Raw genomic sequence first — 72089 nt, forward strand, 5'->3', positions numbered from 1 at the left:
AATCCTTGGCCAAGGTGTACTCATAAGTCAAAAAGGAGTTTTTGACTTATATTAACTTAATAGTGAAGTGAAAGATATGATAGTTAATCGAGATTAACACACTTTCATATCTCATAATTGATCAGATCATATTGACGAAGGGATTAAAGTTTCACGGTAAACGAATGAGTTTGGTTTTGTCATACCACGTAACATTTCCCGTCACATGTATTGTCCTGACACATTGTTAGATGTCAATCTGGGACGGCGAGTATGAATTAATGATAAATCAAAAGGGTGTTTTAAATTATCAATTTTGATTAGATCAAAATAATATTTCATGTAGTTAGGCTTCGTGATCGGGAATCTGATGGGTCGCACACAAAAGAGAATTGGAAGATTGTAATTTGTCAATTAATTAATTTAACAATCGCTGGATAAATTAATTAATTGGATTGGTTATTTATAGGCCCGAATTAATTAATTGGATAAATTAATTCACGAACCGAATTTAATTAAATGGATTAATTAAATATTGGATCGGACCGGGCCAAACCCATTTGGGCTTATATAAATATATGACTAGGGTTTTCAATCCATATGTTTTTCTCATAATTATTCTTGCTAGCACAAGAGGAGAAAATCCTGGTAGCTGCAATCTTGTTCTCTATGTGGATCACTGTTGGAGGCTGGACAATTGGACAGCTATGGGTGACAGATCGAGTTTGCAGGAAGAAAAAAAACAAAAGGTTTGCAGAATTCTTCAAAGGTATAATCTTTATCACGATTTCTATCTAAACACAAAGGGATCCTAGGTAGGAATCGAATTAATTTTAATTTTTCGTTGTACATGTATAAGTAGATTCCTAACACATAGCCCAATAGCCCATCATGGCAAGGGCTGCAGTACGGCCACAAATCACTACCGTTGCGGAGAGCCGGCACCATCGTTGGAATGAAGTGGTCGAAGAAGTGAAATAAAGCATCAACCGGAGCACCTGTAGACTGAAGCCGCTTCGGACAGCAGCAATGCTGCCTTGCTGCGATGCTCCCACAGTGAGGCACCGCTACTTGCAGCAAATGCAGCGGTGGCTTGTGTAGCTCTGAGAAGCAACCTTCGTCGCTTCAAGAAGCAGCGAAGCTCCAACAACGAGGGAGGTGATGGTCTCGGTGCTAGATGAGGACATGAGTGGGACGCTGTAGGGATGGTGTAGATAGAATGTGAGAAGAGAAAGAGGCTGAGGAAAAGAAATAGTGAGAAGTGATTTTTAAGGTTTGGATGAAATTGAGTTGGGTGTGGAGGTAGGATGGAGGTGGGGTGAATTAATTTAATTTCACATATTATTATTAATATTTTAAAGGATGAATTATCATCTGAATTTTGAACAAAAAACTTTGAAATCATATTTTTAATTGGAAAGTTTAAAAATGTATTTGTGGGTACAATTTCCACTTTCGACTGCCCAACAACCCAACATGGTCCAGTCTTGTTATGAAATTGGCCCATACTGATTAGCAGCTCGCCAGGCCTTAACCATCTTGCAAAAATAAGTAGAGGCTTAGGGATTGGCTCACAATTCGAAAATCCTTCAAGCCGCTCCTCGGGTTGGTCCAGTCTAGATTTGATCGTAATTTTGAGATAATTTTGGCTTAAATAAAGGGAAAAATTCAGATATAAGGTGTATTGTTTACATCAATTCACAAATGAGGTATAAAGTTTAAAAATTCAAAATTCAAGTTTCTACATAATTAATTGAAAATATTTATAAATTAAATATAATAAAGTCACAGTTACACAATTATTGGTCACAAATTCATAATTATTGATTACAGATTTATTTATTGGTCACATATCATCGAATTAATTGGTTACAAATTATTTTGAGGTCACAAATCAAAAATTTTATAGGTCAAATTATTTTGAGATCACATATTAAAAAATTGCAAGTCACAAATTATTTCATTAGTCACAGATCAAAAAAATTACAAGTCACAAGGTCACATATGTTCAAATTTATTGATCATATATTCTAAATAGTTGGCACATGCACCACATACCCCCACCAACGATTACAATCCAGCACCAATCTTGATCACAAATCACCACCGCGCAATTGCCGCTTGCACCGCACCAACACCGTCAACAAAACAAACACCAATTTAGCAAAAAAACCACCACCACCATCGTCACCTACACTACACCACCACCAATTCAAATTGTGCACAGTTAACACCACCACCAATCAGATCGAACCAACATTACACCATCGCGTGCAACACACTACCACCATCGACAAAACGAACAACGCCTTCACTACCTGCAATACAGTAAAAAACCACCACCACCATCGCCACCTATACTACACCACCAACAAAAACTACCACCGTCTCTGCACGACACCGCCACAACCACCGACCAAAAAATGCCGACCACCACACCGTCGCCTGCACAGCATCACAACCACCAACCACCACCTCCATCGTTGCCAGAAACCACCACAATCACCACTACCAAACACACCAACAATACCCAACCCACAATCTCACCACCGTTTCCACCACCAATACGACTACCTCTTATTGTGACCACAACCACCAGTTCAATCAATCACTGCGCCATCTACACCTCCAATCAATCTGGTTCTACCAAATAATCCCCATACTGTCGCAGCCACCACCACTACACAATACTATGCCCATATCTACGATTCACCACAACCTCCTCGGATCAGAAAGAGAAAGAAAAAGCCCCAAGCCCCTCCAATGCAGCACCAGTCGATGCCAAAGACTGCAACATCGTTAACACAGCTTCGCCGATGTTGCTGTGAACATAGCCGGCGCCGATACTCTTACGAACATAACTGTGTTCACGCCAAGGACCACAGCTTCGCCGGAGTGAGTGAACACTACCGAAGGAGAGATCGAAGAACGATTGGACTCACCAAGTGAGGTTTTGCTTTAGAGGAAAAGAGAGACAAAACAAATAGAATAGCTGCCGGTAAGGTTGCCTCAGAGCGTCGTCGATCGTGAATTGCCGTCGACGGTGGCGATAGTGGTTTTCTTATGGAGAGAAGGAAGAGCATAGAGAGAGAAAGGAAAGACGGTAGAGAGAGAAAAGGTAAAATCACGGTTTGAAAATTGAATTGGTTGGAATATTAATAATTTAAGTTATTAAATCAAAACCTGATTTTTGCATAATGAAACTTCAGCCCTGATTTTTAAATTGGGATGTTTAAACCCCTGATTTTGTGTAATTTTCCCAAATTGCTTTGGCAACATAATAAAAACTTATGCTTATTGGTTATTAAGGCCCGCCTCATTAATTTTAAAAAATGTATTATGAAATAGTAATTGATGGAGAATGTGTGGTTAAAAAGAATGAAAGTTTTAATTTACGTGTAATATTTTTTTATTAAGAACGTGGAGTTAACAATGAGTACTATAAAAAAACTAATGAGAAATAATGTAAAGTAAAGAATGACAAACATGGGCTAGATTTATTTTTTATTTATAATTATATCCATTCAAAGAACAATTTAAGCCTCTGTTTCTTAAGAATTAAAATTTAATTTTTTATTAAAATCAAAATCAATAATTAATTTTAATCAAATATTTTATGGGATCTACAAATTTTTAACTACATATTTCTTCAATTTTTATCAAAACTTTTCTCGATTCCTTTTTTTCTTGAAGAAATGTGTTTTAAAATGATGATTTTTTTGGAAATGTGTAATTAAAAAAATTATGTTTACATGTAAAATTGTTTTATGAGAAAATATGTGATTAAAAATGAGTTTTAATAAAACATGGGCTGAATAAGTTATAACATGTCTCTTTTCTAAGTTTTCTTAATTTTGTCTACTCGTATACAAACCAAATTTCAAACACTCAATAGCGTTACAATAATTGGATTACTTTTAATTCTTGATCAACAAACGTGCTAGAAATACAAAAATGACCCGTAATTGATTGGATATTTTAATAATATTTTTTCTACATTTTCTCTCTCCGTATATCAGGGCATTATTTTGTCTAAGTCATATATTGTTCCAAATAAATACAAGGTCCATTTGATTATAAAGGTGGAATAGAACAAATTCCATGTAAGTTAGAAAAGAAAAAAACCTTTAAAACCGTTGGAATGCATTTTCTACAATTTTGGCAAAAAACATACTTTAAGCGTTTGTACATTAGAATTCGAACTCCATTTCCACTTTCACATCAAACAACTAAAATAAAAAAACGAATTCATCGAATGTGACATTTTTCATGGAGTTCACTCCAAGCAAACGGAGCCTAATAGTTTTTCGTCCCTAACTCTCTGGTGACCCAAGCACACGTGCAACGGTGCTTGGGAATAGTCACCATTCCTCATTTGGTCAGTTCAATAAACATATACCTCCGTTTACCTCCACAACTTTGACTAAGGAAATTTATGCTTTCGTCGACCGTGCAAGTTGTAGGGTTTAAAAAATCTCAATTTTTTTTATAATGCGTTCATTCGATTTCATAGATCTTTTATTCAAATTTGTTGCTTGTACAAAATTTTTCTGCCAAAATTTCATTAGAAGACACTTGGCAGATTTTTGTTGGACATGGGAAAAAAAAAAGGACCAACCAGATGTTGCAGCAACACTTGGATAAATTCTGACAGACCGCTTCTGTACAAGTAGATTTATTCACTTTTATTTAAGGTATTGATTGGAACAGTGTTAGTGATCGAGGCGTTAGGTGTTGCATGCATGTGAGGGTACTTTGTTGTTCGTTTGTTCTTATTATTTGCTTATTTTTATTTTTTCTAGTGGAAACCAAGATATTAACATTTTGTGATTTGTGTCGTGGTTGTTAGTGTTTCAATTGGTGGGTTATTGGTAAATAATGCTGTTTTCAATTTTTTAAACTCAACCTTTAATTTATTTTTGGTCTATTTTTGTGAAGTGCCCCTGAGCTCCATCTGGAAGTTTCATTGTGTTTATATATTTTTATTCTTTACAAATATTGATATATACACAAGAAATTCAATGCCGTCTATTTAAAAATGTATTTTTTACACGATTAAATTACTAATAAATCCATTCTAAAAAAAAAATGTGATTTCATCTTTCATTTTTTAATCACATTCTTCATAAAATAGTATTACGTGTAAATCAAAATTTTTTGTCCTTTTTTAACAACACATTCTTCAAAAAATTACTATTTCAAAATACATTTTCTCCAAATACATTTTTAATGGAGTTCATACACATACACCTAAACATGTCTTCTAAGGTAATATGGTGCAACCCGATTACCGTTGAAGAACAACTCCCTTGTTTAGAACTTGCTCTGTTTGAACCCTCCTTTTTTTTCTTTTTTTTTTGGAATAGTAATTTTTAAAAGAATGTGTTGTTAAAAAGTATGAAATTTTTTGAATTTTACGTGTAAAATTATTTTATTTTAAAAATATACAATTAAAAATAAGTTTAAAAAAAATATGGTTCAAACAGGGTCACTGTTCACTGATAAACAATTATCAAGCATCAATTAACAATCCTTGCAGTCATAGTCATAGGAAATCAGGTAGAAAAATGCAGCCCAATATCATTTCAATAGACACTACAATTGAAAGAAGCATTCGATATCGAATCTGATAAAGCAACATCGACAACGAAGCCAATTCCAACACCAACAAACACACAAAATATGAGGGAAAACCTTCATAGTATCATAACATAAAATTTACTTTGAAATTAACAAAATAAAATAAAATAAAAATTCAAATATATAGAATCACGGTCACCTTGTTTTAAATACGTTTTTAAGAGATTCAATGTTTGATGCTTACAAGAGTCCCCATTTTACATACCTGTCCAAGTCTTCGGTTATCATCCAAACTTTAATTTTCGATTGAATGTAGTTGACTTGTTCTTAAATTTTGTCTAAATTGATAGACTTATTTTGATTCAAGGGAGCTCAATCTTTGATTGGAACTATATTGTGCTCGAATGTAACAATTTGTAGGAAGAATTTTCGAATCAGAACTCCCCACAAGCTACACACATACATAGAGTGGGTGGATATTTGTGGGGGGTTTTTTCTAATAAGAGAGGACTCACCTCATGTTTGAAACCTTGTGAAATGGAGCCTATACGTTAGGCTTAATTCAAAATCAGAAGTTACCCAATAAAGTAAAAAGTTGAGAAGTGGCATGCTCAAAGCAAGAACCAACCATTCGTGCTTTAACTCTCGACCATTTTTTTCTTTTTTTTGGGGATCAATTTACTGACCCTTATTTAAGAGATTGGTAAAAATAAGTAACATTAGCAATTGCGTGGACTCTATTTTAATTTTAATTTTATCTTCCATCTGTTTAACTTTACATTTTTTAATAAAATAATATTACCAATAAATCCAAATTTTTATAAAAAAATCACTATTCAAAAAATTTTTTTTTTCTCAAAAACAAGTTAAAATGAAGCCAAAACAAGAGCTATATTTTCCTTCTAGACTTTGGAGGCAGATGCTGGATGGGGTGACCTCCAACCCGTACTTATCTTATTGCCATCGCCAAGGGAATCGCGAGAATTCAAAGTAAATTTTACTTTAAAAGTAAAAATATAAAAGAAGATTGCCCACGGTGAAATGTAATTCCATTTTCGGTGAAAATCATGATTAGATTTTTTTATTGACTTTCTAACTTTCAAAAATGAGAGTTATTTTCGTAATTTTTTAAATTCGTTAATTCGTGTTCTCACGTGTAAACGAAAATAATGTAAGGGCATGTTTGACCTTCTATGAGGAAATATATTTTGTAATATCGAATTTTTTTGAAGAATATATGGTTAAAAAATAGAATTTATTTATTCATATATATAAAATTATTTTTTTAGAAAAATGTGTGATTAAACATGTGTAAAAAAAAAAAAAAATATTTAGCGTATGAGGACTAAACATGGCTAACCCTCCGTTTGAGCCCCAACTTTAGTGGGAAACTGTATTTTGGAATATTAAATTTTTGAAGAATATGAGGTTTGGAATTTATATGTAAAATTATTTTACAGAAATATATGTGATTGAAAATGTATTTTACAAAAATGAGTGTTTGGAATAATGAAGGCCAAATATGGCCAAGTATTCATAAACATTACAAATGAATAATACTATGAAGTAGACTATATATACAGAAGGGGGAATCACAGAACCCTTCAGATAACACATAGTAGGGGGTGGTTTTTTTTTTTTTTTTTTGTTGCAATAAAATATTAACACGAGCCGACTCCCATGTGAGAGTTCCGCAAGCCTTCTATGAAGGCTGTTTTTGTACACAGGAAATTAATGTAACACCATGGGGGCGTTTGTTTTCCATTTTTGTAAAAATGAGAATGAAAAATATAGTCGTTATGGCTCTATACAAGAGATATAAATTTAAATTTGGTGACTTGATATAATGGATAACAATCATATTTTTTATTTGAACGGGGAAAGAATGAGAAACAAATAGAGACTATTAGCACCATATTTTAGCCCTTGTTTGAGCCCCATTTTAGAGGAGAAAATGAATTTTTTAATAGTGTATTGATGAGAAATGTGTGGTTAAAAAATAAGAAAAAGTTTTTGATTTGCGTATAATATTATTTTATTGAAGAATGTGTGATTGAAATGATATCAAATCATTGTTAAAAAATATATTTTGGTGAAAAAATGGGGCTCAAACAAGGGATAAATTGCTACAGGTGAATCATTCATCTTTGTATTCAAATAAATTAATATTTAATTTGGTGTAATTGCTTAGCCCTTGTTTGATTTTCATTATATTACATTACATTCTATTTTTCTCTCTCCTATTTTCAACCACACAATCTTCCATAAAATAATATTACACGTAAATCGAAAATTTTTCTTTTTTTTTCAACCACTCATTTTTCAAAAAACATTATTCTATATATTAAATTTTCCCCGTAATGGGGGCCAAACAGGGCTTAAATTTTTCATGCCCTTTTACTTTTTCTTATTTTGAAAAGAGATAATCATTTGAGAAATTTGGCGCGTCTTCCTCTCTCCCGCCGCGGCCGTCCGCAATCCCCACTATTTCCGCCACCAGGATCCACTGCACCAGACTGAAAGATCACACATAGACACGCAACAAAGTTGCAGAAATCGTGTACGATGAAAATGCTTTCCCGTAAACGCCCTTCCAAATCCAATAACGCCTTCGTTCCCCCCTTCGCTCAACCCAACAAACTCCCCAAACCCGCCACCGTCACTTGCCACCACCAAACCCAGAACGACACCAGTTCATCAGCTACACCAAGAGAAGCTGAATCCGTAAGCCCATTAGACAAAATGCTATCGGTGCTAGCAGACGCCGGGTGCACACTGATCAATCCCTCGGGGCCACCGTGCATCCCCTCCGATCTCCACAAGCTCCGAAATCACCTGAACGGATTGTTTTCTAGAGATTCTTCCCTCCGCGAAGAATTTCTCAGAGGATTCGCTTCTTATATTGCTTCCCCCAATAATTTCCGCCGGTGAGTGCCAATGTTTTTGCAAGGTACAATTTCTTCTTGTCCAGCATAAGGTGCGGTACAGAAAAATACTTACGGTCTAGAGACATTTTATTTCCGTATACTGTATATGAATTGAAATTTTTTTGATGGTCATGCCAAAGCTCCTTCCGTTGTATAAGTACAAAAAGCTGAAGTCTCGGGCAGGAGAATGTTTTATCAATGTAATTTTCGCTTGAGGCCGTCGCAACTCAACTATGTCCGTGACGAAAATGCTTTTGGACATTTTCTTCGTCTTGCATCTGAGTTCCTTTTTTTTTCTTCTTTTATTTATCTGCGAAGACAAAATTATAAACATATGTATTTCTCTTGACAAGTAGATGTCTTTTCATGCTCTTAGTATTCAAAGTTTTCTCAGCCTGTGTTTTTCAGTAACAGTGAAAAATGTTGTGAAATTTTATACCAAAAGGGACATACTTTATCACAGCCAGTTAAACCTTAGAGAATATTGGAAATGAATGAGAGTGTGAAGGAACCTCGGGGAAAACAAGTGCCAATTAAGAGGAGGAGAAGACTAAAAGTAAGAAAGTTCAAAACTGTTATAGATTAAAAGAAGACTGAAATAAATTTAAAAAAATAAAATAAAAAATTCTCATCTTCCTCTACATTTCCTCTCTGTTTTCTACTTTCTACTTCACCAACAAATGCCAGACTTCATTTTCTTCTTGTTTTTAGCGTTTGCTTGGCAAATCTTTTTTAGCACATTAACTTCTCAGCATATTCAGCAGTTTCATCAATTGTTTAAAGAGATAGAAATTAAAACTATTATTTAATTTTACTACTAACTAACTTGCTTCAGTCTGAATTGTTTATAAATATAGGGTCTTGCTACCTTCCTCTCGTGAAGGTTTGGGCTCAGTAAGAAGCGAGAGCCTGGTTCGAGTCCTTTTACTGGTTCACTCCGTCCAGCTAGACCTTCTATACATGTTGCTTGAGAAACTTCCAGAGTACTTTGACTTGTACCCTAGAGATGGTGTTTGTGAGCCTTCGTCATCATGTCTGAATGAGGATGTAGCAAGGCTGATATTGAACCAATTCCAATGGCTTGACTTCCTGGTAGATTCTGAGGCATTTGCTGAAAAACTATTGCAAGCCTTATCGATTTGTCCCCTTCCTTTGAAGAAAGAGATTATAGGGTCACTGCCCGAGATCATTGGTGACCAGAACAATAAGACCGTGATCAGTTCACTTCAGCAGATGCTCCAAGAGGACTCTTCTATAATAGTTAATGTGCTTGATTCATTCTCCAACCTCAACTTGGACAATCTTTTGCAAGACCAGGTAGCTATTTTATTAGTAGTATTTTTCAAATTATGACAAACCTGAGTTATCAAAATTGTATAAATTAAAATTAGTTCTTCAAAATCAAGGAATTCCTTTTTTTCTTAAGCTTGAAATAAAAGATCCTTTTGAAAAATGAGGAATAGTTCATTCTTAATTAAGGGATAAAAGACTTTTGAGTTTTAAAATGAATCAACAGAAAAACTGGTTAAAAGGGCGATATCAATACATTGCATCTCAGATAAAAAGTGGTCTAGATTAATACCGCAACAATGGCAAAATAGAGTATAATATAAATACTACTGTTGCTTTAGCTTTACTTACCTCAGTGGCATATTTCTACTCTGGTCTTACCAAAAAAAGATTAAGAATGAGCGGGAATCGTCGAGGTATTTGTGTAAATAGGTATAATTTGTGGAATCACAGAAACTATCAAAATCAAAGAAGTAACAATAATAACCATAAGTTATTTTACACGTGTAGTTGTATGGAAATATATGGTTAGTATGCATTTCTTTTTTTATTTTAGTTTTGCTGCCTCCTGGTAATCAAATTTGTTCTGTTCTTCTCTTTTACTTTTGAAGGTGATTACAATAGCGTTATCTTGCATTCGAACAACTGATGTGGAGCACATGCCATACTTACTGAGATTCTTGCTGCTTTCTGTGGAACCGTCAAATTCTAGGCGAATAATTTCACAGATAAGGGAACAGCTAAAATTTGTTGGAGCATGTCATCGGCGAACAACTCAACATGCTAAACTGAAAGGAAAATCTGTTGTAAATAATACGGAAGCTTCAATTCTAGATGCTCTGAGATCTAGTCTTCGATTTAAAAATGTGGGTTTGACTTTTCATGTGTATATTTGTTGTTTTATTCACGTCGTTTTTATATTTTCTTTGGAATGCATTCCTTAGAAATAATACCATTTATAGATCCTGTGTCAGGAGATAATTAAAGAACTGACAAGCCTTGAGGAAGCTCAGGATCACAAGGTTATTGATTTGTGGTTGCTTACACTTGTGTACATGAACAACGAATCTTTGCAAAAGAATGTTGAAAAGTTATTGAAGAAGAAAATAGTTGAAGGTTGTATACAAGAAGATATGTTTGAGCAATACATCAACGGTATTAAGGACTTGTCAAATGTATGGTGGTTACCAGATTTTACTTTGCATTATCAACAATATTATTCGTCACGAGGCTTATTCTGAGTTTAATTTTACTATGAATAGGATTATCTTCCCACGTTCCTATCAATATCTGCATACCTATTGGCTTGTAAAGAGCAACGAGCACAGGAATTCGGCATTCACATGTATATGTGTCTATTTGAAGGGTTTGTTGATGCTTACTCAAGACAGGAAGTAAGTTGTTTTGTCAACTAGTTCATTGGCTATTCATTGTTAATTTAAGTAAAGGGTAGGAGTTCACTTCATGCTCAGAGTCCTAAACAACACAATTTTCTGAAGGTTGTAGGAGCATTAATAGCTCATCTCGGTTCTGGAATCAATTGTGAAGTGAGTGCTGCTTTGGAGACCATGGTTAAGCTGGCCTCCAAGAATTCGAAGGATTTGATTCCATTCCATTCTCATATAAATGGTACTCTACCTTTTTTTCACTATGAACTTATTTTCTTCTAACCAAAGTAGTATCTTAATTCTCTGCTTGTTTACCTATTTTACAGGTATCTTGGATTACTTGGAGGGCTTTAATTTTGAAAGCCTTCACAAGGTCACAAATATCTTGATTTTTCTTTTTTCTGCAATTTCTAATAACGTGACTCCGCAGCTTTTCTCGTGATATGTTCTTTTTTTTAAAACATTTCATGTTGCAGGTGTATGAAGTTTTCACCCTCCTTGCACTTTCAACTCGATCTAGCTCCCAGCCTCATGAGTGTTCTATTGCAAATGAACTTCTAATGATTTTGAGAAAACAGGTAAATTTGAAAAATTATTGTACATTAACTTCTCTGTATAACTTTCAACATTTAAAGCCATAAAGACACCATCCTTCTTTATTTGCTGGTCTTGCTTTAGTTATTTATTTATTTATTTATTTTTTTCCGTTGCATAACTGTCTCTATTCATGTCAAGCTGCTGGCTTCAAATTGTGCAGATAAATAATCCTGATCCGATGTATAAGAAGATGGGCCTAATTGGAACTCTTAAGATAGTTTCCTATCTTGCAGATGCCAATAACACTTCCCTTCCATCTTTATCACAGGTAAATGTTGTAAACTCACTGTTCAGAGCATTTACGTTTTTCTTTTTCGGATCCCGTGATTTTCAATAATCATTTATGTTATTTAGTTTCCATTTTTGTTGAGGTGTGATGTTAAGTTAACGACAACAACAACAAAATCAACTGAATAAAATGTTAGTGCCGGATGGCAGATGATATGTCTCCTTGTTCTTAGGTGATTACTTTGTGATCACCGAGAAGATAGTACAATGAGCTAACTAAGCCCTTGTTTGGGCTTCGTTTTAATGAGGTTTTGGGAAAAGGAATAGTAATTTTTTTGGAGAATGAGTGGTTAAAAAAGAAAGAAACGTTTTGGGTTTATGTATAATAGTATTTTTTTTTTTTTGAACTTGAAGAACGTGTGGTTGAAAAGAAGAAAGAGAAACATGTATAAAAATTAAGATGACGCCCAAATAGGGGCTTTGTTTCAGCCTGCATGACACGTAACCAATACAACCATAGGTAAGACATGCTTTATATATGTTTATCACCTATATTATTATGTTTCTTCCTGGTTGATAATTTCCTGTGTTATCCATTTTAAAAGTTCTTGAACTCAAGGTGGATAACTGAAACGGCTGAGGATGTAGGACTTCCTTATTGTATGTACACGTGTGTAGAACTTATATGGATTGTCTTCTGTACTTAGAAAATTAATGATCTCAATACTGTTGATGGGAATGGAGTAATATTAACTTCATAGTGTCTGGTAAATGCAAACTTTGAATTTAGCCAGAATAACTACAGGCAGTTAAATACCTTCAAATTCTCAACCCTGGTATCAAATTGAGGGCGCCAACCGCCAAATATTAAGAAATGTGAGATTAATTGAATCTTAATGGAGTTGGAATGAAGTGGAGTCAGGAATCTCATTTTTTCCCAAAGCTATTGACTTTTTCTAACTACGTGCGCATGTCCAACCATCTTTTTCTTCTTCACTATCGCTCCTTCCCCCGTTCTGCCTCCTCCTTTCTCGTTCCATTCTATTTGTTCGTATTGCCAATTTATAGGCCAAAAGTTCTTATAATTTTTCTTATCATGATTCGTGAGCATTCGTTTTTCCTTTTTTTGTTTCTAGATTCGCACTATGAAGTTTAAAAGAGGAGTAGGATAGATTTCTTCTTTGTTTTTTCCCTTTTCAATTTAAAAAATGTTATTTAGCTTTTGTTTGAGCACCATTTTTTGGGGAAAATAGATTTTGTAATAGTGATTTTTTGTTTGGAGAATTTGTGGTTAAAATGTGGGGAAAAAATTTAGGTTTAAATGCAAAATTATATTATTGGGAGAATGTGTGGTTGAAAATGAGTTTGAAAAAAAATGAATTTTAAGATGATGGGGCTCAAACAGGGGCCTAAGGTGTTTGGATAATTATTGCTAGAATTTAAGGCTTCTTCATATTTGTCACATGTGAAACTGATTGTTCCTGCCAAATAAAGAACCTTGTATTTGCATCCCGTTTTCAGATTCAGACCAAACCCAGAATTGTGAAAGATATTGTTGATGGCTGGTTTGAGAGTGTTTTCATAAAAATTTTCAGATCATTTGGTAACAATATTTTAGTTTTTTATGACTTTTCTTTTCACAATTTGGAAATCGTAAATTATGCTTGGATGAGAATCATGAGATGATCCAATAGCAGATTCTAGTACCCTCTTGATCCCTTATGCCACGGGAAAGAATATATGCTCTAAAAATGCAATGCAATAGAGATTATGTGATCTAGTTCAGCAGCATCTGATATAGGAGAGAAACTTGAAAATCATAAACCATATTAATGTAGAAGGATACTTACCGCAGTGTAGGATAAGTATTAATTTCAACACTTAAATGGTCGTGATGAGCAAGCACCAAGAGTTTGTCCAGATGAAAAGAATTAAGAAATCCTATTTGTGCTTTTATTCAGTTGTCTATGGAGAAATTTATAGTTGAAGATGTGATTTGCTATATTCTTAATTGATTACCTACTGAACGGTGTTATTTGTAAGAGAGATGGGGCAACGATTGATCATTTGTTCATCCATTATGATGGTGTTCGGTGGTTGTGGAATGGTATTCTAGCTTCCCAACATTTGGATTGGGTGTTGTCTAAGCGCATAGAAGAAGTGTTGCAGGCATGGAGGAAAAAATTTCGAGATAAGAATAGTAGGCTTGTGTGGAATCGAATTCCGGGATGCATTGTATGGCGTGTATAGAGAGAAAGTAACAATTGTTGTTTCGAAGACCAAACAAGAGTAACAGAGCAGATTAGAGAATTGTTTTACATGACTTTGTATACTTGATTTAATGTAGCGGTCACTAATCATATAGAAGACTGCCAAATTTCATGTCGTTTCTTTCTTATTTAAATTGATAATACACTTCCCATGTATTATCCATTGATTAATAAAATTACTTGATTACTTATCAGAAAAAAAAATTGATTACCTCATGCTCTCTAGTGATTATCTGGCATATGGTTCTTCACTGCTCAATCTTCTTTGTAGAAGTCAAATTCTGAAGAAGCTATGGAGCTCTTGAAATTATCTTTGGACTCTAGCAAACAGTTGCCTTTATCACTGATCCTGTTTTATGAAGAACTGGTTTCTACACTGAAAAGCAGAAGTCTTCATCCAAATATAATGGAATGGTGAGTCACAAATAAAGACTAAATTATTTTGAAACAAGACTAAGTACTGTTTTGTCTTCTAGGGTCAGCAAACATGTAGGAGATTTCGAATCAATATATTTATTTGATCTTGATGCTGGATGTTTACCTGTTCAAGACCTCTATGGTGGTTTAGAGGGTAAAATATTTCACAAACGTTTCTGCCCTCTGACTTCCTCAAATTAGTTTTATAAAGTTAGAAATTTAATTTAAGATACTTGAAACTTCTATTGTACTTGATGCAGGTGAACTATGGATGAACCTTGATGGGAATATGTCACCTATATGCTTAAACATTTTGCCACTTGTCTTCACTTCTTTTAGGTACCCCTTTGCGGTTTATACGTGTCTTTTGGCTTATTGCCTTTCCAAAGCTTTCCTTTTGAGATCATTTTGGAAACAAAAAAGAGCACCAATGAATGGTTAAATAGGAATGTCCACGTATCTCTCCGTTTGTGTTTCTTAAAAGTTTATATCCTATCATGAAGAACGTTCTCTTATTCATAATATTTCTTTTGCTCAGCAAGAAGGTTCCTTAAATCCAGACATCAAACATTATCTCATAGGATGGATTTTACTTATCCCTCTATCTCTCTTCTTCTTCTTCTTCCTTTTTTTTTGGGTCAATATGTTGTCTTACTGCTGATGTATGTAACCGCCATTTCCTGCAGATCCGCTTCACCATTACAAGTTCTTCCAGCAAACTTTGTTCTACTTTCTGTAGTAAGTGCATCGTTTCCTGAAAAATAGATCATTGATGGGAGCAAATCTTATGTGTTTGATCCAATTTTTGCCAGGTCGAGAGATTGGCCAATCAAGGATCTCTTGGCGGAATTGATGCACTTCTTGGTTGTCCTTTGCATCTTCCTTCCTCTAAGGTTGGAAAACATCCAATGCTAATTGATTTTTCTTAAATTGAACGAACGTGGTTTCATTTTTTGATTTAATTTGAATCTTCATGTACTTAGGCTACTCTATGTTCTGCTTTCTCCTTTGGCTTTACTGTTTACGAGTTTTAAACCATGGGGAATATTACTATGCCATTACTATTGCAGACTGTGCAGTCTATGTACTGATTCTTTCCCCCCATTTTAACTCTATTAAAGCTGTCTTATAGTTTGAAGATAATAATGGGACCAGTTAGTCCCAGAGCATCTAAATTTGGTGACTCATTCTAAGGAATTCCTGATCCTCCAGGTTTACGTTACACTAGCGTCTTCCGTGTACTGGGCAGTAAAGTCCTATGTCTAGAGCCATGTAGTAACAGAGTGCTCACAAATTTATGAACTTCAATGAGGGCCATAAAATGCTGTTAGAACTCGTTGAAATTACTTTGAAGAGACTCGAAGTCTACTAGAACTGATGCAGCCGGAAGGACTATGGGCTCAACTAGTTTGTTTAATTTTACTGTCTAATTTTTATTATTTTATGCACTTTAACTAGGTGATTCATTAAAGTTAATTACGAAATGAGGACTTAGGGTACAATTTACTTGGATTAGCAAATAGGGTTTGGCTTAAAACATCAGCCGCAACCTTATTCTTGGTTTGGCGTATTTTTATTGAAACTTAACGAAGTTTAGAGTTTTTTTTTTCCAATTTTTCAATTTAAATTGATATTCCTGTGTGAACTGACGATTCGTCGATCAAATAAATCATTCAATATTCCACGGCGAATTAATGAATATTTGATTCCTAAATTTTTGGTATTCTTTGTGAATCAACGTGTTTATAGGTCGTTCTTTGTATTCGTCATATTTTATCCATTCGCATTGTACACTAATACTAAATTGGATCGAAAATGGGAAAAACTGTCGATTTTATTAATTTTCAATCAAAAAACATCCAACCTAGAATAAGGCTGCAGGGCCAAACCCTATTTGCTAATTACAACTAAATTGCACCCTAAGTCCACATTGTCTAATTAACTTAAATAAACTACCCCTAAATAAACATAGATTAAAGTGCATAAAATAATTAAAATAAGATAGTTACATAACACAATTAAGCCCCTATTTGACAACCATTATTTTCGAACTCACTCATTTTCAACCACATATTCACATAATAAAATATTTTACACGTAAACCTAATACTTTTTGTTATTTTTTAACCACACATTCTCCTAAAAATCTTTTTTTAAAACTCTATTTTCCTCGAATAATGATTTTCAAACAGGGGCTAAATCAGTCAAGCCCATGGTCCTTATGGCTGCCTCAAGAACCCAATTATATGGAACAGGGATTGAAATTTTTGTTTTGTTCATTTGAATATTTGGCTGGCGTGTTATTCCTGCTTGCATAATAATCCTCTAATTCTTTATGAATTCATTCTCTTCTTATATGGAAAGTTTTAACACCATGCATCATTTCAGAGAACTATAATTTATTTCTTTACAGTTTATGATATGTGAGTCGTGTTCCTATGATTTGGTTTCTTGTGTTAAGTTGTTCATGTCTGCCACGCAAAGCAGTATTGACATAAGTGCTCTGTACACATGGAGTCTTTGAAGTTTCATCCGTTGTTGTGCTCCCTCGTCCCCCCTTCTGCCTCATTGTCTATTTTTATACGTATTAAAAAATGGTTCAAAATGGAAAGTTAAAAATGGTATCCTCAAAACCAAAGTTATTTGAAAACTGAATTTTGAAACATTTCAATTATTAACACTGATGAAAGAGAAAGTATGCATTTACAATACGTATACATATCATATTTGCTACATAATTGATTGCATTAGTATATTTGATTCAGATTGAGTTACTTTGGATGTACCTTAATAACTGTTGCATTCTATTTTGTGGATATCAGCTGTTCTTGGGTCCTTCCTGGCAGTTTTTGACAGGAAAGCAGAAACAGGTTGCCATTTTTTCACTCTATTATGCTGCTAACTGGATGAGGGAATTAGTAAGTTGGTGTCATTGGTTCACTTCGTTGAGAGTTGAAACAAAGTTTTACTTTATTTTACAGCAGCTTACACTTATTCCATTGTCACGTAGATCAATACCTTCTCCACTCAAATTGTTGAGGGATGTGGCTATACAAGCCAGGCAACAAAAGAAGAGATAATCATCAAGCTATTAAAGCGCTTGAGGAACCTTGTGTATGTTCTCACGAATCCATTTCGGCAGTTTCTATAAAATTTACCGCATCAGTTTTTATCACATGTATTGCCTTTAGAGTCTACAATTAATGCTTTAGGACGATCATTTGCACTATTTGGTGTACATTTCATATAACTTGGTATCATATCATTGTTCCTACTTCCTTGTGACTGCATCCTGCTACAACAATTTAAGTGTTGACACTCTACTTGTTATATCAACAAACACATTAGTTTGATTTGCAAGAATATTATATCTCGCTGTCAATTATATTATTATATGGTAAGCAAACTGGAAGGCGGCAAGTGGTATTTAAACTGAAAGACGGCAAGTGATATATACCTTTGACAACACACTGCTTAAATTTATTAAAAGTGTCCAGATTTGATATTTGACGACCCACATCAAGCTGCGGTTTATATGAAAATCGTATTTGCAATTATAAATTTCTTGCCTAGTCAGATTCATTTTAGTGGTGGTTGAGAAATAACTCATTTTCTTGTCTTGTATTGGTTTTGGATAGGGCTGTAAAACGAATGAAGCTTCTTGAGTGTAGTTCATTTTCTTGTCTTTTATTGGTTGTGATTTCTCGTAGTCATAAAGTGATATTACTGTAGGAAACCACCACATCCTTAGATATGAGGACTGCTACATGTTTCTTTTCTTCATCATGTAATAAATTATATTTCTGCTATAATTATTAAGTACACACTGGCAATGTAACACCAACTTAATTAATTATCAGAAATTTTTTGAAATATTTCTGCATCAACCATTTCTTTCAGTTATTAAGATGAAAAATCTTTTTTTGGTTTTAAGTTTGCATTTATAATTTAATTGATGCAAGACAGCCTTGCTCAGCGAAGTATTGTAGCTCTGACAACATGATAAAACAATGTCTAACAAGAGATTGGTGATGCAGATTTATTGAGAGTCTATTGAACAATATCCTCGAAAAACACACTGTAGTGCTACCGGAGCTCTACCCTCATCTGGAATGCTCACTAGTTAATGAAAATAATTATTTATGTGATTTGGAAAAGACAAGTCAGCGTCGTAAGGGGAGTGAACCAGTTTCCCAAAACAAAAAGAAAAACAAAAAGAAGGCCTCAGCTCATTCTGCAAATTCAGATACTGTGGAAAAATTCAAGCAACCAAAAATTGTTGATATCTGGAGGAAAGCGGGTGCTATTCCAAGCCAAGAAAATCTCAATAAGGATATGTCTGCCACGTCCTCGAAGGACAGACAATCTGACTCTGCAGAAAGTGAAAATAGCAACTTGAATATTGCACAAAACATAGAAGTTTCTGCTCCTGCCAAGTTTTTAGAGGCCCAAAGATACAAATTCAGGCCACTTTCAGTTGATTGCTTCTCCATATTGACATTTTCAGAGGTACACAAGCGTCTTATTCTACAATTGTTATGCATCCTTTTCAGCATTAGACTGCATTTTAATATTTGACGAAGGCTGAAGCCTCTCTCTTACGATATGAAACTCTGATGATAAATGTTGGACATTCTAGTCTCTCTATTAGAAAGTGGTCCCATGTTTCTTTTCTCTTTCTTTAGTAAATACTTAATAGACACAGTGTATTGCACAATTTCTATATTGATTTGCCTGTTCTTTAATTTATTTTCTCGAACAATATCTGCAGAGTAATCAATGGTATCAAGCACTGACTCTTGACGCCATGTTTGCTTTTGAACAAAAGGGCTATTAGTTCTTGTTAATTACATTTAAGCTCCATCTAGATGCAGTGATGCACCTTTGAAGGATAGGATTTTTACCATGTAAATTGTTCACCACTTTTCTCTTATATAATTCCTAGCGTACAATAACTCTTTAACTAAGCTTGGTAAATCAAATTCCACACAGCGACAAAAGAATAACGGTTCAGCACCTTTGTGTGGCCTAGTTAGAATATTTTTTTGGCCTTTAGCTTTGTACTCCTCCAAGCTTTTAAAATCTTAGTCCAATCAGGGATTCACAATAAAGCAGAGCTATCTCAATACCATCTTAAGTCTTTAGACGTTTGAAACACCTCCACGACCAAACTAAGGATGTCCATAATCTTTTCAAATATGGAGCTTTATCGCTAAATACGACGAACAAGAATGAGACTTGACAAGAAAGGGAGAGAAAGAGAGAACAAAGGGGAGACAATCGAGAGTAACTAGCGGAGAAATATAAGTTTATTCAATAATCAAGTCTGACTATACAATGCATAAGCTCTATTTATATCGGGTTTTTAACTAATCTAATTTAAGTAGAAAAAAATTAATAAAATACTAAAATTTCTATAAATAAAACCCTAATTACATTTTCTAAAAACAAATATCTAACTTGAAAAGTTATTCATAATAGGATTTCCATCATTTCTACCTGAGTGAGAGAACTCTATTGCAATGTGGTAGACTACAACTTCTTATCCAAGGAGGATGATCCTCCTCAATCAAATAATGATACTGACCATGTGATGACAATCAAATGAGCAAATAATCTGCTGTAATGTCATTCGATGAAAGGGACATCCTTTCCCTTCAACCAAGTATCAACAATGAGCTCATGATAGCAACAAGCTATGTAACTCGTCCAGTGTCAACTGAATCCACATGAATAGTACAAAAGACTAGTGTAGATTGCCTATAGAAATAAATGATTACAGCGTATCACTAGTTAAGAGTAATTAGCCAAAGTAATTCTAAAGAGTCGTTCAGAGTTTTAGAACTAAACTTATAGCCCCCGTTTGGCCCCCATCCTTTTCAAATTTTAATGGTTGGAATAGTATTTTTTTGAAAAATGTGGTTGAAAAAGAATAAAAAGTTTTTGATTTGCGTGTAATATTATTTTATGAAAGATTGTGTGGTTGAAAATAAGAGAGAAAAAATGAAAAGAGAATGGGGGTCAAACGGGGGCATAATCAATTCAAATGTTTTGAAACGTCTGAAGTGCAATATTGACATACAGAATGAGCTTTGACATCGAGGGTGGAACATAGAATGGATGTCCAAAATAATATTGAACATTTGTCCAGGGAGAGGTTGATGGAGATCCTATTACATATATTATAGAAGACTCTTCAATTAGACACTTATTTTCTAATATTTTATTAAGTTATTAATTACTTAAATTAGATTGGTTTAAACCATATATATATGAACTTTATGCATTGTGATAGTTAGACTCTTGATAAATTGAATAAACAATACTTTCTCCAATTCCTTATCTTGGCTTCTTCCCTTTCTATCTCTTTCTCCTTTCTTACCCCTTCTTCTGCAAGTCTTGTTCTTCCTGTAATCGTGTTCTGCATCAACTTGGTAACAGAACAAGTCGTATTTCTTTGGATAAACAAATTTCATTGGGTTTTGATAGGTGTTCAAAATCAAAATTTTAATTTAGCCACCGTCCAGAAGCATACATGAATATACCTGACCAACTTCATACCCACCGAACAAAACACAATATCAGAAAGGACATCAACAACAAATCATGGTGCTCTATTTAGAAAAATAGAAGTAGAGAAAAAGAGCAAAAGAATAAAAAAATTTGTTTCTTTCTTAGTGCTAATTTTTGTTTATTTTTAGTTTCAAAAAAAAAAAAAAAAAAAAAAAAAAAAAAAAAAAAAGAAAAAAAAAAAAAAAATTTTTTTTTTTATTAGTGCTAATTTTTGTTTTTTTTTATTTTAAAAAAAAAAAAAAAAAAAGAAGAGAAGAAGAAGAAAATTATTCCATGGTACCTTATTATTATATTGTTGTTGCTGTTCAAATCCAACTACACCCTCGATGTCAAGGCTTATACTGTACTTTAATACTGCACTTCGAAAGTTTAAATCTCATTTATAACATTTGAATGGGCTATATTAAGTTCAGTTCCAAAACCATGGACCAACTTGCTAAAATTATTTTAGCCGATCACTATCAACTAGTGCTGGACTGTTATTTTCAAAAAAAATTTCCGCCATCATTATTTTAATCTTTCTATCATACCATACCCTGATTGGAGGACTATGATTATGTTAAAAATCTACTAATTCTATTAATATGACCATAATAAGTGTTGTGTGCTTTAAGGTAAATCAGAAGTATTTGAAATTTCTTTCTAAGCCATATCTACTCTCATACGTATATTACATTCCTCTTGTCAGATAACAGTATAAGTCCTCATTGTACACTTGTATGCCTCCATACAAGTCTGTAGTGCAATAATAAACTTTACTGCCCATAACAATATAAACATGGTGCCTCAGCTCTGAAGGTCACATATGAAACCTTAACAACATAGAATAACAATTATAATTCTCGAAGTACCATGTGACTTGTTATGGCGAATTTGTTCTCTATCAAGCATCTGCACGATCACTTTGATATATCACGTCAATGATATGAAACTTATCTCTCCAGTAAATCATGTACTGGGCTTGTCAAATTACTATAGCCTCACTATAATCCTAAGAATGAGAACTTTCAAGATCAAGCACTAAGAAATGCACCTTTAATAATCTTAAGAATGACCTTCATTCACTTAATTTCATGGGTTCATTCGTGTTGACAAAATAAAATATGAACTTGAATGTCTTGCCAATCATCAAGTTTTTGATGACCATACAAAATATGTCTTAAACTAATGCCACTTGATTTTTCTAAGGGCATGCAACTAAAAGTTGAATGGCATTCTTACTAGTCCGTATCTCTAGGAGAGATTTGATAGAAGACACCCTTCATTTTTAATTCTAATTTCTGCCCGCTTGTCTACCTGTTCCCAATATTACAACCCTGCGACAACTTAATACATCAATAACAGCTGGTTGGTTGGTCCAGAACTTTTTCCTTCAATTCCTTTTCTTTTAACCTTCTTTTGATGTTGAGTCCAACAATTTTATTCTTGTTTAGTTCATGTTTAAGTGATGTTCTGTAGCTGCTTTTTAAGTTCTTACGAATTTTGTGATTTTGTATTTCAATATATCACGATGAAACAAATTCAGCACATGGACGAACCTTGGGTTAACTAAAGATATTGAAGTAGCCTAACGTTTTGAAAACTGAATTGTGGTAGTAATTTAAATGTCTTTTATGTGCAGGATAATCAAGGTTCTTGTTGTGCAGATTCTGCTGCGGAGGTTCTCTCTTTCTACTGTACATTATGTTCCTTAACTGAAAGTAAATAAGCTCATTTTGTTTCGAGTTACAGTTGATATATATGCTGGAGAACTACCTTCTTTATAATGAAAATCTGAACTCAAATTTGGCACTGTAAGCTTTGGACAAAATGGATACAAGGGCATTGGTTTTGATATCATGTGAATGGTGGGGAATTGATTACTTGTGTTTTTAATTGGCTTTAAAGAGCGGGAGAGGATGTTTCCCTTTATATATAGTACCTGCTAGTATTTTGCTTATCGTTCTTTCATTTGTACTAGTTACCCCTTCATCTGTATCTTCTGCGTGATCTTCACAAAAAGCTGGGGTTCTCAACTCCTCCGAGGAAACAAAATATAGAACGTTCAGATGTTCCAGGTGGATTCATAGGAATGGAAGTACCTGAATTCTTAAGCAAGATTCGGCCTCTGTTTCCATCTCTTAGAAGGCATCTTGATCGTGCAGTACACATTCTTACTAAAGGTACTTGAACACAGTTTGTTGCGTAAGCTGCACAACTAGTACTTCCTATTTGTCTATATCTAACAGAAAAAACTGCAGGTCCAGAAACTTGTCAAGATCACTGGAAAACTCAGTCTAACCTGGCTGCGATTCCAGAAATGACCCACATTGTCATTTCTACATCACCAGCTTTAGCTTCAATTTCAGTTTTCAAAGAGATACTTCGAAGCTTTGGCAAGGTAACCCTTCATTTCACATTGTCCATTTTTTTAACCTATGCAATTATTTAATGAAATTCTTAGATCACGTCTTCTCCACCCCCTCTGCTCTTCATTCTGGATAGAATCTCTAGTTCAGAAATGTGGCTCATTGTTTCTTTCTCCCATTTCTTTCGTAAGTGCAGATGCTAAATCTGCCAGATATTCAAAAGGAAAAATCAATCCTCTCAGATCTTCTTTTGGCTTTCCAGCCAAAGGAAATACCGAATTGTTTTTTAAATGGAATGCACCCAATACCTTCACCAGGAAATATAGACTATCTGTATTCTGGTGCTTATGCTTTCCTACAAGGGGTCTTTGATGTCGGTATGTTTGTTTATACTTCATCAATACCTTAGTTTTGATATGCTAACCAAAAACAAAAATTGTAAGATTTTACTGCTAGAGTATCTTTTTCTTGGCAGCAATTACCTTCTCATTTATACTGGCGTCAGAAGTGGTGCTGACATTAGAGTCGATGGTTACATCCATCCGAAGGTTTCTTGAATCTCTAAATGGGAATGGAAAGAATCACACAGGAGCTATTAAGGAACTTCTTCCTTTTTTGAGAAACAAACTGGGGACTTGTGCTCAGAAACTCTTGATGCATAAATGTGATAGAGATGATATTGACGATAATTTGAAAGCTAAAGTGAGTTTATTTTCTTATTCTTTCAAATGTTAATAAGAATTTTTGTTGGAAATGCGAAATGGGTACATTAGTACAATACTTTGAGTGGCTTAAAGAAATAATTAGCAATTCTTTCCTTATTGATGCAGGGGGAAATGGTCCAGAGGGTGCTTCGCATTTACTTAGAAAATTTCCAGTCGACTTCTGATTTGATAAATGAGCTTGTTAGCTCTGTTTTATCTGAGGTGTGTCATTGTTTTTAATTCTGTTTCATTCCTGCTTCTTATTTTTCACTTTATTTGGGATTCTATGATACGTGTCAAAAACAATTCCCATTATATTATAACCTTTTTAATAAGCTGTGGAACTCCCAAGATATTATTAAATTCAAATGGCTATGCTGGGCCCAAACTTGGTGACATTTTGTTCTGTGTCAGGTATCATCAGACAGAAATGCAGTAGAGGATGATAATCATATTTTTCCTACCCTATGTCCTGCGACATTGGTCATCTGGTACCGCGTGATGGTTAGCTAGCTACCACCACTGCTTTTATGTCTTAGGAAGTCATATTAGTTGACATATCTATTGACAGAGGATGATTTATTGTGCAGCATGAAGAGAACCTCGCTACACTTAACAATTTGGTAAAGCAGCTGTTCATGTTGTGTTTTCCATCAGTGATCAAGAATGAGCTTGATGACTTATTTTGGCTAGAATTTACAGTTTTTCATTGTTTTATTTTCATGCTTAGGTTAAGGAAATTGCTGTTCTAAAGAAACCAAGAGCTGAAATTGAAGTGGAAAATGTTGAAAGACTCCTTAACAAATTACAGCAGTCTGTAAATGTGGTGGTGTCTCTAGTTAGCATGTGCAGGACCAATGAAAAGGTAGTTCTCTCAAATTCTCAGCGAATATGTCTTTATTGTCTAATGCAAATGGACTGTTGACATTTAAGAATGGTGAGTTAGGTGACCGTGCATGCAATGGCAGTCAAGTATGGCGGAAAGTTCATTGATTCCTTTCTCAAAGGTACTTATTACTCTGATGATATAGTCCCTGATTTTCCCCACACTGGTTGGTTAGAATTCAGAACAGTAGATATGCTAAATGGGTTGCTCTACTTAGTGCTAATGGTTTCAGATGGAACTGACATTTGCTAACATGCTATCACGGTGGGATTTAGAGTTGTTAGGCCAATTCTCTGCTACTTCCTTACATTTGTCACCATTTATATCTGTATGTCTTTGTCTTTCTTTTGTCCGTTAGTCCTGCTAGCCTGGATCATGCTACAGGGAGGGTATTATGAGCTTGCATCATACATTAGTAATTCCTATACAGGAGTCATCAATAAACAAAATGGCCACATTCCTAATGTCAATGATCTTCAAACTGGAAGCTCCAGCACTTGCTGTAGGTAAATTACAATTTTCTTGTGTCGCTAAAATTTAATATTTTCTCCAGTTTTTTATTTCCTACAGGCCCAGTTTCAAACACACAGGGAACCCATAATCCAACTGGTGAGACATTTGAATAGGTTACACATAGCAGGCTTGAGATTTTATGGCCAATATTTACCTCCTTTGCACATTGTCTCAGGTTAAAGAGCTTCAAAAAGCAACAAGAACTATACAGACGCTATGTTCTGAAGCAAAGGTTTGCTCTGTGACTCCAATTCTCGTTATAAAAAATCATTTACTTCTTTACGTGGTATATTCAGGCATTCCCCTTACGTATAACAAACTGCTTTATGAAAGGGCTCAAAACAAACGGCTATCACGAGTAAAATCCCTGCGACAAAGAGGTCTATGGAACGGTTTTTATTTCATGTCAAGGCTCTTCTTTACTCAACTTCAAGTGGATGTACTTTCTGGATAGGTAAGCGTTGATAAATTATGCAAACACTTTATGGGGCCCAGATTATGCTCTCCATAGAACTATTGGCCTTTATATTGTGATTGAAACACATCTATATTGGAGTTCCATCTATATAATTTGATCATTTGAATTTGCCAGGAAATCTAAAGCACAAAGACCTGATGGGTCATGTGGTTAGCTCTCAAGCATATGTGGACGAACATATAGCTAATGCAGATGAAAATCCTGCAGAAACTACCGCCAAGGATCAACCAACTAATATAGCTAGCCAATGATGATAAAATTAGTCTATTAGAAAATGTGCTTCACATTTGTTGAAAGCATTTCTTACATGCTGTCGAGTACAGGGCTTTTTTCTATGTGGAAGCAAAACAGCAAGCTTACGCAGCAACTTTTTTATGTTCATGGAATTGAATGGTAGTTGACAATGTGTTGTAGCTGATGTCAAATTCTTAAGGAAATTTCAGACATCGATCTAATTAAGATCTCGTAGTTGAATTGTGGCAAGCAGAAGGTTGAACGTAAATCTGCTTTGGCTTTTCAAGGAAATGAAGATCTCTTTGCCAGCTTGTCTTCTATATAGTCCTTGTGAATGTGAGAGACCATAGATGCATCAATTAATTTGCAAGTACAAACTTTAAAAAAAAAAAACAGAATTGGTATAGGAAGACAGTTGTTTTGAACAAAATTCGTAGACAAAATCTGTACTTAAAACATTGCTCTAGATGCATACAGGCTCTCTAAGTTAATCCTGGAGTAATATGTATAGATAGTGTGTAGTGCATTTGTATAGAACTAGCTCTCTTTCCTTTTTCTCTCTTTTTTTATGCATTAATAGTTGACTGCCAAACTGTTTTAACATTCCCTCTGCTGGAGATATTTGATATGGGCATAGGTACGTTATATGTGGTTTTTGGTGTGGTGGATTGAACTAATATACAATAGTAAAAAATGATCGATACTCAAGTTAAAGCAATTGACACTTAATGTTTGCTGCTGTATTGATTTGAGCTTAATTTGACTTAAAACATGACTCAAAACCATTTCGTTCTTGGAAAAATTCACAAAAAATGCACAGTAGATAGGATATATTTATCATTTGCATATCATGTTTTGAAAATTTATATTTTTACAAACTACTAGTCTTTGCCTCTACAATGCATTGGATTGATTTTTTTAAAGGTAATGTTAGTGCGCTAAGTGTGTTGGTATGCGCTAAGTGTGTTGGTACCAACCTATTCAAAAGACCTAGGTTGACTTCATTTCAGTGAATATATGAATTTGGAAAAAAAACCCCCTTGTCCAGGGTTGGAGACAGGGCTCCTTTCGGGCCACATGGCGCACCTGTCCCCCACCCTGGACGTGAAGAAGGGTTGATGAATTAGTCTAATCATAAATTAACATATCTTTTTCTATTAAGAGTCTTGAAAACTCTAATATATGAACTTTATGAGCGGATTAAAGAATGATTTGTATAACGTTGTGTAGTTTGTGTTTCAGAAGGCAAAAGTATGTGAAAATGGCTGTATACCTTTTCATTAATTAAACATTGGTCTAGGTGTATGACAAATATAAAACTAAATCTGCACAAAGATCACTCTTATTGTAGGATCACTCTTATCGTAGAAAGACGTACAGATTTGATTGTAGATAATAGAACACTAAAGTACATAAATATGTGAATTACTTCTACTAAAGCAGCAACCATTGTATCCCTAGTAGGAGCATTTTCATCATCAATGCCACGCAGATGCCTCATCTCAACGTCCATGCAGTTTCAATCAATACAGTAAACTCATCCTATAAACCATTACAGAATTCTTTCATAGTTCGTCAAAATAATACCCCAATTAAGAGGTAATACATAATGATATACAGTAAAATGATAGTGCCTGAAACACTTAAATTTCACTCCCTAAAAATACCTCATTAAAGAACAAATCTCTGTTTTTCTTAAGAAGCTCCAAAATCTGGATGAAAAACTTTGATTAGTGAATTCCAACATAAACCATAGGCAAAAAATACGAGAAATCAAAATGTAGCAATAGCTAATTATTACAATTAAGGAACCCACCAAATCTCTCAAACAAACGAGGATGAAATTCATTTACCTTCTCCTTTCGAGTGACATTCTTCTCATTCGTCTCCTCGATGGCTTGTTGGTGGCAAGCCTTGTTCTTTGAAGGACAAATGATTAAGGATTTTAGGGTCCTTCTCTATCTTAGGCTTCCTTTGCCTTCTTTTTTTGGTGCTCCCCATTTTCTAAATGAAATATAACTAATTCTATCATAACATATGCAAGATAGGCCTATAGCAGCTACAATGCATAATAGATAACACAAAAGAAAATTTAGATACGGGAGTCTTTCACTTTATCTTACAGGAGTCTCCCAAGAAAGATACAGTATTGCCCAGGTGCTTTTATAGATAGGACAACTCCCTCTTCATCGGCTCCAGATGGCATAAATCGACAACTATTGCTGCCCACAAGCTGCAACAGATAGAACTGTAGTTGGTTGTGATCAGATTGTAGTATATGTTAACTAATTTTCACAATTGTGAAAAGACAAAATTACTATGTTACTATCGCATCACCAAGTTACTTTACTGCTCAACGAATTTTAGTATATTACACTTCAATCAGGAAAGCGAAGAGATATTCATCCGTTGTGTATTGCTGTGCATACTAAATAAAAGCATATAAATGAGAAGAACATAATCCAGCTAACCTAGTCAAATTCAACAATAATAAACCAAGATAGTCAAAAAAATTTCAAAACAAATCTGAGTGAACATTACAAAAAAATTGGCACCTGTAACTGTGAGAGGGCGGACAGAAACTCGTCAAAAGAAGAGGTGGAGGGTCAGATATCAGCAACAGCAGCAAAATCCTTATGTCCTTTGGGAAGCATAATGAAAATTATCAAAAAACCACAACTTTGATTGAACAAAGCAGCATGAGTTTCTACTATGATTTGACAAACACTTGATGCCACTACAATTTTGCGATGGCTATAGTAATTGATGAACTTCAATTCGATTTGGAGTCATTTTGAAGGGAACAATGACAATAATTCAGTCATACACTGATAATCAGGTAATTACGAATTAAAGAGTATAGTAAAAATTAAGTCACAATGGCACCAAGTACTAAAATCAGATAAAAAACATTGATTTGGATGAGGATTAATGTAGGACTTATGTAGAAATCACTCTAATCAGTTTAAACTCATAAACATTACTCATTATGTTATTTTCATAGGCTTTCTGATGCTTCACACCGGGACGTGAGGACATCTTGAGTGCAATGAAACATAGCGCCAACAACATTAATTGAGGTGCAATCAAGGTTGTCTCTTGAGCTACCTCAGATCAATAGCATTGCCCTTCGCATGACAATCATAATGCTTCTGATTTTAATCTCGTTCTGAACGTTGGGAGTAGAGGAATCACTGCTGAAAATGTTAATGTTGTTGGGAAAATTTACACCGATTACGTGCATATTATATTCACAAAAGCATATCGGTTATTTGCGTGAAATCGAAACGTAATTTCGATTTATCGAAATAGGATTTGAGAAGCAAAACATAAAAGTTACCAAATCTTAATGCATCGATATCGATTCATCCCTTTCAATTTTTGAAAGAAAGCAAATTATTCTTTTGATCAAACCTTGCAACATAAACATGTAAACAATGTTAATCATTTCCCGAAATCAAAATATAATCAAAAGAAATCAGAAAACTGTAGGAAGAAAGATGCAAGTGATGAATTTTTGGTCGAGGCAAGTGTTTGACACTTGGTCCTTAAGATGAATTTGCCCTGCATCGGTGCTAACGGTTTTTCGACGATTATCTCCCAAGATACAACGACCACGTCAAGCCATAGGAGCACTCCAAATGATTTCGACCAGCAAACTCGAACGAAATTCCCTCTCTACCAATGAAATGCATGAAAATGCTATGGAATTAGAAATGAGAGAATTGTAAGAGGAGAATGAATGTTCAATACAATTGGTGTGCCCAAAATCATGTCTATAGGGTCCTATTTATAGATGTAGAAATTGTGCAAATAAAGTAGTGTGGGCAAAAATATGTATCATTTCGAAAAGTTGCAACACTTAGCCAAAACCTGCATCCTTTCGAAAAGTTGTAACATTTCATTCTTTCAACTTTGGATCGCAATTTCTCATTCATCTGAAATTGGTTTCGAGATTCCAAATATACCATGACGATCTACTCGACGAGTAGAATAAGTTGGTCTATTTACTTTTGTAATTTGACTATCGGATCAAGTTCGAATATTTGGTCGAAGTTGACACGTAGTCAACCTTTTCATTTTTCACTTTTACACATCTTTTCATTTTCCAATTTTTGGTTAATTATTTGAACCAATTCCTACAAATGTAACTTTCACAAAGGCACCTGCAGGACTATTGAACATAAGACAGGAAACTTGGTAGTTATCTCAGTTACAAAAAGTGCAAAACAACAAGTTTTATATCGGGGCTTGACAGGCAATATGAAGTATCTTTATAATAGACAATCAAATAATATCAGAAACAAAATATGGATGTCCATGGCGCTAATGCTGCAATGCCAGGGGAAATTTTCATAGGCTTCTTACAGGCCTCTGACAGACTGGTGGGTCCCACCTCATTAAAAAAATATCCAAAAAACATGGGATCCACATGTTTGTGAGAGACCTGTATTCTCCCCGTGAAATTTTCCCCTGGCATTGTAGCATCTCTCTGTCCATGGTACTCGTAAGGACTTTGCAAGTAGAATTCTGTATTAGGAAATTATTACATGCATTCAAGATAATTTTGTTGTACATAGTTTTACTGCTTGAAGTCCTTGTATTCTATACAGTAGCACATTATTCTATAATTAATGATGTCATAATGTTCAGCTACAGGGGCACCAATTGATTATTTTTATCAGAAGATTGACTTTCCTGTTACATTTTTTGGTTGTCTTTTATGAGCAGATATTTTAATAAAAACTCGTCTGGTTTTATTTTTCATTTCTGAAAGTAAACAAGTTTTGAAGAAATTTTGTGTTATGGGCCTAATGTATTACATGGTAGCTTTGCATACTACATCTGTAGGCCATCTCTGAAAAGCCTTTATACTTCTACAACTGAAAGTCTGAAACCAAAACATCCTATTTGATGATATTAGCTTTTATATGTTAGATAAGGTAGCTGGATCTCTTGAGAAGATTATCTTCGTTTCATATCTTTGTCCGTGTGTTATTCGTACTAATTGTTAAATTAGTTGCATGGTAATGAATGTAGGCAATTTGGTGTAATTGATAAAAAGTGCTCTAAAAATATTTGATATTCCTATCATTCAGAGCCATTCCAATATTTGTAGGCTGATTGAACTCAATCTCGCCTTTTCCTTCCTAGGTATATTGAGCGAAATGTTCATCCTAACATCGTTCGCTTACTAAACGTGATCGAGGTCGTATTTCTGTTACTTTCTATTTTTTGTTAATTTTTTCTTTTGCATAAAGATAAAGTCTGCGATTATTAGATATTACTCATAATGTGTTGTATGCCTTTATTGGAATGTGAAACTTCATGTCTTGTGCATTTGCTATTGGTTTACGAGTGTCCATCTTTCCCCCTTTTTTTAACAATGTTTGTGACTTTGGGAAATAGTGTAAGCTTGAAGTTAAAAATTTAGTCTGTTTCAAGATGAATGGGAGATTAGGAATTGTGAATAGTTATTGGCTATATCAATTTAATACAAGTTCATTTTATTTTATTTTTCCAATTTAGCTTTAGACGCCGCACTGACAAAAAGAATGGGAAAGTAGTAGATAGGAATGAAAGTTAAAACAGTAAACTCGAAATGCTAAAATGCATCGTGAATTATTTTTGTGAAGGACACTCAATCCCGGGAAGGAATTTTTCTCAGATGACCTACAATTGATGATTGTTGTTATCAGTTACACAGTGGTATTTACTATTTAGGCTTTGTAGTTTTTCAAGCTTTTACTAAACGGGTACACACTTTTCTGGGTTTGTGCGTAATTTCATATATGGGAAATTTACAAAAATGTCACGAAAATTGAAAGTTCCAAAAAATTTGTCATTTTCATTTTATATGAGCAAAAATGTCACTTTTTGGGGGTGAAAAGTCCAAATTACCCTTAATGTTTCATTTTAAGTAGCATTTAATGCTTGATTTGAAGGGAAATCATTGATTTGATGTGATGATTTAATTTATATATTCAAAACATGGATAAATGTGTATTCTATTGATTAATATAATTTTTTGTTAATAAAAAAATGTAAAAGAAATTTAAAAATGAAACATAAACAACAAGCCCTAACTTTTCTTCATTTTCATTGATCAAGAAGACAGTTTTGTTGCATTCTTCATCCATTTTGAGAGGTTAGCAATCACTACTAAAAAATATGGCTTCAATCACGAATTTTTCGTTCCTAAAACCTTGATATCCGTTGCTATTACTCTTTGCCAACGGAATATTTGTAACCACAAATCCGTTGTTAATTTGAGGGTCGCTAATAGTTACCTACGGATTGTGCTGTAGGTAAAGAGTAAATATTTTACTAACGGAAATTTCGATGGTAATGTGTGAATTTTTTACCAACGAAATTTTCATTGGTAAAAATCTTAACCAATACCAACCGACTTTCCTTTGGTAAATGTCTATTATTACAATTGGTAAAAATCAATGTTGTAAATAATCGTATAGGTGTGAGGCATGGTAAAAAAAAATAAAATTATTTACTTATTTTTTTATTATTGTTATTATTATTTATTTAATAATTATAATTTTTTAAAAACTTTTAAACAATTGAATTGAAAAGCCAAACTATTGTTTAATCATTTATTGAACCACAAATTTATAGAGGACAACTCCAAAGACTTTGTTGTAAACTTCCGATGTGGGATAATTGAATTGATTTTATCAACGGATAATCCGTTTTTAATTACCAACGGAATATCCGTAGGTTAAAGATTCGAATGTTAGTTGGTCATATTAGGCACAGAATATCCGTTGGTAAAGAGATATTATCATTACCAATGGAAAGTCCGTTGCTGATTATCGTAGTTGAAAGTGAATTACTTTTACTAACGGATAATCCGTTTCTAATTATCAATGGATTGTTTCTGTTGGTAATATTTGGTACGTCACGTACGGAATATCCGTAGGTGAAATATTCAAATGTTAAACGGTTACATTAGGCACAGAATATCTGTTGGTAAAAGGATATCATTGTTTCCAACGAAAAATCCGTTGCTGATTATCATAGTTGAAAGTGAATTACTTTTACCAACGAATAATCCGTTTCTAATTATGCATCCGTTGGTAATTTTTCGTAAGTGAAAAACTGTTTTTTAGTAGTGAATTACAAATTATTTATACTTTACTCTTATAACTTTTTGTTTTGTAAATGTTAAATACGACATGGGCATATTTATTTGAAAATTTTGAAACTATTATGCATTGATTTGTTTGGTTTTGGAGTCCTTTACAAAATGTCATTATCACCATTAATGTTTGGAATAATTTCTTCTATTCAAACTAAACACTATTTCCATTAAATGTCTCATTAACCTTTTCATTTTGTCATTTGATAGCTTAATAATAAAGACCACACTTAATGTGTTTTGCTGAAGAAGCCTAAATTCTACCCATTGCCGTCTGCTTCCCGACATTTTCAACAATTCAATTGTCGAATTTGACATTTACAAACCTTTATGTTAGACATTTGAAATGTCGAACTCGACATTTACAAACTGTCAGGATACACAGTTCTGCCGTCAATTTTGACCTTTTGCTATTGTACGGATTTACGTATTATGCAGTGCCACTTTCATTCTATTAAATGTCAACATATTGATTCTGAATTCTTATTGTTGCAATTCCAACATTTCATGTATGAGTAATCATTTGAGATTCATCGTGTCGCATGGGGGAAAGTTTGTTCATGCGGATGACGAATGGAATACTGGAGGGGTGCCTATATGGAAGCAATGTCTCCCGTTATGCGGGAAGTGGATCGGGTTGTTCCAAACGAAATAACGGGTACTCATATTTTGCCACCTACTATATGTCGTCCTCCAGGTAGACTACCCACGTGACGTAAGTGAGCCAGATACAAGTCCACTACCCGACTCAGGAAATGCACTCGATGTGAGAGAGTTAGTCATAATCGAACCACATGTTCGAATCCTATTGTATCACAATCTACCTGAACAAGCGTGGTAAAAGTGGTTGTCAAATGTAATCGAACAAGCATGATATGTAAAAGTGGTTTTCATTATAAGCTTAACCAATCATTATTGTTCCAGTAGCTTCGACTGACAGTTTGTCGAAATGAAAAATTGATTTTCGTGAGACGACAATTCACGAGCAAAACACCAACATTACGTTCCGACACATCATATGTTATTCCCGATAGATGGTCTCTGTAATTCTCGACAGTTGGGAACAATAACGGCTTCCAAAAATATACTACTGTGGTTATCCATTATAGTTTTTCCATTGCTGCATGTACGCAAAGGATATGACCAAAATCATCCCTACCATTATGGAAGCAAAACCTTTTATCACTGCAATCCACTAAAAAATTGAATTTTCATCCCCACCAAATAATTCTAATTAACAACATTGTAAATAGTTGACTTAATTGATAGTGCATAGTAAACAACATTTCCTGTCATATAGCACTACTATGGAAAACAGAAGAAGGATGACAATTCCTTTTAGAATTGGATTGAAATACTTTAAACAGTTTCACAATTGAAGTGCTCTTTCGAATTTTTGAATAAATCAGCAAAAAAAATCTCTTTTCACATATTTTCATTGCTTCTCATGCTTATGCATTGAACATTTCATAGAAGCGTACGTAAATGTCGTAACATCCGCTCAACCTACGGTGTTCTCCAACACATTATCAGCTTACATTATTATCTTCAACTTACATTGTCATTACCATTCCATTATCGTTCGTAGACAGTTAAATGCATTTTCAACTTCACAAGTAAAATACGGATCCATTTACAACATACTGCATTTGTACAATGGTTGTCATGACTTTGACACTTTTAATGGCTCATCATCTTAACTCAATCATAACTTAAGCAGGAATTCACATTCAATCTGAAAACATAATCAATTGGTCGCCATGACCTATGAACGTGGAAAGAGACGCTAGTGCCTTCATTGCAAAACAAATATTAGTGTGCATAACCATTCATAGTTTGCAAATTCCGTCCATCTGCTGTGAACTAACCCCACATCCTGCACATCCTCAGTGAACCATTATAACATTCAAACTAAGAAACAATAGACCAACTTCAAGCACATAGATACTATTAAAAATTGATATGCGGGTGCAAAGGTACAATTTTTACAAACGAAGAATCCAACGGCACATACCGCAAAAAATGGAGTTTACTCATAAACTTTAATGACAGAATCTCACTTTCGAATTAACAAAGTCGCATAAAATGTAATCATTGGACGAGAATATTACAAAGTAACGGAAAATATAAAGCTTCGTCCATGGGGATCGTGTTTGTGTATATAAGTTGATCTGTTGCACACTTTCTCATTGTTCGTTGCTTTTCTTGATAGTGCATGAAACCATTCTTTTGCTTATGCGGTCCTCTACACAAGTAGAGCCATTTGTCTTGCAAGGTACAATGAGAGAAACACAAATTAGATCATGATAAAACATAAAAATATAACACATAATGAATCAAACTCATGCTTGGACTGATATGAACTGTTGAGAAAAATTGACATCAATCGTCGGTAGGAACAGTTCATCTGTCGATACCGACACTATCGAGAAAAATTGACATCAAACTCATACTTTCGAGCATAAAAATTTAACAAAGTACGTTGCAGTGATTTTTTTTCCAAGAAAAATGAAAATAATACCAAACCTTGAAAACATGAACAAAATAATAAGTTCCATAAAAATCCAACTACAAATTATGGTAAAAATTATATATTTTTAGAGGTTATATTGAAGGAAGAGTAAACCTTATCTTTTAACCAAATCCATAAACTTCATAACACGAAACTTGCAATAAATCAAACAGAACCAATGACCAACATAATAAAGAAAGAAAAATACAAATTGCAAAGAAGGGGTAGAATAAGACAAGAAAAAAAATCATATTAAACACAGAAACTTAAACACTTCGAAAAATATACGACTGCCAAAATTTTTAGCTTCAAAATTGAACAACGTATAGTGGTTCGATATCCATTCCAAAAAAAAAAAAAAAGAAATTTTGGAAGACATTTAGAACATGAACAAAGTAACAATTTTTACAAAACATCTAACTAAAAATTATAGAAAAAATTTAGATTTCTAGACTTTGTGTTTGAAAATGGCTAAAGCTTACCTCTCAACCAAACCCATAAACTTCAAAACACGAAACTTGTGAAAATTCAACAAGAATAGATGAAATATAGAGTAAGGAACAAAAAACATAAGTTACATAGAAAACTTTGCAACATCCAAAATAGAAAAAATGAAGTGAAATACCAAAATAAAATGAAACACAACAACGTATTACCCGTATGACTATGTTAATATGTAGATTTGTGCATTAATCTGATGATCTGTGGAAGGAATAGAAGAGCTAAAACCAATTTTAGGGTTTCTTTGTTCAAGAATGAAAAGCAAGTGGAAAGAAGAGAAGATATGAAGAAGTGTTTTTTGGGGATTTGTTGTTTCTTAACAAATAAAATGGAAAAAGGAAATTACTTCTTTAGTGTTATGACTTTTTGTACAATTTTTCTACTGACAGTCATGTCTTATTTAATGAAGGATATATAAGGTATTGAAAGTATTCAAAAGGGGTAAAAAAAGTCCAAAAATAATAATTTTGCAAGCACTTTAAAAAAGTGACATCATTGTAAATGCAAACCGAAAATTTGACATCCATTGTAATTTCCACTTCAAAAATATATTTAAATGGATTCTTCCTCTAAGCACCTTGAAATGACTCTACTTATTTAAAAAGAAAAAATTACGCAAGTTATTTGAATGTAGCATTTTTTAGTTGCTTCTGTCAACCAATCACATTTTTTTAGGATCATTTGCTTTCTCAAACACCTAAGATGGCTATATACCTTTTGGCGTATTTGGTGTATATCAATGAAATTATGTTATTCAATAATCCAACAGAAGTGAAGTAATATATTAGACGAATGTATTTTTGTGCGTGTACTTGATCAAATTGTTGCATTAAGAGATTCTCGAAGTTCTGAAGGAACTATTATCATAATCCTTTCCTTTTGTTTCATTTCAATTTCTGTTGTATGTGGTACTAGGAATCTGAAAATCTGTACATCATTTTGGAGTACTGCAAAGGGGGTGACCTTCCAGAGTTTATTCGAAAACACCAATGAAAGTTACCTGAAGCATCTGTAAAGCACTTTATGCGGTAACTGGGTAGTTCTTATATATTTATTATTCTTTCTTTTTGTTTCCCTTCGAGAATAACCACGTGTTGATGTCTAAAAGCTTCATGCTACAGTGGCATGCCTGAAAATTCTCCATGAAAACAACATTGTACATCGAGATTTAAAGCCTCGGATTTGCATAAAACTCTGAACATATACTTTTCTCACTTCATTTTGATCATTGTTATCAGTAAAGTTTGGCTAGGAGTTTCAACCTAGACGTTAATTAGATGTCCATAGAAGGAAGCAATAGTAATGTGTTGGAAATTTAAGTCATCCTTTGTGTCTATTTATTTCTGTGATTCTTATGATTCTTTGTGTTGTTTCTAGAGTTTGACGTTACTCCTTCGAAACCAATCCGACAGAATCACCTGAATGCAAAGAATTGATTAACAGGATGTAAACAGTAATTCGAGCCCACCAATTTCATGATATTTCCTTAAAACGAATTTGCTGCCTTCAATGGTGTTAAAGGCGTCTAGCAATGTTTTCCAGGATAGAACGAATTTTCGTCTCCTACGGAAGCAGCACTGCAATTTGTAGGAGTTCCAACGAACTTAATGAAGTGTGTTTTACTTCGAGACAATATCAGAACGAGAGAAAAGATGATAAGATTTAAAGCACAGAAAGTTTGCAATGAAAAATGGTGTAAATTTTCTGGTAGAGAGGCTGACTATTTATAGACTTGTTCGTAGCCATTCGAACAGTCATCACCTTTCAGACAAGCCTCAAAAATCCGAACAGACATACTGTTCTTAAAAGTCATGTCTGTTAAGTCGGTTAAAAGTTGACTATTTGGTCGGTAAACAGTCAACTGTTAAAAGAAAATAAAACACCAGAAATAAGCCAAAATTTAAATTTCATAATGTACCCAAAAATTTGATTATTTACAATTTGGCCCAAAATGTTAATATAGTGTAAAGGTCCACCCGCACCGGACTCAGGCACGTGCTCGTGCCGTGCCGAGCCGGTCGGCGGTGACGGCTTGCGCGTGTGGGTTTATGACCGAACCCAATAGGATATAAGTTTTCCCCCTTCCAAAGACTATTGGTACTCCTTGGGGCCCAAACCCAATTCCAAACTTCCACCTTATAAACCACACCAAAGTTTCCTAACTTTCCTATGTGGGATAAGTGTTTGGAAAATCAAATTCTTCCATAATACTTAGTTTATGTGAGTTACTTTAACACTTAACATTTCATTCAATTTTAAATGGTTTTCGATAAATAAATATATCACGTTAATCATCTCGCGAAATAGAACGTGAATATGCTAGATCCCGTATTAATTAAAAGGTGGGTCCCACTGAAATTCGGGCTCAAAGTTGACCCATTTTATAACCATTTTTTCCAACATAAAAACCATCAATTTATATCCCGGCGGTGTTATTGTTTTAGCTCCTATTCCCCTCTCCTCTCTTCCCTCTCCCATTTTATTTATTTCCAAATTTTAAATAGTATAATAACAAATTGAATTTACTGGATGACTGGATTAATTTCTATTGTAGAAATAGAGATTCAATACGACTCACCGTCTCAATATCCATTATCTTTTTGCAACGTGTATTTTGTAGAATAATAGGATGAACAAACATTATAATCGATGGAGGTCATCATATACTCGAGACCTTCTCTTATAAATTCATCATTTTCCATCTTATCCTCTAAACTATTCAAATTTTTGCCCAGATCATGACTAACACGACACAACGATTTTCCATGTTTCCTACCCTTATATTTACTAATCTCTTTTCTCAAACTACTATATTGGACAATGTGTTGTTTTGGGGGGTATGATACCCCTTGGTACCGGATTTAAAGGATTAGTGCCCCCCTCAAAGTCATGTCTGACACGAACCACCCGAATCATCATAGTAGATCCGACATGTGTCGTGCGCCGACGGTAGATACCATTCAAATGTCGAACCCACCACCAAGACAACTTGACTTACTTGACTGAAAAAATATTTTTAACAAAATTTTGACAAAGTTTACCCTAAAATATGAACTATAACCACCTGGACAATAACCAAGTTTCCTCAGTTCAATACCTATAATAATAATACAGGATATGTCAGTCCCTCAAAATACAAGCTATTCAAACAAAATGATGGCCATCAATATTTACTTGCTTTACAACCAACAATCCTCAAATATGACAAATATGTAATGAGCCAATGATGAATTTTTCTGATTTAAGACACATATATCCGAAAGAACACATACTGCATAATCTGATAAAGGATGTCAACCTACGAAGCATGGTACAATTCAGTGGTTTAACATGCTCCAAAGCTGCTCAATTCGGCTACTATCTGATAAAGAAAATGGTAAGAAGATGTATGAGCTTATAGCTCAGTGATCCAATTTGCAAATAAACATGTTTTTCTTTTATGCATATATTCTAAAATTTTTAACTCTATTAAAACATTGAGAAATTCTAAGATCAGGTAACACTTTTAAAACTAAATATGAATATATTATAAAATTCTTTGTACTTAATCTTTGATAAGCAACTGTAAAGTATAATGACATAATTAACCTGATATCCATGAAAATCTATGAAATATTGTTGCTGCTCAATACTATAAGCTAAAAGTTTTATTTTGAAAACTGAATTAACTGAATTCTATAACCTGAAATCTGATGAGCTGTAGAAATAATGAAAAATCACACCAAAAAAGTACCCGAAATAACTATACTCATGCATCGGTTAGCACCGATAGACATGGCAAAGCTATTCAATTCTGTAATTCTGGAATTCTGAAATTCGAATCATACGCGCGCAGAGCTGAAATTCTGTAATTCTGGTCATACATTATGGAAACACATTAACAATAGTGCAGAGTGGTAAAATCACCATAACTAGTCATACACTGTGAAAACACATTCACACCAGTGTAGACTAGGATAAAATCACCTGGATACTTTCTGGTGGTTTTAAAATAATTTTAAATATATTGAAATATTTAATACTGAAATAATATGCCAATGAAATAATTTAACTGAACTAAATTTAACTTTAAAAATAAATAATTATAAATCCACTTTATTATAAAAATCATACTATTAAATCAACTGTATGAAATAATAAATTTTCAACTCTAACATAAATTTAATAAATAATTAATTTTCTGAAAAACAAGTTTTATATCCACTCACCAACTTATGGTCTAATCATGATTTCAATCTTCTCGTCATCTCTTGAAATATGATACCAGATAACTAATTTAACAACCACTCTACCAAGTATCCTTAACTTTTAACTATGAAATACTCTACTTCTTGACACTTAGATATATTCTTTAATTTCCTTCACAATTGGAATCAATTCTACCTTCTAGTCCTTTCATTAAAATCTAAATAATTAAAATAATCTTCACTCCAAATATAAAAATAATTCGTTCTTCCAAACTAGTAAAACTAATAATTATAATTTAACCGATTTATTTTTCCATCTTGCTCCATAAATTCATGCCTTCAAATGAGTATTTCATATCTACAATTATTCATGTTAACTATACTCATTCAAAAATCCAAATAAAATTTCTAGGTTTTGTCCAAAATTGATATTTCACACCTTAATGTAAGTAGCCTTCCCAATTCAAAAATATTGGCTTGCAAACATATTCCTTCCTTCAAGCTGAAAATTAAACCAATAAATCACAACCCTAAAAAAATTAAGCATAAAACATACCAAGAAATTTGTCAAATTGAAGATGAAATTGAAATATCCAACCCTACCTCTTTTCCTTTCTTTTTCCATTTCCTTTTTTCCTTTCTTTCTTTTCTTCTTTCTCTCGTTCGTTTCTCTTTTCTTTCTTTCTTCTCGATTTTTCCAGCTTCTCTGCCCCGTTTCAGATTTTTGTAGGTATATATCAATTGAAAATGGCTAAAATAGTTGAGCATTTGACACTCGTAATCGACCAATGCCCTCATTTGCATTTAAGTCCTCCACTTCCATATAACATCACATTAAATCATTAACTTCTATTGGATATAAGATCTAACCACTTTACTTTCAATAATATATAAGTAAATCTCCAAAATTAATTTTTATCCATCTTAAACCTTAAAATATTGACAATTTATAAAATAAATCCCAATAAAATAATTTGGTCAATTAAGTCCCAATAAAATTATTTATTTTATTTAAGTCCCTATTTGATTTTGAAAATTCAACTCTTGACTCTAACTAAAAATGAGGGGTGTGACAATGCCCTTCCAATTGGGCATGTTTGGAGCTTCGTTTTTTTTATCAATTACATCTCTCTATTTACTGGTTTAAATGCTTTGAAATATCTCACATATATTATCTTTTCTTCTTTGAATCCCCCTATTTACTTATTTTAGCTGACTCTTTTGTGGTAAACAGATATAAGTAAATCGAATATAGATCAAGAAAAGCTTGTTCACTATTTTTTCATGTAAACGCTCTTTGAACCAACTGACGAGATAAATAAAGTAGAGAAAAGCTAAAAGCAACAGAAGCTCTCATTGATAGTAAAGTACGTGTCAGGTTGTTTAGATTTTCATGAATTAGTTTTCAATTGATATTTTCAGCTACTTTCCTCTCACATCTTTTTAGAACAAAAAATTCAACCTTGAGATTTCAAAAAAAGCTGGGTGACTAATTTTGAATTACTTAAAAATTTTTAGAATCTAGAGAATAAGAAAATAAATGAAGAGAAAAAAGCAGCTCTAGCCACACAATAAGCTACAGAAACCACACTTTGAAGGGTGCATGCTACCCAAAAAGATGACGAGATGCCACCAATAGAGGCAATAATAGCGCCGTTGGAGGCTGAGTTGAAGCTGGCAAGGTTGGAGGTACTTATCAACTTGATGACATTTCCTTTTGCAATTTGAATGCTAGGTTGAACTTTATAGCCGAGGATCAATAAATATGTAGTCTTCTAATTGACCTTGCATGAACTTATATTTCGTTAGGTAGCAAAGAAATATTGCTTAATCAACTTACTAAATCTAAAAAGGTTTCTCTATTGGAAGCAGAATGTTCAGACTAGGTGGCTTTAGCAAAAGCTTCCTTGGTTGATGATCTCCAGAACACAAATCAAAGGTTAATGAAACAAATCGAGATATGCCAGGTTTACCTGTTTTAGAGCATTTTTTGTTTAAATGAATGCATGTAAATAAGTTAACGGCTGCTGTTGTAAATTCTTATGCTACACAAGTTGATTTACTTAGGAGAACAAGATGTTGGACAAAATGCATAAGCAAAAGGTTTATGAGGTTGAAAACCTAACTCTAACTGTTCGTGAGATCGGGGAGACTGTCTGTACGTGATTACCAGAGGAAAGTGCAAGAAATAAACGTACAAGGATAATTCTGATTTTTAATAACTTATTTGTTCATATGATGAACCTTTCTTAAGATGTTAAAGCTTGTGCATGAAGAGAAAATGATTCTAGACTGTGAACTAGCTAAGGCTAAGGTTTCTAAACTCATGTTGCTATTCTTGTTGCAAATGATTGGAAAGATGTTAACAACAAAGTTATGCCTGTCAAATAGTGGCTTGAAGAAAGAAAATTCTATGAAATATTTTTACCATTTTCACTTTAAACGTTCTCTGAAATTTGATGCTTGTAATCCGTAATCCTATATGTTATATTCAATCGCATAGATCTCTCGGACACCTATCTTTCTCACTACTAAAAAATAGAGTTTCAGGCACGAATTTTCCGTTCCTAAAGCCTCAATATCCGTTGCTAATAATATTCACCAACGGAATATTTGCAACCACAAATCCGTTGGTAATTTGAGGGTCGCTGATAGTTATTAACGGATCATGTCGTAGGTAAAGAGTAAACATTTTATCAACGAATTTTCCGTTGTTAAAGTATGAATCTTTTACCCGTTGGTAAAAGTCTCAACCAATACCAACCGACTTTTCGTTGGTATTGTCTACCATTACAATTGGTAAAAATCAATGTTGTAAATAACCTATGGTAAAAAAGTTATTTATTATTATTATTATTATTATTATTATTATTATTTATTTATTTAATAATTATAATATATTTTTTTTAGTTTTAGCCAACTGAATTGAAAGGCCAAAATATTGTTTAACTTCTTATTGGACCACAAATTTTGTAGAGGGTAACTACAAAGATATTGTTATAAACCTCCGATGTGGGATAAGTGAATTATTTTTACCAACGGATAATCCGTTTCTCGTTACCAACGGAATATCCGTTGCTGAAAGATCAAAATGTTAAACGGTTATATTAAGCACGGAATATCCGTTGGTAAAGAGATATCATTTTTACTAACGGATAATTCGTTTCTAATTACCAATGGAATAGCCGTAGGTAAAAGATCAAAATGTTAAACGGTTATATTAGGCATGGAATATCCGTTAGTAAAGAGATATCATCTTTACCAACGAAAAATTCGTTGCTGATTACTGTAGATAAAAGTGAATTACTTTTATCAATAGATAATCCATTTCTAATTACCAACAGATTGCATCCATTGATAATATTCGATGCATCAGCTACGGAATATCCGTTGGAGGAAGATCCAAATGTTAAACGATTACATTAGGCACGAAATATTGGTTGTTAAAGAGATATCATCTTTACCAACGGAAAATCCATTGCTAATTATCGTAGCTAAAAGTGAATTACTTTTACCAACAGTAAAAAGCTGTTTTTTAGTAGTGTCTTGCAAGTAATTTAGGTTCCAAGCTTTATTGTAAGATTATTGCTCCCTATCTAGGCTATTTTGTACATTTCCAACTTAATAATAGCACGAGAATAGAACTATCTATCATAATATGGATTCCAGTTTAGTCATTGGCCCCAAGTTTAACGACTTACTAAGTCTTAAAAATCGTATTCCTTGTACCTGATATGATAGATGATATATGCCATGAAGTGATTTGTAAAACCATTCCTTTTTAAAGTGGAATTGCTTTAGAAACTAATTCAAAAGACGTGTATGTTTTAAGAAAGTTGAGATTGACTCAAGACATCTCCAGACGAAAATTTAATTCAAAAATAGATGAAGTAGAGTCAATAGTTTCAGCCATCTTCTAATCGTTTCAATTTTCTGCACAACCTTCACATGGAAAAATGAACCAGCTGAAAGATAGACTAGCAATTGCAGGGCGTGAATCTAAGTCAGAAGCAGAGTTAAAGATTAGAAATTTCTACTTTAAAATAAATTTAATATTTAATGGATTTTGTTAATTTGACTTATTTTGTTGATTGCATAAACAATTGGGTTCAAATTAATTTGAGATACTGTGCTTTAGTCATCCCTATTCCATTGTATCTAGCAATAAACTTAACATAATAGTGAAAAAAAGATTCATGGAACCCGTCCCAGTTTTATTGAGAACATGACTATGTTTGTCAATGAATATCTTCTGTATGCTTTGTCAATCATTTTGCATTGTAAGTGTTTCGCGCGGGTTAGTTGCTAACAATTAAAAAGGATCAGACGATTGTGTAAGGGACGAAACCTCTTGAGACAAAGTCCCAAAAAGGGGTGTTCTTTTATTGGCGATGACTTTACAATTGGAAATGAAAAATAAAGTGTCTCCAAGGGACGCAAGCACACGAGTTACTGAAAGAAAAGTGTTTAAGTCTAAGACTAAGGAAAGTAAAATTACATGTTCTCTGTTCGAGAGTTTTTGATTCGGTCCTTTGCTTCTATGTTCTTTCTCCCTTTTATACTTCATGGACGATCTCTTTGTGATCAACCGCCCTAAAAACTGCTTGATCGTCCTATAACTGCCCACTTCCTTCGTAATGGCCAACTTGTCACGAAAACTGCCTTTTTTAACCGCTGTCATTACTCTTCATCGTTCAACCGCTTTCGATTGAATTCCTTGAATCGTGGAACGTGATGGGGCTACTTTAATAACTGTTTTGGTAACTGCACTTTTTGATAACTACGACACTTTATATTTGTTAAGACCTTGGGCGACTTGAAGGTTTGGACGAGAATAGAGTAACAGCTCTGGGCGATTGTATGACACTCCATTCGCTCAGATTATGGGCGACTTGCAACTTGGGCGATGGCGTTACCGCGTTCTTGGGCCTCCCTATTTGGGCCTTCATTTTCATTTGTTTGATTGGGTTTCGTTCTTTGGACTATCTGATTTGGGGATCCTTCAATTGGGCTTTACTCCTTGGGCTGTTCGATTTGGGGTGAATTTTTATGTGTCAACAATTACCCCCCAATATGGCAGAATTAATAATAATTATTAAATTTTGCCATATTCACTTTATGTTTCCAGCAACATTCGAAATTCCCAAGAATTTCAATCATTGTTTTCTTCTATAACTTCAAAAGGTGCGTCATTTTGTAAACCCTTATAAACCCCAAACACGCCATTTCACTGCACCATTAAACCACGCCTCAAATTTTTTTGCGTCTCTCTCACGATTTACTGTTCCTCTTGCTTCCCTGCTACGTAACCCTGAAAAACTTCGTTCCTTCTCAAAATGGCTGCTTCACAATCTCAAACTGACGACTCCTCTAGTTTTGATGACTTTCAGAAACTTCTGAGTCGCCCATACATAACTCCAAGTTTTCTCGCGCCCGTCGATGTCGAACGTAATGAGTTCTACTTGGGTCCTTTTTTCAACAATGCAGAGGCAGTTGATCAGGCAACGGTGGGTCAACTGTTTCCTTGCACTCATGGCCCTCCTTTTCTAAACTCTTTGCCGCTGGGGCCACTTCGCGAAAGAGGTATTCGCACTTGGCCTAAATCTGATGTAGCTTTTCGTAGATGGCATGCTCGCCTTGTGGGTCATGGTCCTACTAAGGCACTTTTTGATAGCGCTAGGATTTCTGATTTGTTAGAAATCTCTATTCGCCCTCCTACTTTTGATTCAGCACTTTTTTCGATTACTTTGAGTTTTTGGTCTCCAGAGTATAACACCTTTATTTTCCCTCTTGGCCCCATGTCTATTACCTTAAGGGATGTTGGGGCCCTGGTGAATCTCCCACCTTTGGGCGATACCGATTTCCCTGGTATCTTGGTTTCTGGTGGCGTCCAAAAGTTTGGTAAAAACTACACCGATTCTTATTCAAGCCTGCAGACCCTTCACAATCATTCGAGCGCTGAGCCTTCCCATACTGAGCGAGTGGCCTTCCTTTTAGTTGGCTTTGTAAATATGTTTTGTGCGTGCCAAGCATAAAGCCCTCCCTGAGTTATTTACCTATAGCGCACGAATTGGCGTGTGGCAGGCCTTTGAACTTATGTTCTTTGTTTTTGGCTGCCCTTTATAGAGGCATGGCTTCTCTTCAAGCTCAATTGAAGAATGGTGCATCTCCCACTGGCAGTGGACCTCTTTGGTTCACTCAACTGTGGTTGAGATCCTATTTCCCATCGCTTGGCGCTCCTTCAATTTCTCGTTCTTCTGCCAGCTGCTATGGGCTAACCATTGAGCCCTTAGCTCCTGTAAATATGTCCAGAAGGGACATTTTTTCGTTCTTTTATTCTTTGGATTCAATCTCTTCCTTTTTTCCTTTTCCTTCTTTTTTGACTCCGAACTATGTACATCCCCCTTCCTCTATAGACAGTGCGAGCACCTCCCTGCTTATTTGTATCCAGTTTTTAACCGGGAGGGAGCTTTTTCATGATATCTTAGCTGGGACCAATGCCAAAGTGGGGGTAGAAATTTATGCTTCCCAATTTTTTGCTCGCCAGCTTGGTTTCGGCCAAACTTGGCCTGTTCCTCCTTGCTATTCGAGGAACTTAATTGACCGTTTTCATACCATTAATAGGCAGAAGTAGAGGCTATAAATGCTCACAACCTCCATTTATCAAGCCACTTTTCATTAGCCCCTTTTAATTCTTGTCATGCCACTCACCCTCTTTTTGAGCAGCTCTGGCCGTCAGTGAAGCGTAGATTATTTGCGACTGACGCCAATCGTGCCTTTCATTTATTAGATCAACCGAGCATTTCTTCCCCTCCTCCTGTTTTAGTCACTCCCTTGTCCATTCGAAGTCCTTCTCCTTCTTGTCGCACTAAACAGTCTGCTCGTCCATCTTCTTCTCTCCCTGCCAAGCCTACTACGGCCAAGAGTGCCCCAAGCCGCAAACGGCCAGCCTCAGCATCTCCCATTCTGGAGGATGATGTTGATGATGATGATGATGCCCCTCTTATCGTCAAGAGGAAGATAATTAAATTGGTTTACTCACAAGTATACTTTTTCCTACTTGAAACTTTTCTGTGTGCTGATAATCTTTTGGACTTCTCAGAAAAGTTCAGCCTCTCCTTCAAAGGCTTTGGTATCGACAACTCCTGCTCCATCATCCTCTACTGAGGCTACTTCATCCAAACTGGTTGATGAGGGGGTTACGCTTAAAGAGACATCTCCAGCCCCAGAGTCCTCATCACAACCCATGGATGAGCCATCTTCTTACCAGGACATCAACCTCCCAAACATTGAAGCAGAAGGTAATTCAGTCTTTTGATGCCTTACCTTTGCTTGTGTTGTTGGTTCCTGATTTGTTGCTCTTGATTTCTGCAGATACTCCTATGAGTCCGCCCGTTGTGGCAACATCTTCTCGCTCAGACAAGGGGAAGTCCTCGCGAATGGAGGAGTCTTTGGTGGCAAGCTTGGCTGAGGATATGCCATCTTCCACGATTGTTGATGAGGTAATCTTTGCTCCACTTCTATTCTTATCTTGTTCGTTGTAGTGAGAATCTTTAATATAGGCAGTTTTCTTTGCAGGATGCTGACAGAATTGTGCGTTCTATCCAAGACTTATTCGCTTCCTGGGGGCAAGTCCAGACGTCTCGCCCAGCTCCATCTGATCATCCTGCTGCTTCTTCAGAGGAAGATTTGAAGTACCTCAAGGAGTCGATACTTGAGTATGTATCCTTCATGGATATGGATATTGGAAGGGCCAGTGCCACTAGACACAAGGATAAACTTGAGCACTTGAGTGCGAAGTTGGAGCAAGCATTGACGCTTCCGTCGCTCAATCTCTCTGTCGATTTTAAAGCGACGTTGAAGGTTATCCACTCTGAGGTCCTTTCTTTGCTGGCAAGAATGCTGAACTAAAAGCCAAACGTACTCAGTATCTTCGAGCCGTAGCTGAGAAAGAGTCTTTGCGTATGAAGATTAACAAGGCTGAGGCCGAGTTGAAAGAAATCTCTTCCGAAGTCATGGTTGAAGACTCTTTGATGGTTAATTTGGCTGCTCAGATGAAGGAACTTCAAGCCAAAATGGATGACTGCAGGGCGAGAATGGCTGCTAAAAAGCGCAACGCCTCCCAAGGAATTGAGCGAACTAAATCCTTGGTCGAGCAGTACAAGAAGTTGGAAGTTGATGATGTCGCGGCTGAATTGAACATCACTTCCTCTCGGCAGAACGATGATTTGAAAAAACTTAGGGAACGAATTCGTTCAGTATGGGGAGAACTGTAATTAAGACATATGATGTCTTTTTTTCTTTCTTTTGTACTTTGATTTTTTTTCCTTTGTAATTTTTGTTCATCATTAATGGACATTAACTTCTTGTGCATTTATTTGACGTTTGTTTTTTAGTCGTTAATTCTTCAAGCATTTAACTGCTTTGTGCTAAAAGTCTTGTCCCTTTTCTTTTGATATTTCCACCACTTTTTCCAAAACTTTGGGCTATTTAATTCCGTTTATTAGGTAGAAATGTGGCTGTTCATATTCTGTCTCTTCATCTTCACCCCCTATAAATGCTTCGCATTTTCCATCTACTATCTTCATCTCTTCATTTTCTTCTTCGAAACTAATTTGCTACCATTACTTGGCATTCTGTCAATTAATCCGATCCAAAATGGACCGTTTAGTCCGCCCATTTTACTATTTGCCTAGATGTCACTTTTGGTGTGGGAGGTATAGGAAATATTTTCTGCCCTGCAGTGAAGTTTTTACCATCAAAGTTCTTCCCATCGTCTCTTTGTCTTTTACAAGGAGTCGATGATAGAAGGCAATTTTTGGGATGCTTGCGGGCCACTTTGCTTACTGAGAGTGCTTCTCAGCTTGCTTGCTGAGAGTGCTTCTCAGCCTCTTTGCTTGCCATTGCAGCGATGCATTTAGGAAGGTGGTAAGGCCAGTCCACCCTCTTACTCGGCGATCCCACCATTGCAGCGATGCATTTAGGAAGGCGGTGTGAGGTTTACTCAGCGATCAATCGGGAGACTAACTTACTTTTAATTGTATTTTGTAGAGCATCTATTATTTGCATTTTTGCATTTTTGTAATGAACGTTTGATAATAAAGGACTTCATTTGAACGTATTTGGCTCTGATTTTGTTATCCTTTAATCGTTCAACATATTTTGATTATGCTCTTATCTTTTCACATTCCCATAAAGAAGGAACATATTTTTTCAAATATTTGCCGTTAATGAATCTCAGGTGCTTGGTGCCATCTAAATCTTCCAAGTGATACGCTCCATTGGGCAATACACTGCTTATTTTGTATGGTCCTTCCCAATTGGGCGACCATTTTCCGTATTTTGGATCCCTTCTATCCAAGGGAGTATTGTCTTCCAAACTAGTTCACCTAGACTGAACGATTTGGCTATGACCTTTTTATTATAAAATTTAGCCATTCTTTGTTTTTGAACTTGCAATCTATCTAAGACGTCCAACTTTAATTCATCTAACTCCAATAAATTTTGAACTAGTGATTCGGCATACTCATCATCATTCAACTTATGTTGCAAGCACACTTTAATCGATTGCACGTTGATTTCCATAAGCAAAATAACCTCCTGTCCATTAACAAGTTGGAAAAGAGTAACATTGGTACTTGACCGAGGTGATATTCTATAAGCCCATAAGGCTTTGTTCAAACATTCGTGCCAATTTCTGGCATTTTCGTCTATCATCTTTCGATGATATTTTTCAGAACCTTATTAGAAGATTCTGCTTGTCCGTTGGATTGAGCGTAGTATGGTGTGGAGTTTACTAATTTAACCCCAAACTCACTCAAAAATACGTTCACTTGATCCCCATTCAAAGATGTTCCGTGATCTACCATCAATGTTTGTGGAATTCCAAACCTATAAATGATGTAATCACGGATAAACTCTATGACGTTCTTTTGGGTGATCTCTTTCAAAAGTACTGCCTCTGCCCATTTGGTGAAATAGTCGGTTGCAACTATAACAAAAGTATGTTGCTTGGACGATGGGAGATAAATCTTCCCTATCAAGTCTATCGCCCAACCCTTGAACGGCCAAGGTTTAATAATAGGTGCCATCTCTCGTGCTGGCGCCCTTTGTATTAGACCATGCTTTTGACATGCTAGACAACTCTTTGCGTACTGAACGCATAATTCTCCCATCTTTGGTCAAAAGTATCCATTCCTAATAATTAACCATCTCATCCTTTGGCCAGCTTGATGAGCTCCACATATCCCTTCGTGCACTTCAGCCATGATCGTTTTGGCTTCTTACAAACTTACACATTTTAGTAATACACCATCATAGCGTTTTTTAAACAACTCTTCATCTATTAGTGTGTAATTCAGCAAACACAGTTTCACTTTTCTACTAACTTCTCCATTAGGTTCTTTAAGGAACCTTTTAATCTCTGTTCTCCAATCTACTGCATCTCCACCTTCTATGCAGTGAAGTTCAATCTTTCTTGCCCTTCTTTGAGTCACGGGCAATATGATTCCATACTCACAAGTAGACTTCCAATTCAAAACCTTCGAGTACCCTGAGGCCATTTGGACTAACTCATTTGCCACGTCATTATATATCCTACTAACGCATTGAAATTCTAATTGATCGAATTCTTCTAACAATTCTTGGGTGATCTCATATTGACTTACAATGGAATCACTTTGGCATTTAAAATCACCAATCAATTGGTGGATTACCAATTGGGAATCGCCCCTAACGATCACATTTCTTACTCCCATATCTATCATCAGTTCTAGACCTACAATTAAGGCTTCATATTCGGCCTGATTGTTGGTGCACATTCTGTCTAGAGTGAATGCGAACTTGTAGCAAATCCCTAAAGGATTAATCAATGTTACTCCTACTCCTGCACCTTTAGAGGTTTTTGACCCATCGAAATACAACACCCAAGGTTTTAACTCGAACGAATTGATTTCTAATTCGATTTCTTCAGGCATGTCAAGGCATGGATGATCGGCTAGAAAGTTAGCCAAAGCCTGATTTTTGACTGCCTTTTGAGGTATATAATGTATTTCGAATTCTGATAAAGTTAGTGTCCAAAGGCCTACCCTTTGGTGTAAAATAGGGCGCGAGAACATATAGTTAACTAAATTTACTTTGAAAATTAAATAAACGGTTACGGGCCGTAAATAAGCCCTTAATTTTGTACATGTGAAATACAATGCAAGACATAATTTTTCGATAGCAGAGTAATTACGTTCACATTTCGTTAACCGTCTACTTAAATAGTAAATTGCCCTTTCTTCACCAAATTGGTCTTCCTGTGCGACCATTTCAACTATTGATTCTTTTTCAGTCGATACATACACTTTCATTGGCCGTCTTTGGATTGGTGACACCAACACTGGTGGACTTGATAGATATGTCTTCAAGCTTTCAAAAGCCTTTTGATGTTCTTCTTTCCAGACGAATTCGTCCTGATTTTTCAGCTTTAATAGCGACGAAAAGACTTTAGTTCGCCCTGCACAGTTAGAAATAAAGCGTCTTAAAAAATTTACTTGGCCTAGAAACCTTTGCAACTCCTTTTTGTTGCTAGGTGGTTTGGCTTCTAAAATAGTATTTGCTTTATTTCTATCAAGTTCAATCCCTCTCTTGTGTAATAAGAAACCAAGAAAATTCCCTGCATTAACACCAAATGCACACTTCAAGGGATTCAACTTTAGCTTATATTGCTTCATTCGTTCAAACGAACATCTTAACTGTTCGAAATGATCCTCTTCTTTAATGGACTTAACTACTATGTCATCTACATGCACTTCAACAAATTTCCCTATCATATCATGAAAGATTAAATTCATTACCCTTTGATAAGTAGCCCCTGCATTTTTTAGGCCGAAAGGCATAACCACCCATTCAAAACATCCTAGAGACCCAGGGCATCTAAACGCAGTTTTGTGTATGTCTTCTTCAGCTATATAAATTTGATTGTATCCTGAATACCCATCTATAAAAGAATACATAACATCTCCGGCAGTTGAATCTACTAGAGAATCCACCGTGGGCATTGGATACTCATCTTTAGGTGTAGCTATGTTTAAATTTCTAAAATCTATACACACACTTAGTTTACCATTCTTTTTTAGTACTGGCACGATATTGGACAACCATTCGACATACCTGGCTGTTCTTATAAAACCTGCTTTCAATAATCGCTCTATCTCTTTCTTGATTTCAGGGAGTACATTGGGAGTAAAACGTCTAGGAGGCTGCCTATGAGGTTTAAAGTTAGGCGTAGTTGGTAACCTTCCACCAAGTCTCTATCTAAATCAGGCATTTGTTCATATTCCCAAGCAAAATAATCTTTGTACTCTTTTAGCAAAGCGACTAATTTATTACTAACCTCTTGATCGAGCATCTGGCTGATGAATGTTGGACGATCTTCCCCTTCATTGCCAATATTTACTTTGATCAGAGGGTCTTGTGCTTGAGCGTATCCAGGTTTGACGATCCGCATCACTTCGTCGTCCAGTTCCCTTGTAAGTACTTCCTCTTCTAAACAGTCCACCTTGTTGACTTCTTGGCCAATGCTTTGCTCTAACTCGAATACTGCCAACTTGTCCTTCAGCGCTTTTAGGGCAGTCTCTTCCTTTGTCTTGTCATTGCATTCCTTATTGAAAGCCATCAGTCTGGCTTTGAAGGCCTGAATGTCGGCCATTTGCTTTCGTAACTCAGAATCCATTCAAGATTCCTTGATTATTCTTTTGCCAATCACTGGCTCTTCCAGGGTCACTATATTTGACCTCATCTGTTTGAACATCTCAATGAGTGCGTCCACTGAGAACGGTTCTTCGCTTTGCGCGACAACCTGAGTTTCTTCTCCGTCTTGTATTACCCTGACAGGTCCATAGTTTTCCTCATACATGAACTTTTCCACCGAGTTTGCTTCTGTAACAAAAGGCCTATGATCGGCCTGTACCACCTAAGCTTCGCCTTTGTCATTCCAAAAGATCAGGCATTGATAAAGCGATGAGGGTATACAGCGACTCCCGTGTATCCAATCTCTTCCTAGTAGTACATTGTAACTAGTAGGACCATCTATTACAAAGAAAACAGTGGTCCTAGTAGTTGTCCCTATAGTTATGTCCAATGGCATAACTCCCTTAGCCAAAGTTGCTCCTCCATTGAAGCTAGTGAGGATGACTTCTGTAAGAATCATGTCACCCTCTGTCTTTGCGAACTTCCTCATCATCCTAGATGGAATGGTGTTTATAGCTGCTCCATTGTCGACAAGCACTTTTGCCACTGGGACGCCGTTAACTAGAGCTTTAACGTATAATGGCCTCAAGTGTTTAGTCAATTTCATGGCTGGCCGTTTAAAAATAACCTTTTCGACGGCCTCTATTTCCACTTCCTGCTTGTTTTCTGCCGAATTATCCTCCTGTGATAAGTCGACGTGCAGTATATCACGCTGATCCTCTGTCTCCTGAACTTCCTTCCTACTTCTTTCTAATGCTTCCTCATCAGTTACCCAACCTGTTGGAGGGGGCATTATTCTTGGAGGTGACCCATACTTCTCAGAGCGAGACACTCTCTTCTTCCTTTTGGGTGTCCCGTACAGTACGTAGAAGTCGAAAGGATGCCCAGATGGTTCTCCCAACAAGTCTACTTCGCGAACTCCCTCTTGATGTAGTTGCTTAAACAGAGTATTGCGCGATACTCCTCTCTTTCTTCTTTCTGCTTCTAGGTCGATTTCTTCTTCAATGTCTTTCATCCCGTCGTCCTCGTCATCATTGTAGGTCTCTCCAGAAGTCTGGGCTTCTTCACATACCAGCACGCAGGCTTCTCCTTCGTTATTCTCCCTCTCTTCTTCCTTTTCTTTATTCTTGAATTCGTTGGCTAATAGGTAATTATTGGCCACGACAGGAGGTATCGTACCAAATTGGATAGCAAGGGGCTGATCTGGATCTTCTTCATCCCTTTTGTCTCGCTCAAACCTTGATCTCCCAGAAGAGATTTCTGGCAGTTCTTTCATTGATTCATCTGTACCAGTCTCTTTACTACATTTGAGGACGTTTTGATTGGCTATCTTGAGTAGTTTAGGCGCTTTAGGATGTGGCACTCCCTATTGCTGCCTCATCATCCGTCCGTAGTTTCGTTGGAAATGCCTTTGTTGTGTCCTAGTCATCTCATCGAAGGGTATTGCCCTTCCTGCATTGTACTGGAATGAATGCCATACATTTGACCGGCGAGGTTGCGGCTTGAATGTTCTTCCATTCTTTGCTAGCCTGAACTGCCTCTCAAAAGGCGGTCCTCTATAAAATTATGTACCTAGTCTTCTACCAGGCTGAGTGTTTGGAAAGAAGGTAGGGCAATAAGGATGCTGCCATGTCCCTGGTTTCTCCGTATTTCCATTCACTTCTCTTTTACACCTTGCACACAGGACGTCTTCATCCTTTTTTGGTTCTTTCTCCTTGATTCGTTCAAAGACGCTGGGACGTGGTCTAGGATCTTCTTCTCCATCATCTACGACCAACTTGAATTTTGGCAACTTGTTTTTGAATCCAGATATCACCATGTTTACTCCAAGTGGCTGTGGGAAAGGATTTTCGTTCACCGCCATCTTTTTCTTATCATTGAACGTAATTCGTCCTGATTCAATGGCATCCTGCAATACATGGCGAAAAACCAAGCAATTGTTAGTCAAATGTGACCATGCATTATGCCACTTACAATATTTTTTACCCTTAATTTGTTCAGGGTTTGGCAATTTGTGCTTATCGCTCAACTTTATCTACTTATCCCTATATAATTTATAGAATATAAGGTCAGCTTTGATCATGTCGAATGAGAACGTTCTAGCCTTTATGCTTCCATCTTTTATGGGCTCATCTTTTCCCGATGGTTTAGGCTTGGCCATTATGGGACAAGTATATGTGTCCCCTTTGACCAATTCGACCAAACACATTTCGGCCTGATCGTATGACTCGTCGTCGATGGTATGAACGCCAAAATTTGGGTCTTTGTAATAAGTCCCTTTACTAGAATTTTTCATTTGTTCTTCCTCTCTTATCAGTCGTTCATACCTAATTACATTTGCACTTAACTGGAATAGGTCAGGAAATTCCTTGTCCTGGAACTTCTTTTTTAAATCAAAGCTCAAGCAGCCCTGAGCGATTTTGACAAATTCTTTCTCGGGCAGAGGTACAAAACATTTGCTTCTTGCTGTCTTGAACCTTTGGAGAAAACTTTCTGCCCATTCGTTTGGCATTTGACGTAGATTCACCAAATCAGCCAAAGTGACTTCAGACTCAGTTTTATAAAACTGAGCGTGAAACAACTGTTCCAATTGTTGCCATGTTTGAACAGAGTTCGCTGGCAAGTTGATGAACCAGGAGAAAGCTACTCCTGTTAACGAACTAGGGAAAAGCCTCATTTTATGGTAATCGGTTACATCACCACTTTGCAATGTGAATTGCCCTATGTGTTCTAGAGTAGATACCTCTCCTAAACCGGTAAACAGTGAGAATTCTGGCACTTTGTATCCTCTAGGCCATGGATATGCTTGGTCTACCCAATCAGGATATGGCTTTGTGTATGTTGGCCTAATGACGGGACGCACCTCAAAAGCCATCTGATCCTATACGATTTCCATAATCTGGTTCCTCAACATGACATTGGGGTCATATGGAATTCCTACAGGTTGGTTAACCGGTTGATTTACATGAGGCCTGATGTTTGGTCCTTGATTGGCAACAAAATTACCATAATTAGGGCCATTACCATTAGCCTGAACATCTATTCCCTCATTAGCGCGTGGGGCGTTCTGTCCACTGTTTAGGACATTGTCTCTTATGTTTGAATTACCCCCCCAAGTTAGGCGTACAACTACCATTATTCTGATTTGGCACTGCAGTACCCCCTTAGTTTGAAGTAGAGGGACCAGAAAGCGGTTCTACCCCTTGATTCGGATTTAGGATAGAGGGATTATGTCCCACAATTGTCCTAGTTTGAAAGTGGTTTGTAAGAGGTATAGCCGGTTGACATATTTGGCCTACTAACTTATTCATTGTTTCGTTTAACGTCTTTAGTTGTTTGGCCATATTGTCATAGTGTGCATTTCCATTTTGGGTAAATCTCTCCATATTATGAATACTTCGAAGATTTACCTGTTCAACGACGTCCTGTGTGAGTTCTCCAAGTAATGCACGTATGGTTCGAGGACTCAACTCCGTCATTGGTTCGTAACGACTGTTACTGCTTTGATTTTGTCCATCTGTTCGTGGAGAGGCATGCTGCTCCTCATATCGCTCGATCACAGACTGGATTCCTCCATGACTTGCTCCTTCCTTGTCGGATCTCTGAGGGATATTGTTTCTCCTTTTGTACTTTCAACACTAAACACCACTGTCCCACTGGGCGTGCCAAATTGTTTCGCGCGGGTTAGTCGCTAACAATTAAAAAGGATCAGACGATTGTGTAAGTGACGAAACCTCTTGAGACAAAGTCCCAAAAAGGGGTGTTCTTTTATTGACGATGACTTTACAATTGGAAATGAAAAACAAAGTGCCTCCAAGGGGTACAAGCACACGAGTTACTGAAAGAAAAGTGTTTAAGTCTAAGACTAAGGAAAGTAAAATTACATGTTCTCTGTTCGAGAGTTTTTGATTCGGTCCTTTGCTTCTATGTTCTTTCTCCCTTTTATACTTCATGGACGATCTCTTTGTGATCAACCGTCCTAAAAACTGCTTGATCGTCCTATAACTGCCCACTTCTTTCGTAATGGCCAACTTGTCACGAAAACTACTTTTTTTAACCGCTGCCATTACTCTTCATCGTTCAACCGCTTTCGATTGAATTCCTTGAATCGTGGAACGTGATGGGGCTGCTTTAATAACTGCTTTGGTAACTGCACTTTGTGATAACTACGACGCTTTATATTTATTAAGACCTTGGGCGACTTGAAGGTTTGAGCGAGAATAGAGTAACAGCTCTGGGCGACTGTATGACACTCCATTCGCTCAGATTCTGGGCGACTTGCAAACTTGGGCAATGGCGTTACCGCGTTCTTGGGCCTCCCTATTTGGGCCTTCATTTTGATTTGTTTAATTGGACTTCGTTCTTTGAGCTATCTGATTTGAGGATCCTTCAATTGGGCTTTACTCCTTGGGCTGTTCGATTTGGGCTGAATTTTTATGTGTCAACAGTAAGGGACCTCGATGTGAAATAGAGACAAAATTATATACAATATTAGAATCCCAGAGGTAAAATCAATTTGTAATTCATCCCAGAACAGTAGTTTTCTTTACAGCTATTTCTCAACATATAAGAACTTTTCCAGTTGACACTAAAGGTGATAGGCAACATGATATTCAGTTTAGAGTTGACTCGTGAGGAGAAGGACAAGTCTCGAGCTAATTTTAAAATAATTTCTTGTTGGTTTTCCAGTATTCGAGTGGAGATGTTTGGAGTAACTTTGAATAAGAGGAGATGCGGCCGAGTTTTAGAGATTACAAATGATCAAGAGGAAAAGGCCAAGTTGAGTGTTGAAGACATCAAAGATCCAATCAATATGGTAGAAGTAGTGGCCTCAAATGTGAATGAGCTGAAGTCATTAGATGTGCTAGTGGATCATGTGGTAATTTTCGATTCTGTTCTGCAACATACTCATTTCATAAAAGATCAAAACTATCAATTTTTGAAGTTATTTCAATGTGTTTAACATCGGCATGTTAATCTGGCTTGTTTGTGATGCATTCCCATGCAATACTTAAAAACAAGTAAAAGGATAAATATTTGGAGCATATATACTAGTTTTGATACCACAATGTCGGGAAAAATTATGATAGGGTTACGAATATTTGTGAAAGAAAGGAACTTTTAGTTTTCAAATATCACTCTCTTTCTATTAAGGCTTACTTGCTAGAAACTTTTTGCTTACATGGTCTAAAATGATATAACTTAATAGGACTTTATGCATGCTAAACAAGGAAAAGACTATCACAGTATAGTCATAACAAACATTGAGTTGAGTAAGTAATTCACCATAATTCAATATATTTAATACACTGATATTACTTTCAAAATATCACAGTTTGTACATTGCACGGGCAAAGACTGGTTTTATTAAAAGTGTAGCAAAACACAGCATTTGGTTTAAAAAAAAAAAAAAAAAAAAAAAAAAAAAAAAAAAAAAAAAAAAGATGTACTAAAAGGTTACCGCAAATAGCTAAATGGACAAAAAAATAACCATAAAATTTAATAATTCTACATTACATAATGTAATGTAACAATTTATTTAATTATAATATCATTTTCCTAAATTTTAATTACTCGAAGCCACGAGGTTCATAAAATTAGAGCCGGCCCTGAAAAATTCGAGGCCCTAGGCGACATGTATCACAAGGCCCCATCCACTTGGCAAAGTGCAAACCAACACCTAAAACTCCCCCACCCAACCCCCTTTCACTCTACTCGTACTAATTGGCGTCCTATGTTAGTAAATATGGCATTGGTAAGAGCTCCTAAGTCCTAAGCACATGAGAATCTATCTGACAAATTGAGAAAATTGATTTGGCAAGGTTTCCCACTTCTCTCTCTCTAACTTCTTTTTCTTTCTTCTTTTTGTATCTTATACAGACATACAAAATACAAATGCACTTAGGGATGGCAATCGGACTCGTCGGCTCGGGCTAAGCCCCATTTTGGAGGCACGGGCTTTGCTCGAGCCGGCCCGTGAGCTCGCGAGCTTTTTAATTAAAAAAAAAAGGCAGTTTAAAGGCAACAAATCTGCTGCCTTTTAAGGCAGCAGATTAGAAAGAAAGAAAAAAAAATCGGCCCGTAAAAAGCCCGAGCAAAAGCTCGGGTCGAGCCTTTTTTTTGCTCGGCTCGGCTCGAGCCCGCAAAAAAGCTCGGCCATTTTAACCGGACCGAGCCCGAGCTAAAACTTTAGGCTCGCGAGCCGGCTCGACCCGGCTCGTTTACATCCCTAAATGCACTCCTATATTGGCTGCAATAGTCGGCAATTCCAGAAGCAATGATCTTCTCCTGGCTACAATAATGGTGCTAGCTCTGCTGCTATTTGTTAGTTGTTAGGGAGAAAATCGACAGAAAGCCAGAAACCTTCCTGCCTTCTTCACCATTCACCATATTTTCTGCCACTGTTTGGAGACCATCCAAAATTTGAAGCCCTAGGAGTTTGCCTTGGTCGCTTGGCCTTAGGGTGGCTCTGCATAAAATATTTTTTCTTAACAAAATTCAATATATTCGTTTTCCTTGATTTCCAGCTTACATAAGAAATTTACTTTAATAAGTTAATAAAGTATTAAAAGTACCAATAAGATCGTTTCAATTTTTTCTCACCATTGTAAAATTGAAAATGGAAATTTATTCTCAACATTGTAATATAAAAATATCAACATTATAAAATTGAAAATGTAAAATTTTATCTTAGCTAAATTGATTTTTGTTTATCTCTTATTTGCAAGAAAGCTTAATAAAACAGAAGAGTAAACAAATACAAATATTGTTCAAGATATAATTTTATTTAAGGCATGTTTGATATATATTTTTTAAGAATGTATGGTTAAAAAGTAAATAAAAAAATATGAGTCAATGTGCAAAATTATTTTATTGAGAGAATGTGTGATTAAAATGAATTTGAGAAAAAATAAATTTCAATAAATATGTACAAAACGAGGGCCTAAAAACTTGTGAATGAAAAAATGTTAATAATGTAATCTGCAGGCTAAAAAATTAATTGAGGAGAGATATTGAGAGCAAAACGTGTCTTCACTGTCATTTAATAAATAGTAGTAGATAAAATGTAAATTTATCATGAAGGAAATTTGAAAGGTCAAGAAGAGAAATACTCGAGTGAAGAGAACCTAATTTATCTTTGTTAGACAAAGGGGGTTATTCCTTATCTTTTTCGACTTCCTCTTCATGATAATCTTGGGAGTGTATTCAATTGAATTTTTTAATAACTTTTGGGTATTTAAAAAATTTAGGGGTATTCAATTAAGACTTTTTGAGACTTTCTAAAAGTTATGATTTATTTAATTGAGACTTTTATAGACTTTTAAAAAGTTTTTAAAAATTACGGTGTATTCAATTAAAATTTTTTAGAAGTCTGTAAGTTTTGAGGTATTTAAATTTTAATGACTTTTGAAGATTTTTACAAAAGTTTATGGAGTACTAACTTTAACCAGAAAGTGCTTATATAAAATTTCAAAATTTGTCTCTCATTAATTACGAGATTTTGTGAGACTTACACAAATTTTTTTTTTTTCAATCATTCTTTCCTTTAACCTTCTGTGGACATATATGATTAAAATTTATTTATTTTCTATTGATTATATTCCATTTATCTTTCTTTCTTTCTTATTATTTATCTATATTTTCTATAAAAAAAAATTAAATTGGATTCTTGTAACTTTTTTTTTATTCATTTTTTTGGTGAAAAATATCTATTTTTTATTAAATTATAAAATCTCATGAAATCTTATATGAAAATTTTATAATTAAATTTAAATATATTGATTTTTATTTATTTTTAAAATTATACTATACTAATAATATTGAATCATATATGGATGAGAAACAACCGAAGAAAATTCGTAGAAAACCTGGTGAATATAAATTATAATGGCTAACTAATAGATTAATATTGATTGGATAGTTTTATGTAATGCTTCTGCAGGTTATTGCTATCATTTGGCTTGCAAGAATGGAAATGGAAGAAAAATCAAACAAGTCAAGAAATATTAGTGTGGGTGTCGGATCACCATATCTGCAATTTCAGTTGCATCCCACTACTAGTAGTCTAGGCCTCTCGTTGAAGAAATCTCTACAGAAGTTTCTTCAGAAAAGAAAATATCGGATTCGAGCAACCATGCCTTACAGCCATAGAACCCCTACTTGTCCAATCGCTATCAAGCTTTCCAATCAAATTGGATCAGAAAATTACTTACGGGTAATGCTATATGTACATCAAAGTATTTATAATGGTGTTCACCCCTTCACATGAAGGGAGACCACTTTCAATAAAATATAATTTATCCAAAGTTGGTCCCCTCCATATGAGAGGGGTGGACATTGTTATGGACACCGCATTATGTACAAATAATATATTTCATTACTTAAATTCTGATCCAGTTTAATAGGTCACAGAAAAATGGAATAAATGTACCCCCAAGGGAAAATGAGGGTGTGGCGATGAAGCTTTTGGAGAAAAATTGTAATCAATTAAACGACGCATTGATGATGAAGAAAATTGCTCAAGAATGGAGTCGACGAATTTTGTTTAGTTGCAGCATCAACTATGAAACTTCTAACAAAAGAGACTAGCAATCAGAGCAAATGTCTCTACATAATCAATACTCAACACCGTATTAATCTTGAATGAATTTTGAGTTTATGAACTCATTTTCAAATTTGCATCCCGATAAATTTGTTTGAAGGTAAGTCAACAAGTTCCCATGCGGGTCAAGAAATTAAAATCTAAATAAGAGAAAAATGATGAAGATAATTTACCTGAGATTGATTTGTTAAAAATGATGCCACTTACCGAATACGACAAGAATTGCTCTGATACCAAAATAATAACACACACACAAAAGAAAAGAAAATTGATTGTGAATTCATGAGTTTATAGTTCAAAAAGAGTTGCTCTAAAAGAAAAGATTCTACAACAATTATACACTCGAAAGTAATCGTGAAAGATATAGCGAATACGAACATGCTCTAAGAGAGTTTTAAGAATCTCCTATATTCTAATAGATAGTGTTAATATACAGAATCCATCAACCTTGAAAGAAATTCAAACTGAAAAATTGTAAAAGATACAGCAAAGACGAACATATAAGAGAGTTTCAAGAATCTCCTATATTCTGATAGATACTGTTACAACTGAAAAATGTAGTTCACAAAGTAAAATGAAATTCCTTCCAAGGAAATTTGTAAGCTACTCTACAAATGTGCATAGCCACTAGTTTTGATACTGATATGATATTTACTCGGTCAAAAGGGGCTTTAATTTCGGTTTTCCATCGAAATTTTTCCTCATGCATGCAACAGCATTACCCCTAATTTTGTGCTCTATAGATATATAGTAACCAACAGCAAAATTTAGAGATTAATGTTGGATTTTTTTACATATTTGGAAAGGGAAAAATGACTATGGAAACTGATGCAGTGAAGCAAATAAACCGTGAAAATCTGAAGAAGAACAAAATTCAAGTGTCTAACACCAAAAAACCTCTCTTCTTCTATGTCAATCTTGCTAAGGTAGGTACTCTCTCGGGATTGGATCCGCGTATCTTCTTCTTCCTCCTCTTCGACCATAAAATGATCATCTTATCATGATAATTTTGTCAACGGATGCTCCTATTCTATGCTTTTGCAACGTAGCATGAGTATGTATCGTACTAAGTTGATCAATATAATTGCTAGGACAATGTTAAAATCGACATATAAACATATTTTCTTTATGATGCAGAGGTACTTGCAACAGAATACTGAGATTGAGCTTTCTGCTTTGGGCTTGGGTAACAATATCCTTGAACTAGTTATTAATTTTTCCTGTTTTTGCCCACGCTTGCATTTTTCTATATTCTAATCTTTATTCGTAAAATTTGAAACAAGACTATTAGAGTGAAGATGAATTTATTTATTTATATTTATATATTTGGCACCTTAAATTTACCTATTTATCATTATTTTGATGAGAAATAAGTGGTTGAGCTGACATCTGTTACAAATCATTACAGCAATTACCACAGTTGTCACAATAGCCGAGATTCTAAAAAATAGTGGATTTGCCAATGCGAAGAGTATGTACTCTTAACAAAGATAAAATTAGCAAAAATTGCAGTTTTGGAGAATGACAAGTTTCCTAATATAATTTTAATCTTTGTTGTGGTATTATTGGAGCAGAGATTTTAACATCCACAGTAAGAATGAAAGATGAAGCCAAAGGACGTCTAGTTCAGAAAGCCAGGGTCAGTACCTATATGCTCTTGTATTTCTTATGTAGCATTAAATTACCTCATCTGATAGGAACAATTTCACGTACATTTATATCACCAATATTACCATTACGTGCACAAGAAATTTTATTTTATTTTATTTTTTCACTAAAAACCTGACAAATTTTGCTTGATTTCGAGGATGTGAGACTTAATTTTAAACTATGAAAAATGGGTTTAGTTTATTTATTTATTTTTACATCTTTGACATGTAAAATCACCTCGTTTAAAAGTATGAACTATTAGAAAATAAAATAATTACATGAACACATCATTGTCTCCTCATGTGCAGTCTAGTTCTATTATAACTCGTGAATTTTTCATTATTGGGTGGGCGACCTGAACTTTATGAGTTTTGCGATACTATGTTGAACCCCTTATTCTTGAGCATAGCTGAACTTCTCGTGTATAAATACACAATAAATGAACAGGTTTTTTTGCTTTTGCAACATGTTCAGATTGAAATTGTGCTGGAAAAGGGAGAGAAATTTGAGACGCTGATGAATCAGAGACCAGCAGCAGTGCAAGAAGCAACTGAAAATGGGAAAGTTGAAAACAAGCAGTAGAATCTACAATAGATGGCCTGTTGTTTGTATTCTAATTTATTTTGGCTTCCATTCTTACTATTTCTCTCTTTGTTTCTGTTTAAAAACAAAAAAATAGCTAACAACTTATTCCATTCAAATTGTGCTATGACATTACTAATTGTAAGAGTGAAAGAAGGTTTCCCATCAAATTTCGTCATGCGTTTCTCTTACATGACAAGGTGGTCCATTTATTATCATGTTTGGTACGACAATACTGAATGAGATTAAGGAAGAAACCCAAACAGACGAACTTTTCTTATTACCAAACAAAACTTTACTAGAAATCGAAATATTTCAGAGTTCAATATAGCATTAAATAGGACTGGGCAAATCTCCCGAACCGAACCGACCGAACCGAACCCGAACCGAACCCGACGGTTCTTGTCAAATTAAATACCCGAACGGGTATCTGAATTGAGAACCGACGGGTACGGTTCGGTTCTCGGTTCTAGACCAAGAACCGAAGAACCGAATAAGAACCGAATCTTTCTTTTTTTTTTTATATTGATTAAATCAAATTATTTTAATTTTAATTTTTTCTAAACAAATTAACAAATTAATGATTTCTAAATCCAAATTTTTGGCCCAATAATTTGTTTCATTTCTAATTTTTTAATTTTTGGCCCAATTACTCATTTTATTATTTCATTTCTTAGCCAAACAAGATCAAATATACTAAATAATCCTAAACACCTACAATAAAGTGCATAACGTTGTCTCGACTCTCGCAGCCTATCTAATATTCCAAAACCTATACAATCGTCGGCCGACACTCTGACCTCCGATCGAAGCCGTGACTTTCCCCGACTGAAACTTTGATCGTAGCGATTATTTGAACAAAATAGTTTACTAATCTCTGACATTCCAAAACTATTGAATGTATCATTAGTCGTATTTATATAACGTTGTTATAAATGTTAAAAAATTTAATTATAGTACAGAACCGAACGGAACCGAACCGATCCGAACCGAACCGAATGGAACCGAACCCGAACGGTTCCATAATTATATTTGGACCCGACGGTTCCATTTACTAGAGACCCGAAAAGTTTGGTTCGGTTCTAAAGAGAACCGAACCGAACCGACCCGCGCTCACCCCTAGCATTAAACATTAAATGTCCTTTTCTTTATGCAAACCAAAATTAAACATAGACAAATAGAATTAATCACACAGGCTCAATTTAACTCCTATATATAGAAATAGAAAAACAAAAGGGTAAAGAAGTGGTTTACTTCACAATTGATTTAGAATTTCTATAACCAGCTGTACATCATCACAGTTACCTTCATCTGGCATTCCAGAAAGTTGAATCATCTTCTACCACAAGAAGGCATCTGAAAACATATTAACAAAGCTTTAATTCGTTCTGCAATAATATGAGAAATTTTTTAAGGAAATCGAGCATTTCTTGTAGATATTAGAAGTTCTTGAGCATACGTAGTATAGAAAACATATCTCACATTGCAGTGCCCTATTACTCAACAAAATCATAACCAAAAGTAGACTAATCCATCATTTTGGAAGAAACAACACATTAGTAATGAATTCACATACGATAGGCATTAAAGAATTATTTGCATGTTCGTTGTAGCTAACGGGTTGCATCCCTTCTTACCTTGAAATTTTTTTAATACCGTACAGAGATGCTTATATTATCAACTATTAACAATATTTCGAACTCAGTATTCTTGTAGCCACTTGATGATTCTTTTTAAATATCCCCCCTTCTTTTTGTCTTTTCTCACTCATCTGAATCAGAAAAACAATTATCCAGTATGCTTAACTTTTCATGACATATCTTTATATTTCATACTAAAACGAAAGGCTTCCTGCATTTGAAAATAAGGCATGGACTAGGCTCACGAAATACATGACTGATCTAATAAAAGACGTAATAGAGTTTCCTTATTAATTTCTAACCAATGACTAATTTATAACTCAATTGCAATCCTGTCTATATGTACAATGACAATGAGTCAAATCCATTACGAAGGGAAAATAGACATGAATAAGATCGACAAATAAGATGAATTTGTAAATTTTTTACCTTTTCAGGTGGAGCTCAGTTATAGAAATTCTTATTGAAAGTTGTTTTCTTCTTCTGATTTGAATTGAATGTACTTCTAGCAGGCAAAAAGGTACCCTTCTCAAGTGATAACAGCATGTTCAAGAAAACTCGGTTCTACCTTTCTAAAGTTTTTCTCAAAACAGAAACCTCATGTGTAAGAGCATCTCGCCCATATCTTGAATGACGTGTTAATTATATTTGAATCCACTGTTTTCTTTCATAAAATATACTCAGAATTTCAATGAAAAAGCAAATTGATCCTGATTGTATCTTTTGTAAACGATTCTCTCACTTTCCACCATTTTCTTGAGACGCCTGCCTGTAATCAAGTTCTTTGGAAGCACTTACATCGCTCTCTTCCTCTCCCGAATTGTTTCCATCAGTCATCTTGGAGCAGACCTCTTTTTTCGAGAATAAATTATCCTTTTCTTGTAATTGTTTTAAACATTGCAAGACATATTGTTTTTCATCTTCAACTTCCACAAAGGTCTTACCGTCCTTATTCCCAAACATCTTCAGAGCTTCAACAACTGTATTGATAATATCAAATTTATCATCATTTGAACTGTGAAATGCAGTGGTATTAAATTCTAAATGGTTTGAATCTAATTGTGTTCCCTTCAATTCACCTGCACCAGATTCAGGGCTTGGCATCAAAATGTGACCTGACAAAGATATATCTCTAAGTTTGTTCTTGTGCAGTTCAAGTTCAGTTTCTAAATTTTGAATCTCCTTCTCCTTCTCTGCAAGCAGGTCGTTTGCTTTCTGCAGTTCTTCGCCCTCATACTCAGCTTGCTCTTCTGTCATTCTTAGGCATTGCAATGTCTCCATATAGAGAGCTGCCTTTTCTTCTTGTAATCTAGTAATCATCGCCATTGCTTGATTAGCAGCAACTGCAGAAGCATTTCTCTCTTCCTCCAATTCTTTATATAGAGCACCTATTACTTTTTTATCATGCTCAGCCTGACGTCTTAATCGATCTATCACAGTTTCACCTTCAATTTCACTGATAGTGCTTCCTTCAAGAGATATATTAGATTCATTTCTCTCAAGCGAAATCCTTCTTTGCAATATCTGCATCCCTATAGCGTTAGAAGCATCAAAATTTCTAAACTCATCGCTATTTGCAGACACCCTAGAGCTCATATCGTTTAATGATGGATCAATTCCACGAGAAGATATTTGTGACAGCAAGTGCTTCACATCTTCACTGGCTCTCTCAGAGTCCTTCATAGACCTCTGTTGTTCTAAGAGTCTTCCAGACAACTGTCTTCCAACATTGCCAACAGCTAAATTATAAGCATCATTAAGATCCAAAGAATTAGTCGTCATTTGCTGAAGTGGTTTCACTTTCAAACTAGAAGTTTCTCCACCCTCAAAGGTAACTTCTCTCTCCAATTCAGCCATGGCTTTGGCATCTACAGCAAGAAAGCAAAGAAGATAATAGGGTAGGCAAGATGGTCAGATACAACTGCCACATCATATTTTCAGAATCATCTTCGTTCTTCTTTAAAAGAAGAAAGCAGAAAAAAGAGTAAAGCCATTTCAATAGCATATCAGGCTATCAGCCAATTTTGAAACTTATCTTGATTTAATTTTTTTCTCAAATTATTTAAGTAAATAATTTAGGAACAAAAGATGAACAAAAAAAAAAACGTATTTCAGATCAAGAGAGATTTGTGTCCTCCTAATGATTGCTGGTATTGGAAAAGGTAAGCAAATCCAATAAAGAAGAACAAAAATATAGAGACACGAAAAATGCAAAACTCACCAATTTCGTTTGATTCATAACTTTGAGTCCCAGAAACCTTGGGCTGCTGAAGTACCTCGTCAAAATTTATGAGCTCAGATAATAAGGAATCATCATTTTTGCGGTTAGCTTGTAGCCAAATAAGTTCCTCCAACCCATGATGTTTAATGGGTGAGTCAGATCTTGCATTGCAGCAGGAATTATTAGAGCCCAGTTGTACCTCTGACTCAGAAAGTGGAAGCTTGGTTGAAGAAGCTGGATGTATCAATTTCTCTAGAACTACATTGTTAGCAAGAGAAATGATTGAAGGTTCTGGTTGTACATACTCAGCAGCTATATCTTTGTCCCATGACTCCATTTTACGAATAAGTGCACAAGCACTTTCATCATCAGAAAATGGAGTTTCTGATTCAATATCTGAAGTAACATTGATCTTTACATATTCCACATGTGACAGAGGATCAGCATGAGCAATAACCATACGTTCTGGTTGTCCATACTTTGCAGCTAAATCTATATCTGGTGACTCCATTTCACGAATAAGTGCACAAGCACTTTCGTCATCAGAAAGTGGAGTTTCTGATTCACTGTCAGAAGTACCATTGATTTTTGAATATGCTACATGTGACAAAGGATCAGCATCTTTTTTCCCCGAATGGTGGAAGTTAGATGTTGCATCTTTAATATCCTTCAACTCATCCCTATTAGGTGCAGATGCTTCAGATAAAGGTGCATGAAGCTCAGCTTCCTCAGTGTTGATTGATTTAGGTTGAATTAAATTATCAGCATAACTTGTAGATATCCATTTCTCATTGCAACAAGAACACTCTCTCCTGTCAGACGAACCGAGATTATGTTCCCAAGATAAAGAACCTTGATCAAGCCCAGAATGAGGCTCAGCTCCCAATTTGCTGACCAATATTCTGTACGTTTCAGCATTTGACTTGTTTATTGTGGCAAATGAGAAAAAGCAACTTTCACATGTTTCATGAACATCAACGAGATTGTCTTGATGATGACAAAGAACTAAAGATGAAATCTTTAACTTGTGCTTGTGGCATATCAGATCCCAATAAAAACCTACTCTCTCATTGCCAAGAACATGATCAAGTCTAGAGCAGAGCAAACACGGAATTTGCAAGTGGCTATAACGAGCAAACCTTGTAATTAAGTATGAGAAACCAGCATCGATAAAAAGCATAAAAATCAGCAACCATTCATGAACTGCTCCAACTAGAGCTGTGACAATACTAGGGTAAACTTTCTGCTGAAATTCAGCGGTTGGAGTACCCCTTGAATCCATTGACCAGTTGTTACGTAACACGAAGAAAACTCTACAACACCTCAATGGAACAGTAACTCAATATTCCCAAAATACAAGACGGTCCACGGTGTAATCTAATGCTGTAAACGTAAAGAAATTCATAAAGACCGGATCAACTAAATCAGAAATAAGCCACTGCAACTTCAATAAGATTTTCACTATACACATATTTATGTATGAACTAAAAAATTCACAGCTCAATCAAACTATGCATTCATGATGATATTCAGAGACTCGTACATAAGGCCTTATCATAAAAGGGTAATGCTACAAGTACATCAGAGGATGTGTCCATCCCCTCACGTGGAGGGGACCACTTCGAATAAATTACACCGTTATAGACACCGCATTATGTATAAGTAGCATATTCCTATCATAAACCCCTTAAGAGAGGCAAAAACGAAACAAATATTTGAATATGCCTGAATGAGAGAAACTTGGAATCGACTTCATGAAAAGTCGAAGAACCTTGATAAATATTACAGCCAAATAAACAAATTAATTAAATGATTTGAAAAATAGAAGATCCAAACCCGCGATCTCTGAAAATCAATCGTAAAAGAGATCAATCGTAATGTATATAACTTGGAAATAGAAATATACATGTGATGCAACATACGATTTTTCAAAAGAATTAAAATTAAGGAAACAAATACCAAAAAGGAAGCAGAATAAAACCTGGTAATCTGAAGAATCCAAGAAAACAGTTGGGCATTCCCTAAAGAAGCACTTTCACCAAATGAAACAGTAATAGTTACAAGAACAGAATGAGAAGACTCAAATCAAGAAAATAGAAGACAGAGTCAATCTTGTATTAGAATAATTTATGTATCTACAAGTTAGTGATGGGGGTGATGTAATGTAACCGAAAGTGTGCGCCCAATTCTACTAAGAAAATAAGTGCACGTAGCTTTTACAGATATGCGACAATTTCCTCTTCTTTCTTATAATACAATGTTGAATAAACGAAAGTTAGGAGAAGAATCCACAGCCGACCATAGCCAAGTACAGCCCATATGGCTGACAACTTATTCAACCCCCCTTTGATTAAAATAATTTTTTAATAAATTTTGATAAAATCTAACTATATATATATATATATATATATATATATATATATATATATATAAAGTGTGGATTGAGGAAAAACTTTTGAATACCAATTATACCATTACACATTTACCTATATATCCAATATACCCTCATTTGGTTTACAAAAAGAAAATTAAAAAATAAATAAATGAAAGGTTACATTAATATGCTATATTTATTATTTACCCTTATTTAAAATTTGTTTTGATTGACAATTAATAATGCGAATACCTAAGTTTAGATAAAAATGAAATACCAAATGATTCAATTTATTCCCCTAAATAAGATAATTAATAATTATTATTGCTTTTGAAAATTAAGTCAACTAAATAATAATATTACATATATTATTAACTACAGAATACCAAATGATTCAATTTATTTCCTCTAACTAAGATAATTAATAATTATTATTGCTTTCGAAAATTAAGTCAATTAATTTCCATTAGACACAATTATTAATAGTTATTTAACAAAAATATTATCACATACAATCAAAAGAAATTATTTAAATAATTTTTTTTTTCAGAAAACAATAGTATGTAATAATATTTATTAATTATTATTGAACACGTGTTCTTGTCTTGATTTACCTTCTTTGAAATAAGAAAAAACTAAAAGTACTTGCAATGAGAGTGAAAATCATACAACCACAAGGGAAAATCGAGGTCAACAATTTTTAAAGAAATCGAATAATCACATAAATAAATTCACATTCATTACCCTTGAAGAAATAGATAATGGTATATTTTTTGTTCATCAAAATTGAATGGTAAGTAACTAATTATTTGAATAATAACTATTGAAATTTTAAATCCTCAACATAAACATGATTAAGAACATTATTGGTTTACATTATTTATATTCATTTATAAAAATCTAAAATTTATGTCCATGATATAAAATAGAAATGCTTCAAATGTTAACATTATATATATAGTATTAAAACGATAATGTTAATACTTGAAACTCTGGTGTGGAAAACTTTTAATTTCCATTTCTGCCTTTTATATTTTATTTTAGACAATCGTGCTTTTAATTTTAAATGTATAATAATCGTTACTAATTATCGAATATATTATAAGTCAAAAATTTTAATATAACTCTACTTCATTTTATCTCCTTTAAAATATAAATTTCATTACTTTACATTAGAGTACTTTACATAAATCAATTTAAGTTTAATTACTTAAAATTGAAGCTAAATATACATAATACATATTCATCAAAAAATACTACAGTATAAAGGTATGCATTAATATAATAGTAGATTAATTGTGTTTGTGTTCCAATAATTTGTACATGTGTGAATATTTTCATATGATTTACATATTTGTGTTTATGTAAATTTCAAATAAAAGAATGAAAAGTCATGAGACGTTGATAAAAAAATATTGTATTCGAAGAAATGTTATTGTAATTAAAAGATTATATTTCATTTTATTCAATATTTTGACATTATATACACATTTCCATAAAAAGTTTTATTCATATATGAT

At 34.8% G+C, this 72089-nt stretch overlaps 3 protein-coding genes and 1 long non-coding RNA gene across 11 annotated transcripts; 2 read left to right on the forward strand and 2 right to left on the reverse strand.

Annotated features, from left to right (window-relative positions):
- Positions 1 to 7976: 7976 nt before the first annotated feature.
- Positions 7977 to 26967, forward strand: LOC111383828 (Fanconi anemia group D2 protein). Of its 7 annotated transcripts, none has more exons than XR_002700810.1 (32): positions 7977 to 8486; positions 9344 to 9803; positions 10388 to 10642; positions 10739 to 10951; positions 11039 to 11170; positions 11276 to 11405; positions 11491 to 11537; positions 11641 to 11742; positions 11922 to 12029; positions 14531 to 14673; positions 14736 to 14830; positions 14937 to 15015; positions 15363 to 15414; positions 15489 to 15569; positions 17499 to 17594; positions 17687 to 17790; positions 18714 to 19185; positions 22871 to 22909; positions 23210 to 23411; positions 23490 to 23629; positions 23794 to 23974; positions 24073 to 24299; positions 24428 to 24523; positions 24716 to 24805; positions 24892 to 24924; positions 25032 to 25166; positions 25248 to 25308; positions 25546 to 25693; positions 25758 to 25796; positions 25876 to 25932; positions 26034 to 26154; positions 26293 to 26432. XR_002700810.1 is itself a non-coding variant. In XM_023007992.1 (31 exons), the coding sequence occupies exons 1-31, from the start codon at positions 8125 to 8127 to the stop codon at positions 26427 to 26429; spliced, it is 4506 nt and encodes a 1501-aa protein (XP_022863760.1). In that variant the 5' UTR covers positions 7978 to 8124; the 3' UTR covers positions 26430 to 26967. The 7 variants fall into 7 exon arrangements, 4 of the variants coding, with proteins under 4 accessions (XP_022863787.1, XP_022863760.1, XP_022863768.1 ...); XR_002700811.1 differs by having other exon boundaries at positions 25618 to 25693; XR_002700812.1 differs by lacking the exon at positions 25546 to 25693.
- An 873-nt stretch (positions 26968 to 27840) lies between these two features.
- Positions 27841 to 29227, reverse strand: LOC111391371. The gene is made up of 3 exons (XR_002702101.1): positions 28968 to 29227; positions 28266 to 28660; positions 27841 to 28124 (listed from the first exon to the last, which is right to left on the reverse strand). It is a non-coding gene; the product is annotated as an uncharacterized LOC111391371 (long non-coding RNA).
- A 33492-nt stretch (positions 29228 to 62719) lies between these two features.
- On the forward strand, positions 62720 to 64617 carry LOC111383869 (uncharacterized protein At2g34160-like). The gene is made up of 4 exons (XM_023008055.1): positions 62720 to 63288; positions 63511 to 63573; positions 63677 to 63741; positions 64227 to 64617. The coding sequence occupies exons 1-4, from the start codon at positions 63135 to 63137 to the stop codon at positions 64332 to 64334; spliced, it is 390 nt and encodes a 129-aa protein (XP_022863823.1). The 5' UTR covers positions 62720 to 63134; the 3' UTR covers positions 64335 to 64617.
- An 895-nt stretch (positions 64618 to 65512) lies between these two features.
- LOC111383857 (myosin-binding protein 1-like) lies at positions 65513 to 70445 on the reverse strand. 2 transcript variants are annotated; one of them, XM_023008040.1, is made up of 4 exons: positions 70177 to 70445; positions 68196 to 69578; positions 66404 to 67842; positions 65513 to 65690 (listed from the first exon to the last, which is right to left on the reverse strand). In XM_023008040.1, exons 2-3 carry the CDS (start codon positions 69475 to 69477, stop codon positions 66713 to 66715), a joined length of 2412 nt encoding a protein of 803 aa, XP_022863808.1. In that variant the 5' UTR covers positions 69478 to 69578; positions 70177 to 70445; the 3' UTR covers positions 65513 to 65690; positions 66404 to 66712. The 2 variants fall into 2 exon arrangements, with proteins under 2 accessions (XP_022863808.1, XP_022863816.1); XM_023008048.1 differs by lacking the exon at positions 70177 to 70445 and having other exon boundaries at positions 68196 to 69753.
- Positions 70446 to 72089: the final 1644 nt, after the last annotated feature.

The sequence above is a fragment of the Olea europaea genome, chromosome 3 (genome assembly GCF_002742605.1).
Source record: "Olea europaea var. sylvestris chromosome 3, O_europaea_v1, whole genome shotgun sequence".
NCBI lineage: Eukaryota > Viridiplantae > Streptophyta > Magnoliopsida > Lamiales > Oleaceae > Olea > Olea europaea.

Excerpts from the sequence above, each read along its gene's own strand:
- LOC111383857 (XM_023008040.1), bottom strand. The coding sequence starts at position 69,477 with ATGGATTCAAGGGGTACTCCAACCGCTGAATTTCAGCAGAAAGTTTAC. Across the intron at positions 67,843-68,195 it reads TTATGAATCAAACGAAATTG|ATGCCAAAGCCATGGCTGAA; the intron begins GTGAGTTTTGCA and ends TTCTTGCTGTAG.
- LOC111383828 (XM_023007992.1), top strand. The coding sequence starts at position 8,125 with ATGAAAATGCTTTCCCGTAAACGCCCTTCCAAATCCAATAACGCCTTC. Across the intron at positions 24,524-24,715 it reads TTAGCTCTGTTTTATCTGAG|GTATCATCAGACAGAAATGC; the intron begins GTGTGTCATTGT and ends GTTCTGTGTCAG. Across the intron at positions 24,806-24,891 it reads TCATCTGGTACCGCGTGATG|CATGAAGAGAACCTCGCTAC; the intron begins GTTAGCTAGCTA and ends TTTATTGTGCAG.
- LOC111383869 (XM_023008055.1), top strand. The coding sequence starts at position 63,135 with ATGCTTTTGCAACGTAGCATGAGTATGTATCGTACTAAGTTGATCAAT. Across the intron at positions 63,574-63,676 it reads TGGATTTGCCAATGCGAAGA|AGATTTTAACATCCACAGTA; the intron begins GTATGTACTCTT and ends TTATTGGAGCAG. Across the intron at positions 63,742-64,226 it reads GTCTAGTTCAGAAAGCCAGG|ATTGAAATTGTGCTGGAAAA; the intron begins GTCAGTACCTAT and ends CAACATGTTCAG.